At 46.0% G+C, this 72,089-nt stretch overlaps 1 pseudogene; it reads right to left on the reverse strand.

Annotated features, from left to right (window-relative positions):
* Window positions 1-24,925: 24,925 nt before the first annotated feature.
* Window positions 24,926-58,361, reverse strand: LOC139254366 (putative nuclease HARBI1; annotated as a pseudogene).
* Between the last annotated feature and the right edge of the window lie 13,728 nt (window positions 58,362-72,089).

Here is a 72,089-nt window from a genome sequence, read left to right on the forward strand (position 1 = left end):
CTGGCTATCACTTTCATCATTACGATGCCTGGGTGGGTTCTGTGGAGGTCACAGATGAAAGTGTCTCTGCCCTTCTTGGGGACCATGACCCGATTACCCCACAGAAGGCAGTCTGCCTGTATATATATTTCACCTTTGTGCCGCTGGTACGGCTTTATCTCTTCCTGCATTTCCGCTGGGACACTGGACCTGCTCCCGTGAAGCACACAATTTTTTACGAGGGACAGTGAGGGGTCCTAACTCGTCCAGGTTCTAATCTGTCGGGCTGTAACGGGTGATTGCTCACTCTCGAATGCTTCCATAACCATGACTAAATCTGCAGGCTGCGCCATTTCTACCCCGTGGTGGACAATGGCAGCCTGCTGAGAGCATCGGTACAGTTTTCTGTGCCTGGCCTATGGCGGATGGTGTAGTTGTATGCGGACAACGTGAGCACCCATCTCTAGATGTAGGCCGATGCATTAGTATTCATCCCCTTACTCTCAGAAAACAGGGATGTTAGTGGCTCATAGTCTGTTTCCAATTCACACTGTAGCCCAAACAGATATGGATGCATTTTCTTTACCACATCAACAGACACTAACGCTTTATTTCAATTATGCTGTAGGCTCTCTTAGCCATAGACAGACTTCTGGATGCATAAGCAACTGGTTGCAATTTTCCAGATTCATTAGCTTGTTGCAATACACACCCGATGCCGTGCGACGACGCATCTCATGCTGGTACCAAACGCTTACATGGATCATACAACACAAGCAATTTGTTTGAGCATAACAATTTTCTAGCTTCTACAAAGGCATTTTCTTGGCTTTTGCCCCATACCCCATTCGTCTCCTTTATGCAGTAAGGCGTGCAGTGGTTCTAACAGTGTGCTGAGACCTGGTAAGAAGTTACCAAAGTAGTTCAGGAGTCCTGGAAACGACTGCAGCTCCATCACGCTCTGTTGCCTCGGTGCGTTTTCGATTGCCTCCATCTTCGAATCGGTGGGCCTGATGCTGTCCGCCGCAATGCTTCTCCCCAGGGACTCCACTTCAGGCGCCAGGAAATCGCACTTTGAGCATTTCAACCTGAGTCCCACGTGGTTGAGTCGACTAAGAACCTCCTCCAGGTTCTGCAGATGCTTGACTGTGTCCTGACCTGTAACCAAGATATCGTCCTGGAAGACCATCATGCACGGGATCGACTTCAGTAAGCCTTCTATGTTTTTCTGGAATATCGCCATAGCTGATCAAATTCCAAACGGGCATCTGTTATAAATGAAGTGACCTTTATGCATGTTGATGCAGGTGAGGCCCTTCGTTGATTCCTCCAGCTCCTGCGTCATGTAGGCCGAGGTCAAGTCCAGCTTCGTGAATGTCTTTCCTGCCGCCAGCATAGCAAAAAGGCCGCCAGCCTTTGGTAGTGGGTATTGATCCTGTAGGGAGAAATGATTGATAGTACTTTGTAATCACCACAGATTCTGACGGTGCCATCTCCCTTAAGGACTGGAACAATTGGACTGGCCCACTTGTTGAATTCGATCGGCGAAATGATGCTCTCTCGTTGCAGCCGGAACAGTTCGATCTCTACCCTTTCTCTCATCATGTACGTTACTGCTCTCGCCTTGTGATGAATGGGTCACGCCCCGGAATTAGGTGGATCTGCACTTTTGCTCCTTGGAACTTCCCGATGCCTGGTTCGAACAGCGAGGGGGAGCTTGTTTAAGACCTGGGCACACGAAGTGTCGTCAGCGGACAAGAATGCTCAGACTTCGTCCCAGTTCCAGCGTATCTTTCCCAGCCAGCTCTTGCCGAGCAGCGTGGGACCATCGCCCGGTACCACCCAGAATGGTAGTGTTATGTATGGAGAAAGAGTCAGACTGAACACTGTGAGCTCAAACTGAAGTGTGACCTTAGTCTTTTATAGCAGGTCTCCAGAGTGCCTCTCCAACTTGTGAGACCTCCTTAAATATCTGTACTCCCAAGAGATTATGGGATCCCTTGGGACTCCAGGGGATGAGCCCTCTGGTGGCGGTTCAGAGTAAATACAAGTTTACATATATAACAGGTAGCTTGTACACCGCTCCATCATAGGAGACCTTTACAGTAGCACTGCCGATTACGGGAATCAGTTCTTTGTGTAACTTCTCAGTTTCTTGCGAATGGGATTCAATACTGGCCTTGAGGCCTTGCTGCACCACAATTTATCGAAAGTCTTTTTGCTCATAATGGACTGGCTCGTACCCGTGTCCATTTAATTCAACCTTCAGCATTATCGGGGGACACTTCGTGGTAAATGTGTGCACCCCATATACCTCTGCCTCATCGGTCTGAGGCTCTGGTTCATCGTGATCCACCGTGGATCTGTCCTCCTTTGCAACACGGTGGTTTGCAGGAATGAACAGGGTTTGCAGCTCGCCTGCACATACATTGGAGGTGTCCCATTTTTCCATAGCCCTTGCAAACGTACCCGTTGAAGCGGCATGAATAGAAACAATGATCATCTCTGCAGCACCAACAAGGTGTTAATGGCCTTGCATTCATCACCCTTGATGGTGCACTCTGAGTCATCTGCGGACATGCAGCTGCAGTTATGTGTGACCTGCCCTGTACGTTACGATTCTAAAACAATATCACTTTGTTCACAGTACTTGTAGCAGCAGTTGTGTGCTGAGAGATTTGCTTGGTATTGTCACTGGTGGCAATGAACTCCTGAGCTATTGCTATGGCCTTACTCAAGGTTTGGGTCTCCACAGTCAAAGTTTTGCAAAGTATCACTTCATGTCCAATGCCAAGTATGGAAAAGTCTCTTGAGCATGTGCTCCAAATGTCCTTCAAATTCCCAATGTCCTGCAAGGCGTCTTAGCTCGGCGACATAGCTCGCCATTTCCTGGCCTTCAGACCTTTTGTACGTGTAGAACCGATACCTCGCCATCAGAACGCTTTATTTCAGGTTCAGATGCTCCCGAACCAGTGTGCATAAATCATCGTATGATTTCTCAGTGGGTTTCGCTGGAGCCAGCAGATTTTTCATGAGGCCATATGTTGGTGCCCTGCAAACGGTATGAAGAATCGCCCTTCATATGGCAGTTCTCCTTCCAGCTCGTTGGCCACGAAGTATTGGTCGAGTCGCTCCACGAAGGTTTCCCAATCATCTCCCTCTATCTCATCTCAAAATTTCTCCAGGGTGCCCACTGTTCTATGCATCATTGGGTTCGTCATCTGTATCTCATCGCCAGTTGTTATGTATGAATAAAGAGTCTGACTCGATACTGTGAGCTCAAAGTAAAGTGTGACCTTAGTCTTTTATTGCGGGTCTCCAGAGTGCCTCTCCAGACTGTGAGGCCTCCTTAAGTACCTGTGCTCCCAAGGGATTGTGGGATCCCTTGGGACTCCAGGGATGAGCCCTCTTGTGGCTGTACAAGGTAAATACAAGTGTACATACATAACATCCGGTATCTACTTTTAAGGTGGGGGTTCCAGAGACATATCATGCCAAATGGACCCAGAGGCAGGGGGAGGGTCCATAGACATCACAACAGGAGGCCTTACCCTCCCAGGGTTTTCCAGGAGCAGTTCTCATACATTCATCTCTCAGAAGAGCAGTGCTTTAGAAGGCTATGCTTCAACGAGGAGGTGGTCACAGAACTGTGCATCTGCTTGATGACTGGGGGCGGTACTGTGAGGTGAGGACAGGCTGATGGAGGACCATTGTCTTACTGATGTTTAGCATAAGGCCCATGCTTTTGTACGCCTCAGTAAATACGTCGACTATGTCCTGGAGTTCAGCCTCCGTATGTGCGCAGACTGTAGCTCGACACATACTGTAGTGGTATTGGACCTGGCCTGGAGATGGCGATGGTTGAACAGGTTCCTATTGGTTCTGTAGTTTAGTTCTACTTCAGTGGGGAGCTTGTCGACTGTGAGGTGGAGCATGGCAGTGAGGAAGATTGAGAAGAGGGGTTGGGGTGATGACGTAGCCCTGCTTGACTCCAGTCAAGACGTGGATTGGGTCTGTGATGGATCCGTTGGTAGGGTTCACGGCCTGCATGTCGTCGTGGAGTAGGCAGAGGATGGCGACGAACTTTTGGGGGCATCCGAAACAGAGGAGGATGCTCCATAATGCCTCGCGGTTGACAGTGTCAAAGGCCTTTGTAAGGTCAAAGAAGACCATGTATAAAGGCTGGCGCTGTTCTCTGCATTTTTGCTGCAGCTGTCGTGCTGCAAAACTTATATCCGTTGTGCCCCGTAGGGGACGAAATCCGCACTGTGACTCCGGGAGGATCTCCTCGGCCATAGGGAGAAAACGGTTGAGGAGGACTCTAGCGACGATTTTCCCAGTAGCTGATATCAGGGAGATTCCTCTGTAATTGCCGCAGTCACGATCACTGCATCTCTGAGATCTCCCTCCAGATGAGAGAGATGAGGTCATATATTCGCACCAACAGTGCCTCTACACCATACTTCAGTGCCTCAGCAGGGATTCCATCCACTCCCGTAGCCTTGTTTTTAAGCTGTCTTTTGGCTTTTTCTACCTCGTGCAGTGTTGGGGTCTTACTGAGGTGGTGGCGGGTTGCATGCTGCGGGATGGAGTTGAGAACACTCGAGTCAAAGGCAGAGTCTCAATTGAGGAGATCTTCGAAGTGCACTTTCCAGTGGGCCTTGACTGCCTTGGTGTCCTTGATGAGTGTTTCCCCGTTCTTGGCCAGAAATGGGTTGGGGCCTTGGGTGTTTGGACCATAGGTGGCCTTGACTGCGATGAAGAATCCTCGCACATCATGGCTGTCGGCCAGCTGCTGTATCTCCTGTGCTTTCTCCATCCACCACCTGTTCTTTAGGTCCTGGGTTTTTTGTTGGCCCTCAGCCTTGAGCCGTCTGTAATGATGCTTTGTTGCTCCCGAGTTGGGTTGTTGTTTAAGGCCATGAAATGCCCTGCGCTTGCGAACTATTAGCTCTTCAATCTCCTGATCATTCTCATCAAACCAGTCCTGGTATTTCCTGGTTGAGTGACCGAGTGTCTCTTTGCAGGCATTGGTTATGGAGGCCTGCAGGGCAGACTGAGCGCTGTGGGCATTCTGTGTGTCGGGGTCATTAAAGCATGCCAGGTTAGCTGTGAGGCACTGGCTGTATAGGGCTCTCTTAGCTGGGTCCTTAAGTGCATGCATTTTTTTTGCATTGACTTTTTTGCGGCACTGCTTCTGCTGCCCCCTCCGCTTTGGGGCTATGTTGATTCCCCCCAGTCATCAAGATCCACGGCGCGGCCCTGGACAATGTGGACCACTTCCCTTATCTCGGGAGCCTCCTATCCACAAGAGCAGGCATTGATGACGAGATCCAATACCGCCAGTGCAGCCTTCAGCCGTCTGAGGAAAAGAGTGTTTGAAGACCAGGCCCTCAAAACTGCCACCAAGCTCATTGTCTACAGGGTTGTAGTAATACCCACCCTCCTGTATGGCTCAGAAACATGGACCATGTACAGTAGACACCTCAAGTCGCTGGAGAAATATCACCAACGATGTCTCCGGAAGTTAGCGTCCTCGACCAGGCCAACATCCCCAGCATTGAAGCACTGACTACACTTGATCAGCTCCGTTAGGCAGGCCACATAGTTCGCATGCCAGACATGAGACTCCCAAAGCAAGCGCTCTACTTGGAACTCCTTCACGGCAAACGAGCCAAAGGTGGGCAGCGGAAACGCTACAAGGACACTCTCAAAGCCTCTCTAATAAAGTGCAACATCCCCACTGACACCTGGGAGTCCTGACCAAAGACTGCCCTAAGTGGAGGAAGTGCATCTGGGAGGGCGCTGAGCATCTCGAGTCTCGTCGCTGAGAGCATGCAGAAATCAAGCGCAGACAGCGGAAAGAGCGTGCGGCAAACCAATCCCACCCACCTCTTCCCTCAATGACTATCTGTCCCACTTGTGACAGAGACTGTGGTTCTCGTATTGGACTGCACAGCCACCTAAGAACTCATGTTAAGAGTGGAAGCAAGTCTTCCTCGATTCCGAGGGACTGCCTATGATGATGATGATGCATCTGCTGCACCAAGACCTCGAGCCTCATATCAGGAGGACCACTTCGCTATCAGTGACAGTCAAGGTCACAGTGGCTCTCAATTTCTAAGCTGGCTGCTTCTTCCAGGCTACAGCAGGGAATATAGCAAACATTTCCCAGTTTGCAGTCCATTGCTGTAACCGAGATAATAACAGATGCTCTGCACAGCAGGAGAAGGGACTATCTCTCATGAAGCATGTCCAGGGAGAAGTAGCAGAAACTTGCAAGGATAGCGGGCTTCCCCATGGTTCAGGGCGCCATTGACTGCACCCATGTGCTATTTTGGGCACCTTATCACAATTCAGAGGTGTTCTGTAATCGCAAAGGCTACCACTCTCTGAGTGTTCAGCTGGTGTGCGACCACAGGCAGTTCATCCTCATCGTCAATGCCTGCTATACTGGCGTTTCCCACATTACAACAGTGACTACACTCCAAAAGTATTTCATTGGCTATAAAGCGATTTTAGACGTCTGGTGGTCATGAAAGGCACTATATAAATCCAAGGCTTTCTTCTTTCTTTCAGAACCCACGATTCATTGATCCTGTGACAGACCACTCTTCCAACCACCACATGGAACTCACGGATGGCTGCTCGGGGACAAGGATTATGTACTCGCCACCTGGTTGATGACACCCCTTTGCAACCCCAACATTCATGCTGAGCATGCATATAATGAGAGCCATGCTGCCATCAGGAACCTCATCGAACAGACTATCAGGGTCCTCAAGCAATGGCTCCGATGCCTTGACTGCTCTGGTGGAACCATGCAGTACTCCCCTGATCGAGTCTCCCTTTTCGTTGTTGTGTGCTGCATGCTGCACAACCTGGCCATTGAGAAGGCCCAGCCATTGCTACAAGAGAATGCAGGTCCACCTCAGGATGAGGACGAGGAGGAACAGCAGCAATGGAGGAGGGAGTGTACTGATGTTGCTTCTGCAAGGGCGGTGCCTCAGTGCCTCATTATGCAGCGTTTCCACTGAAGCACATATCACATGGCAATTGGGTTGCAACTACAAAGGGCTGTGTGCACAGCACAGACCCTATCACCCTGCACATGGCAAATGAAAAAAAGGACCAAATATGAACTTTAATATGATCCATTTATTACAACCCCCAACATCACCCATAATTACCCACAACCAACAACAATAACAGCAATGAATTTGTCCAAACAACCAGCATCAAGAACATTTTTACAAAGTAATTATCTGGCCATCTCAACAAAAGTGGGTAACTTCCCTTTTTTGCCATATTTCCTCCTTGGACCCTTTTCCCACCCTTCCCCCCCTCCCCTGCCTCCTCCTTAATGGGGCCCTAGTGTCTGCAGCAAGGCTGGTAGCAGGCTGCTGCCTCTGCGACACAGAAACTGCAGATGGCCTTGCAGGACGCCCTCGACCAGCTCTGGGCATGGAAGGCCCAGCTGCAGACTGCACCACCTTAGGATGGGCGGCAGCAGTCTTGGTTGGCTGGCGTGGAGACAGCGCCAAGTGCAATGGCAAAGTAGCAGTGGTGGGAGCCGGAATGCTGTCATTCTGAGAGAGGACAGCACCTTCCATTTCAACCGACACACTGCCACTCCCCCGGGGCAGTGCCTCAGCATCCGGAACAATCTGCTGGAGAATAGATTGCTGGCTTGCGGGGAACACAGAAACAATGGCAGCAGTCAGTGCTTATGTGGCATCAATCTGAGTCTGCATCAGAGCAGACTGAGATTGGATGCCACCAACCACTGACTCCATTACAGCAGGTATGAGACGTGAATTGGCAAGGATAGACTGGAAAATGATACTTAAACAGTTGATGGTGGATAGGCAATGGCAGACATTTAAAGATCACATGGATGAACTTCAACAATTGTACATCCCTGCCTGGCGTAAAAATATAACGGGGAAGGTGGCTCAACCGTGGCTAACAAGGGAAATTAGGGATAGTGTTAAATCCAAGGAAGAGGCATATAGATTGTTCAGAAAAAGCAGCATTTTCTATGTTTCTATGTTTCTATGTTTCTATGTTTCTAAACCTGAGGACTGGGAGAAATTTAGAATTCAGCAGAGGAGGACAAAGGGTTTAATTAGGAGGGGGAAAATAGAGGATGAGAGGAAGCTTACAGGGAACATAAAAACTGACTGCAAAAGCTTCTATAGATGTGTGAAGAGAAAAAGATTAGTGAAGACAAACGTAGGCCCCTTGCAGTCAGAATCAGGTGAATTTATAATGGGGAACAAAGAAATGGCAGACCAATTGAACAAATACTTTGGTTCTGTCTTCACGAAGGAAGACACAAATAACGTTCCGGAAATACTAGGGGACCAAGGGTCTAGTGAGACGAAGGAACTGAGGGAAATCCTTATTAGTCAGGAAATTGTGTTAGGGAAATTGATGGGATTGAAGGCCGATAAATCCCCAGGGCCTGATAGGCTGCATTCCAGAGTACTTAAGGAATTGGCCCTAGAAATAGTGGACGCATTGGTTATCATTTTCCAACCTTCTGGATCAGTTCCTATGGATTGGAGGGTAGTTAATGTAACCCCGCTCTTTAAAAAAGGAGGGAGAGAGAAAACAGGGAATTATAGACCGGTTAGCCTGACATCAGTAGTGGGGAAAATGTTGGAATCAATTATTAAAGACGTAATAGCAGCGCATTTGGAAAGCAGTGACAGGATTGGTCCAAGTCAGCATGGATTTATGAAAGGGAAATCATGCTTGACAAATCTTCTAGAATTTTTTGAAGATGAAACTAGTAGAGTGGACAAGGGAGAACCAGTGGATGTGGTGTATTTGGACTTTCAAAAGACCTTTGACAAGAGATTAGTGTGCAAAACTAAAGCATATGGTATTGGGGGTAATGTATTGACGTGGATAGAGAACTGGTTGGCAGACAGGAAGCAAAGAGTAGGAATAAATGGGTCCTTTTCAGAATGGCAGGCAGGGACTAGTGGGGTACTGCATGGTTCAGTGCTGGGACCCCAGCTATTTACAATATACATTAATGATTTGGATGAAGGAATTGAATGTAATATCTCCAAGTTTGCAGATGATACTAAGTTGGTTGGCAGTGTGAGCTGTGAGGTGGATGATAAGAGGCTGCAGGGTAACTTGGACAGGTTAGATGAGTAGGCAAATGCATGGCAGATGCAGTATAATGTAGATAAATGTGAGGTTATCCACTTTGGTGGCAAAAGCAGGGAGGCGGAATATTATCTGAATGGTGACAGATGAGGAAAAGGGGAGGTGCAACGAGACCTGGGTGTGATGGTACATCAGTCATTGAAAGTTGGCATGCAGGTACAGCAGCGGTGAAGAAGGCAAATGGCATGTTGGCCTTCATAGCGAGAGGATTTAAGTATAGGAGCAGGGAGCAGTTGTACAGGACCTTGGTGAGGCCACACTTTGAATATTGTGTACAGTTTTAGTCTCCTAATCTGAGGAAGGACAGTCTTGCTATTGAGGGAGTGCAGCGAAGGTTCACCAGACTGATTCCCGGGATGGCAGGACTGACATATGAAGAAAGACTGGATCGACTAAGCTTATATTCATTGGAATTTAGAAGAATGAGAGGGGATCTCATAGAAACATATAAAATTTTGACGGGATTGGACAGGTTAGATGCAGGAAGAATGTTCCCGATGTTGGGGAAGTCCAGAACCAGGGTCACAGTCTAAGGATAAGGGGTAAGCCATTGAGGACCAAGATGAGGAGAAACTTCTTCACTCAGAGAGTTGTGAACCTGTGGAATTCTCTACCACAGAAAGTTGTTGAGGCCAGTTCGTTAGATATATTCAAGAGGGAGTTAGATGTGGTCCTTGCGGCTAAAGGGATCAAGGGGTATGGAGGGAAAGCAGGAATGGGGTACTAAAGTTGCATGATCAACCATGATCATATTGAATGGTGGTGCAAGCTCGAAGGGCTGAATGGCCTACTCCTACACCTAGTTTCTATGTTTCTATGTAAGCTGTAGTGTGGCTTTGGCCTTTGCTGAAATTGCTGTTGCCACCTCACACATAACACGCAGCATGAGGTCCAGGTCCCCACCATCTCTTTACAAATCAACATCCTTTGGAAGCTGTCAAGGATAGGCTCAAAGGTGTGCTGGGAGACACGTGCGGACTCCTCCAAACTCCAAGGAAGTACGTCCATTTTCTCGTGCACCCTTGCCATAGCACCCATAAATTCGTTGTGCATGCCCGCTGACCATCTGTCCATAGCCTCCATGTCGAAGTTTTCATCTGAGTCCTGCTGAGCAGAACTCAGGTGCAAACTTGCCCTCCAGGGAGCAGGCCCTTGAGCTTCCCTTGCCCCGTGGCATTGCTGCATGCCACTTGGTCCTGGAGCATCTCCCTCATCAAAGCCCAGGAACATTGCCTCCTCCACCGATGTCATCTCCCCAGAGTCGGGGACAGCTTGCTGAGGTGACTGTGTCTGAGCTGGGGTCTCCTGTTCTTTGTCCTCATCTCCCTCGTCACTCTCACTAGGAGGCTGAGAGACAAGCTGCAACTAAGCTGGCTCATCATCTGAAACCATAAAGACAGAAGAGTGTGGTTCAATTCAGGGGAGGGGGCAGGAAGGGAGCAAGGAATGGAGACTCTAAACTTTAATGCAAAATTGGAACAGTTTATGGTTTGAGGGGGAAGTGGCATGAGGGAAGAGAGAGCGGTGAGGAACATACCAGTCCTGTCTCAATGGGGGTTGGCATGGCCACGTGCTGCAGCTTCTCCGACTTGTGGGCCAATGATCTCCTGGATTCTTTGTTCCAAGTCAGTGAGGGGCCTCAGGTCTGCTTCACTGCCTCCTGTCCTTTCTTGCTCACGTCTATTATGCTTGGCCTGCAATAGCAAAAAAAAGCCTTTCAGTGACTGTGCAGCTATGTGGTTGTCACATGTGTATACCTGAGTTGAATAGCTGTTAATGTATGCGTATTGAGATGTGGATGTGACATTTATTAGGTGGACACATTTTGTGTGTGAGTGCTGGGATGTGGCAGCTTCTAGACTATCTACAAATAATTATCTTGACATTGTGACATGCAGAGGTTGTGGAAGAATGTACTCACCCTGACCACCTGAGTGAGGTCATTGAACTGCTCGCGACATTGCTTCACTGTCCTGTCCACCACGCTCCTGGCAGACACATATTGCACTACCTGCCTCCATAGGTGCTTGTAGGCGGCTGGCATTGGCCTCCTGTCAGTCTCAGGAAACATGGAGGCCCGTCGACTCTCCACTGCCTCCACAAGAACCTGAAGAGTGTCGTCGCTAAAGCGCATGGTGCGCAGTCTTTGTCTCTGAGCAGCCATGTTGCTCCTTCAACACCAACAGCAGAGATGGAATGTTGAGTTTGAGGCTGTATGGCATCATCGCCCCTCCCCTTAAAGATCCAGTTGGAGCCAGCATGTCTGATGAGTCTGGACATGAGCACAACTGAAATTGATTAGCGCTAAGGGTAGTGCTGTGCTTGGCGATATTATCGCCCTGAGAAGTGTGCAGCGCTTGATTTAGTGCTGCTCTCCCCTCTTAAAGCCGTAAAAATCAATTTCGCGGTCGCTGCCGCTAATTATCACCCATCGCTAAAATTAGTGCCCAGGAGATGTTAATGCCACAAAATGGTTGATAATCAATTTTTCCCCCCTTGTGTTTTACATAGGATATATGATACAAACAGGCCATTTGGCCCAACCAGTCCATGCCGCCGTTTATGCTCCACTCGAGCCACCTCCAATCTTTCCTCATTTAACTCTGTCAGTATAAGGCTCTATTCCCTTATCCCTCACATCTTATTTAGCCTCCCCTTAAATGCATCTATACTATTCACTTCAACTGCTTCCTGTGGTAACGAGTTCCACATTCTCACCACTCTTTGCATAAAGAAGTTTCTTCTGAATTCCCTATTAGATTTCTTGGTGACTAACATATTGATTTCCTCTAGTTCTGGCTTCTAGTTATGCTCTTCCCTACAAGTGGAAACACTCTCTCTGTTTCTACTCTATCAAAACCTTTCATAATTTTAAAGACCTCTATTAGGTCATCTCTCAGACTTCTTTTTTCAAGAGAAAAATGACCCAGCTTGTTCATTCGTTCCTGATAGGTAGATCCTCACATTTCTGGTATCATCCTTGTAAATCTTCTCTGCACCCTCGCCAGTACCTCTATATCTATTTTATATAATGGTGACCAGAATTTTATGTCGTACTCCAAGTGTGGTCCAACCAAGTGTTCTGGGTTTATTACTTTGTCTACCGATCACACTATTTTTCGTCCCTTCTAAAATGTCGGCACAAGTTACTTTCATCAATATTTATACGTTACAGCCCATATAAAGAGTGCTTGCTGGCAGAAGTACAATATTGGTGGATTAAGCTCAATTAAAAAAATATGAACAACTTGCCAAGGGCTGCATTTTCGTTTTTTCCGTTTTCATGGTGAAAACAGAGGCAGGGCGGGAAGGTTACTGGCCGGGAAAAGTCTGCGCTCTGGGGAGAAATATTTGCCATCTGGGCCCTGGCAGCATGAAGGGAGGCATTGTACTACTTTTGCGGCGCAAAAATGGGAACCTCGCCAACTAAAGTGCGGGGCCGGGAGCGCTCCGAGAGAGGCCTCCGCCCCCCCAAAAAAAATCACAACAACATTCCCAAACATTGTCCACACCACCACAACACAAATTACAAAAAAAAATATAAAAGAATAAACATTCATACTTACCTTTTCTGCATTTTACCTATCTCACTGCTGCCGGCATGGCTGGACTGCTCTGGTTTAGCTGCCGATCATCATGAGGTGAGCTTCGGGGCATGCGGGTCGGGTTTGACTTGCACCGGTGTCCCAACGAGAGGCGTTGCACACCAGGCGCGGCTCCTCCCGGCGGTGTTGCTAAGCTCCGCCACAAAACCCGACCCGAAGCTCCCGATGGGGCGCAGGAGACTTCACTACCCCATTTCACACCGCTCCGGGGCGAAACCCGCAGCGCAAAGGTGCCGAAAATCCAGCTATATTTGTGTTGGATCTGAAGGAGGGGTAGGGTAGAAATCAGGGCCTTTGCAACTAGTTACACCAAGTGTTATGCATTGAGGTAACATTCATCTGAGAACTATTATTGATGATGTTTTTGTCACTTAAGGTGCAACCTTGTCATGCCTGAATCTAATTTTCTTAATAATAATTCCATTAATTAAAGTAGGTGGGTTGGGATTGCTAATTAAAATCATAATTAGAATAAATGAGCTTTGACCTCATCCAGAGTCTTGATCTAGTTATAGGTGAAGCACCATTTAATCTGCTCCTCATCAATATAAATCATTAAAAATAAATATTCAACAGAATATTCTTACATTATTTTGGCTTTGGTAGAGGTCATTGCAACTATATTAATACTGATGAATAAAGCAAGCAAATAATCTTTGGTTATCTATTTTTGTCTTACATTCAGTTTATTTTATAATCATAATCTGCGCAATGGCTTGGAACACATTAACAACTATATAATGGTAAGGATTTTTCATTTTCTCATTTTGGTGAGGGGTGGGGGAGAACAGGCAATGCAGTCATTGATGGCCAACAGTGAGTATAGTTTTTAGATTCTGTCCAAATTTTCTTCAGATTATGATCACACAGATGGTGATGCTAAAGATTAATGGATCTGGAAATGCCAGTAAAATAATGCATTCATTGGTATTGTAATGACCTTAGCTTTTCTATCATTGGAATACTTTCAACAAGCTCCAGCCTATTTATAGAATAAATTAATCTAGCTTGCATTTGTATTTATAGTTTTTTGGATACAATACGTTCAATAAATGGAATTTACATGTAATAAACTAAGGTCAAATTTAAATAAAATAATGGCCGTAATAATTTTTAATTTACTCTGAATTGAATGCAGTCTGGATTCTAGATATAGTTGAACAAACCATTGTTGTACTCAAGCCAAAGTGAGAGTTTAACTATGGCAACAAAAAAAGTCTTAAATTGCTCTGATTATAATTCATTACATCATTATTGACCAACCAGGAGTGTTTTAGTGAAGCAAAGCAACAATGTCAATGAATTGAAAAATGAATAGAACTTAAGTTATCATTATTAATAATGGCCCATAAGTTGCAGTCAGCGGCAAAGCGATGGCGATCGCTGCTGACCTCGAAGAAAGCTGCCCAAAGAGATTTTGTGATCTCTGTGTCGAGAATTTTAGCTTCCTCTACGTGTAATTGATTGTAGTGCTGTCAAAAGAGATTCCTAGCATAGTTCAGTAGTAATGTCATCAAGCTATTTAAGCAGCCAATCACATTGAAGAATTCTCACAGACAGCAAACGAGGAAATCAAACAGCACTGATTATCTGCACTTTTTAAAAAATGTTACAGAGAGTGAAATATGATTGGGACATACACATGGAGTTAAGGTAGAAGTTAAAATATCATGGACAAACTTAATTTAAAAAAAATCTCGTAATTTTTATCATAATGGAGAAATTTGACATTCCACAAATATAAAAATGAGGTTTTTAGGGCCAGAAATGCTGTTTAGCAGTCAATATGCTGTAGTCACACCTATTTCAAGAAGGCTTAATACTTAATGGGGTGTTTAACAGTGATATTAATGCGGAAAAGCTTATGTTTTTGTCAGTTCCACTGATTTCACTAATTGGGGAGTTCCATAGTGCAGCCTGTGTCGGAGCAATGAATGACTGACCGCAACTTCAGAATTTCCGCCTTTAGCTGCGCATGCGCTAGATCCTGAAGTTGCGGTCAGTTTCAGAGGGGCAATGACGGCAAACACTGACAGTTTGCCATCATTACCCACTGCAAAATCTGGGCCAATGAGTCACCCTCAGTTACAAAGGACAGAGTATGCTGTACCCAGGCAACCACTAATTTGCCTCAGTGGCACCACAATTTTATGAAAGGTGTGCATGGCAAGGACTGGTTTTCTTATCCAATTTTCTGGCCTTGCCGAGATAAGAACCATGGTGTTTAGTATGAAAATTCTGGAATAGTACAAGGACGGGTTTTGGGGCTTGGAACATTAGTTGGAGGTAATGCTTTCCATGTCTAAAATAGAGGACTGAAGGTTATTGTTGGTGATTAGTGGACAAACATTTAATATGCTGGTATGATAATTCTCTAATATCACCAGCATTAATTTCTACTAGTTCCTTGTCTTCCTTACATGCTGCAGAACAGCTCAGCTGAAATCTAGGGGTCCTATTTAACCTAATTGAGTCTCACGCACTTAGGACCAAACCAAGGATGTTTGGTATTTATTTAAACAGTATCAATCTCAGTAACAAAGAGCTCCCAAATCTTCTTCAATAGGAAACTCCCACAAAATAAAAAAATTGAAATGGGTGAAAAGGGGTAGATCCAAAGAGGTACATTTAATTTCTTTTTCCTGGTTGAAGTAAATTAATTCTGTATCAGAGATCAAACCCAACACTTTTTGAACTACCTGACTCAAGAGCATAAGAACAGTACTAGTAATGTTGGGGACAGCATCAAATAAGAAATTAGGGATGCATGCAATAAAGGTACAGCAGTTATCATGGGTGACTTTAATCTACATATTCATTGGGTGAACCAAACTGGTAGCAATGCGGTGGAGGAGGATTTCCTAGAGTGTATTAGAGATGGTTTTCCAGACCAATATGTCGAGGAACCAACTAGGGAGCTGGCCATCCTAGACTGGGTGATGTGTAATGAGAAAGGACTAATTAGCAATCTTGTTGTGCGAGGCCCCTTGGGGAAGAGTGACCATAACATGGTGGAATTCTTTATTAAGATGGAGAGTGACAAAGTTAATTCAGAAACTAGGGTCCTGAACTTAAGGAAAGGTATCTTCGATGGTTTGAGGCTTGAATTGGCTAGAATAGACTGGCAAAGGATACTTAAAGGAGTGACGGTGGATAGGCAATGGCAAACATTTAAAGATCACATGAATGAACTTCAGCAATTATACATCCCTATCTGGAGTAAAAATAAAACGGGGAAGGTGGCTCAACCGTGGCTAACAAGAGAAATTAAGAATAGTGTTAAATCCAAGGAAAAGGCATATAAATTGGCCAGAAAAAGCAACAAACCTGAGGACTGGGGGAAATTTAGAATTCAGCAGAGGAGCACAAAGGGTTTAATTAAGAGGGGGAAAATAGAGTATGAGAAGAAGCTTGCCGGGAACATAAAAACTGACTGTTAAAGATTCTATAGATATGTGAAGAGAAAAAGATTAGTGAAGACAAATGTAGGTCCCTTGCAGTCAGACTCAGGTGAATTTATAATGGGGAACAAAGAAATGACAGACCAATTGAACAAATACTTTGGTTCTGTCTTCACGAAGGAAGACACAAATAACCTTCTGGAAATATTAGGGGACCGAGTGTCTAGTGAGAAGGAGGAACTGAAGGATATCCTTATTAGGCGGGAAATTGTGTTAGGGAAATTGATGGGATTGAAGGCCGATAAATCCCCGGGGCCTGATAGTCTGCATCCCAGAGTATTAAGGAAGTGGCCCTAGAAATAGTGGATGCATTGGTGATCATTTTCCAACAGTCTATCGACTCTGGATAGTTCTTATGGACTGGAAGGTAGCTAATGTAACACCACTTTTTAAAAAGGGAGCGAGAGAGAAAGTGGGTAATTATAGACCGGTTAGCCTGACATCAGTAGTGGGGAAAATGTTGGAATCAATTATTAAGGATGAAATAGTAGCGTATTTGGAAAGCAGTGACAAGATCGGTCCAAGTCAGCATGGATTTATGAAGGGGAAATCATGCTTGACAAATGTTCTGGAATTTTTTGAGGATGTAACCAGTAGAATGGACAAGGGATTACCAGTGGATGTGGTATATTTGGACTTTCAAAAGGCTTTTGACAAGGTCCCACACAAGAGATTGGTGTGCAAAATCAAAGCACATGGTATTGGGGGTAATATACTGACGTGGATAGAGAACTGGTTGGCAGACAGGAAGCAGAGAGTCGGGATAAACAGGTCCTTTTCAGAATGGCAGGCAGTGACTAGTGGAGTGCCGCAGAGCTCGGTGCTGGGACCGCAGCTCTTTACAATACACATCAATGATTTAAATGAAGGAATTGAGTTTAATATCTCCAAGTTTGCAGATGACACTAAACTGGGTGGCGGTGTGAGCTGTGAGGGGGACGCTAGGAGGCTGCAGGGTGACTTGGACAGGTTAAGTGAGTGGGCAAATGCATGGCAGATGCAGTATAATGTGGATAAATATGAGGTTATCCACTTTGGGGGTAAAAATCGCAAAGACAGAATATTATCTGAATGGCGGCAGAGTAGGAAAAGGGGAGGTGCAATGAGACCTGGGTGTCATGGTTCATCAGTCATTGAAAGTTGGCATACAGGTACAGCCGGCTGTGAAGAAGGCAAATGGTACGTTGGCCTTCATTGCTAGGGGATTTGAGTATAGCAGCAGGGAGGTCTTATTACAGTTGTACAGGGCCTTGGTGAGGCCTCACCTGGAATATTATGTTCAGTATTGGTCTCCTAATCTGAGGAAGGACGTTCTTGCTATTGAGGGAGTGCAGCGAAGGTTCACCAGACTGATTCCTGGGATGGCAGGACCGACATATGAGGAGAGACTGGATCAACTGGGCCTTTATACATTGGAGTTTAGAAGGATGAGAGGGGACCTCATAGAAACATATAAAATTCTGACGTGATTGGACAGGTTAGATGCAGGAAGAATGTTCCCGATGTTCGGGAAGTCCAGAACCAGGGGTCACAGTCTAAGGATAAGGGATAGGCCATTTAGGACTGAGATGAGGAGAAACTTCTTCACTCAGAGAGTTGTTAACCTGTGGAATTCCCTGCCGCAGAGAGTTGTTGATGCCAGTTCATTGGATATATTCAAGAGGGGTTAGATATGGCCCTTACGGCTAAAGGGATTAAGGGATAGGGAGAGAAAGCAAGAAAGGGGCACTGAGGTTGAATGATCAGCCATGAACTCATTGAATGTGGTGCAGGCTCGAAGGGCCGAATGGCCTACTCCTGCACCTATTTCCTATATTTCTATGTTTCTAAACACACATGCTTCAACAGTGGTGTTGACTTTTTTGAAGTAAAGAGGAATTTAATACAAAAATCTGAAAAATCAAAGAAATTAAGAAAAGCAAAATCACAGAAAATAAAATAAGAAAGATAAAAGGGGAGAAATTTGGGATGTTTGCGATTCCCATTAGCACCCCCAAACGACTTTTTGCCCAGGCGCAGCGCTGCTTACGACTTCCGCGAAATTCTGCGGGAGTTTAGTGGTGGCGGTAACCGGTAACGCCCTGCTGTGTTGCGCCAGCGATGCCAACGTCATCGCCGTGCGCAGCAATCCGTTTTCGCCCCAGAGCAAAAATTCGGTCGTGCCCCCTGAAGCTGCACCTGTCAATGCCAGCGACAGCTTCAGGGGACATGTACCAGGCTATAGATCGCGCGCAGGGCGCAATTTAAAGGGGAGGTGGTGAGTTGAAAATAAACAAATTGGGCGACTTACTGCTGGATGCTGAATTGCAGGGTTTATGCCGCAATCTTCCAGCCTGGCACTCCGCTTGTGTGCTGGGCTGATGTCACGACACCCCGCTCCCCGGTGGTCTAGGTAGGTACCCGTTTCTCCCCGGTCGAGTCGGAAGGGGTGGGCCCTGTCTACGCGACATTGCTACGAGTTCCATCATGTAGCACTGTGCCCTGCACTGATTCCTTCCGCTCTGCTTGCGCCCCACAGAGAAAATTGTGCTCCACTTGCTCTCGGGGGCGGTAACCCGAATTTAGGTCGCAGGGCAGGACTTCCGCGGCTGGTGCCGGTTATCCCGCCTCATGACTGTTACCATCCTCAAACAGGATGCTACGCAATTTCCCCCGCTTACTATGTAAAGAGAAGTTTCTTTGAGAATGTTTCAATATATCCAAAGCATTGTTGATAGGAAAAAGTATTCAAAAATCTTTTTATCTCGGATGGACATTTCATCCCAGACGACTTTTAAGGATGATAACTCCAGAGGGATGATTGTAAAAATAATGGCAAATTTAAATTTGAGAGACTTACGGAGGGATCAGAACCCCATAAAAAGGGAATTCTCCAGAAGAGGTTGGGTGGATGATGTTTTAAAACAGAGCTGAATAGATTTAATGTTAATACGGGAAGGGTTAAATTCTGCGTTGATGGAGATTTATTAAAAATAATATTTTTTAGTGACTGCTCGGCTTGGTTCTCAGAATTAGGAACAACAGAATTAAGATCGGTCCAGGTGTGTATTTTAAACAATCAATACCTGAAAGAAATTGCTTACAAAGAAGTGATTTTAAATGTAATAAAGAATGCTCGGAAGGATACTTTGTTCTTGAAAGAAAGAAAAGTTTGGTGGGACAATTTGAAATATGAGGTAAAAGTTTTTTCGATACTTTATGAGAAAGAGCGAGCAGAAGCTAACCGGCATTGAGAAGAGAACAGAAATAGAAGATTTATGGAGAACTGTAAAGCAGTTGATGGAGGGGAGAAAGGAGCAGAGACTAAGTGGGTGGTTTTAAAGGAAGAGTAGGCCAATACTAAATGTTTACATGGGTCATAATGTACCAGCAGCTTGTCAGAGCAAAGCAGATTAGTGGCTTTCTCAAAATTTCTGTCTTGAGACGCACCTCACACCCAGTTGTCGCCTTTTTTTTGCAGCATGTGAAATGGTTCTAATAAGGTGCTCAATTTAGACAGGAAGTTACCGAAGTAGTTGAATAGACCCAGAAACGAACGCAGCTCTGTCACATTCTGCAGCTTGGGTGCATTCTTGATGGCCTTGGTTTTCGCGTCCGTGGGCCTGATGCCGTCAGCAGCAATTTTCCTCTCCAGGAATTCGACCTCTGGTGCCATGAAGACACACTTCGAGCATTTCAGTCTGAGTCCCTCTTTGTCCAGATGATGTAGAACCTCTTCCAGGTTGTTCAGATGTTCCTTGGAGTCACGACCTGTGATCATGATGTCATCTTGGAACACGACGGTTCTGGGAACGGACTTCAGTAGACATGCGATATTCCTCTGAAATATGGCTGCATCTGAGCAAATTCCAAAAGGACACTTGTGATAAATAAACAGCCCTTTATGCATGTTAATGCATGCAAGTCTCTTCGATGTCTTGACCAGCTCCTGTATCATGTAAGCCGACGTCAAGTCCAGTTTGGTGAACGACTTCCCCCCGGCTAGCCTTGCCGACAAGTCATCAGCCTTCGGTAATGGTACTGATCCTGTTTCGAAACCCTGTTGATCGTAGCCTTGTAGTTTCCACAGATTCTGACTGTGCCATCACTTTTCAGCACAGGAACAATGGGGCTGGCCCATTCATTAAATTCAACAGGTGATATGATCCCTTCACGCTGGAGTCTGTCCAGTTCGATTTCGACCTTCTCCATCATATACAGAACTTTATGGTGGATGGGTCTTGCATCCGAGTCCACGTGGATCGACAGCTTGGCTCCCGTGAAGTTGCTGATGCCTGGTTTGAACAGCGAGGGGAACTTGCTCAGTACTTGGGCACATGTATCCTTCTCCGACAACAATGCCTTGATGTCATTCCAATCGCATCTGATTTTTTCAAGCCAGTTCCTGCCAAACAGCGTTGGGCCATTGCCTGGGACAATCCAAAGCGGTAACTCGTGAACCGCACCATCATACGACACTTTAATTGTGGCACTGCCAATCACTGTTGTGCGTTCTTTGGTGTACGTGCGCAACTTGGCATTGATTGTCTCAGCCTCGGCCTCACAGTCTTAGTATCCCACAGCTTGTTGAATGCCCTCTAGCTCATTATCAAATTGACTCGCCCCCATGTCCAGTTCCATCGATAAAGCATCCCATTAAATTTCATGTTGATCATTATCGGTTTGCTCTCAGTTAAGAACAAGTACAGTCCATACACTTCCTCCTCTGGAGTCTTGGATTGCATATCCCGATCCGCGCTAGCCTGACCTTCATCCTCCAGGTGGTGTGTCGCAGCACGCTTGCTCATCTGCGGACACTTGCGCTGGAGATGCCCCACTATCAGACAGCCTTTGCAACTATATTGCTTAAATCGGCACTGCTGGTGCCGGTGATTTCCGCCACAACGCCAACATGGAGAAATTGGATGCATTCCCGCTGGCGGACTTTGGGCAGCCACAGGTTTCGCGTATGCAGTCGGGTAGGCCCTGCCATGTGCTGCTCTGCCGAACGCCGAATCAATCATATTTACAGTACTTGCCAAGTTTCGATTTTTCACTGATAACTGCTTCAATCCATTGTCATGCATGACTGAGCGACCGTGATGGCCCTGTTCATGTCCAACGTCTTCACCGCCAGTAGTTTACGCAGGATCACCTCGTGGTTGATGCCGATTACAAAGAAGTCCCGCAGCATGTCTACCAACACAGCCCCGAACTTACACGGTCCCGCTAGACATCTCAGGTTGGCAATGAATTCCGCCGCATTCTGGCCCTCTGAGCGAACATGCGTGTAAAATCTGTATCTCGAGATGATGGTGCCTTCATCTGGCTTAAGGTGGTCCTGTACCAGTGTACACAATTCTTCATACATCTTCTCTGTTGGACTCACAGACAGGAATAGATTCTTTATCAGACCATATATTTTTGGACTGCAAACCATGAGGAACACCGCCCGGCGCCGATCTGCATCGCTGACCTCCTCCATTTCGTTGGCCAAGAAAAACTGACTCAAACGGCTCACAAAGTCTGCCCAATCTTCTCCTTCCATGAATCGTTCCAACAATCCAATTGTGCTCATTTTTTCTTGCAAAGGTTCTTGTTGCCTCGTCGCCAAATGTTGTGTAAGCAATAACTTTTAGACTGAGTGCTAGTTAACTCCAAGAGGTATGACCTTGGCTCTGCTTTATTAAGGTCCAAAGTGACATATACAAAATGGCTGGCCTTTTATGCTTGGGCTGCACACACGTGCGTGCAGCCCAATGGTCTCCAACTAGTGGCTAGTGATCCGAAAAGTACATACATGACAGAGGCGGCTAGTAGCTTTTATCAAGAGTTCTATACAAAAGAAGACATTTCCAAATTGGTGATGGAGAAGGTTAATGCTTTTATTGAAGAGGGTTTAAAGGAAGATGAGGGAAGCACGTGTGACAAAGAAGTAAGATTAGTGGAAATAAAAGTAGCAATAAGTGGAACGGGGAGGGGGGAAGCTATGTGCAGTATTTTATAAAGAATCTTTAGAGATTTGTCGGTTGAAATTGCCCTTTTTTATAGCCCCATTAGTGCCTCCAGGGGGCGCTTATGGGGCACAACAAGGTTATCGCCCAGGGGAAGGGGTCGATAGCACCTCCGGGGAAATTGCTCTGGAGGTTTTTGGGGGGTGGGGGGGGGGGGGTGCTTGTGCCATTAGCGCCGCACCCTGCAATTTGCCATGCGTGCAGACCCCTTTGCACCCTGTGGGGAAAATTGCCCCATGGGCGGCGAGGATGGCTTCAGCCGATGTCACCTCCAGCTTCAGCGGACATCCGCCGCCAAGGCGCCTCTTAAAGGGGGAGGCCATTTGTGCCATGGGCCACCATATTTTTCTGTCAGCCGACTTTTCACTTGGCCCGGCAATGGCAGTCCTCGCTCTCGACTGAGCCAGCATCCTGCAGCCCGCCACTCCGTTATGTGTGCCGGGCTGTTGGCTCGGTTGAAGGCGTCCCTGGTGGCCCAGTGGTTGCTGCCAAAGGGATTGCAGAGCAAGCAGCAGCCCTCCCCTTTAATTGAAGTTCTGCCACATCAGCGCTACATCGAGCATCCACATAGCACCGACATTGCCGGCGGGGCGCTGGGCTCAGCAGCATGCTACCTTCCCGGGAGCTCCGCCTCCATTGAGGGGCAGAAGGGATGAATTCCACGCCGGGTCGAAACTTCCGGGCCGCGCAATAAATGTCCCGGCCCCGGAAGGTTACTGCCTCCAAACTGTGCACAGGTAATTTTGCCCTCTTTAAGTTCATTGCTCTTAGAGGTTTTTAATGAATTTAAAATTGAGGGAAGCCTAGCCCCATTTATGAGAGGTATCATAAGCTTAGCTTATAAAAATAAAGGAGGTAGTAGGGTCCTGAAGAATTAGAGGACAATAACATTATTAAATGTGGATTATAAGATCTTGATGAGGGTTATGGCAAATCATATGAAGGAGGTGATCCCGCAGATAGTTTCGCCCTCTCAGCTCTATGCAGTCGTAGGCCGGGACATCGTGGTCTCAATCCGAGATGTGATAGAGCTCATGGAAGAGAGTGGGAGGAAGGCTTATATGCTAAAGATAGATGAAGAGAAAGCCTTTGATAGTATCTCTCATGAGATTTTATTGATGATTTTGGAAGCATTTGGTTTCGGGAAAAATTTCATTGTGTGGATAAGGTTTTTTATTTAAACATCTTTAGCTGTGTTAAATGTGGGTTTTTTTCTGATACAGAGGTCAGTCAGACAAGGTTAACCCTGCCCCATTGTTGTACACATTGATAGCAGAACCATTAGGTTACATGATGCAAAAGGAACAAGGCGTGGTCGGGATTGCGGATCTCAGTTCTGAGCGGGTGTCAGTAATATATCAATATGCAGATGACACAACATCAACGTTAAGAGATTGGGAGTGAGTGAGGAAAGCAATGGGAGTAGTGGAAGAGTAAGGTAGAGCTTCAGGAGCCAGAGTGATTTGTAGTAAGTCCCAATGCCTTGTTGTGGGAAGGGGTAGGAGGGAATCATTCGAGGAAAGCCCTTTTAAGATAGTGGAGGTTTTGGAAGTTCTGGGGGTACATATGGGGTGTAAGAAGGATAGGGATGAAGTGGATAAATTACATTGGGAACCAAAGATTATGAAAATTAAAAAGCTTTTGGGATGATGGGAAAGAAGCTGGTTGAAAGTGCAAGGAAGTGCATCAGTAGTGTCCGCTCTCCTGCTATCTAAACTATGGCACTTATTGATGGTGGAGGATATTCCTGTTGGGCCGGAAAAGTCCATCCAAGAGGCTTGTGTGAGGTTTTTATGGGAAGGTTGCTTACAATACCATAATTGGATGGAGAAATCAGGGAGGACTCAATTTCCCAGATATTGGGCCTGAAATTCCGGTCGGAGGATTCCTTCGGACAAACACTTCCGACCCGAGAATTTTTAACGAATTTGCCTGGTGGTCCCAGAGGCGCCTGCGATTCCAGTGGGGCGGCCTTCTCTTTCCGCGCTTCAGAGTGTGCTCCCGTCCTCAAGGTTCGGACGCAGAATGTGCAGTCAACCAATCAGGTACAATATTCTCATTAATAGCAATGAGAACTCCGTATCTACGAGTTCTTATAGTTATTAATGAGGAAAAAAAACAAACACACTAAACACAACATAAAAAACACGCCTCACATATTTAACATTAATTGAAATTAAAGTTCATTAAATGTTTTAGAAAAAAAAATTTTTTTTTTTAAGTGTTTTAATTAGGTTTTAAAATAAACTTACCTTAGTGCTCAGGGTTTTTAAACATAATTTCACTTTTATTTAATATTTATAGCCTGTAGTCACTTGAAATTTTGATTTAACTTTTTTATTAACAACCAACCAAACGTTACAACTGTTTGAAAAGTAGCAAATAAGTTTACATCTTATTGTTGAGTCTTTAGTACAGTAAGAAACCAAAGAAATCACTTTAAACTGTTTACATGTTTTATCAAAGACTTTTGAAAATGTTTGTAAAGTAGCAAAATGTTATCTAACAAAGGTGAAAAACTTTGATGCGATAAAGTTTTAATTTTTCACTTTAAATTCTGTTTGATCTTTTCTACGCCTTGCTGGGTTGGGGCAGGGGGAGGGAGGAGGCGACAGCATCATTACCTCGTATACGTGTTGGTGACTAACTGTTCCCTGACAGCTCTGCTTTCGGCACCAGCTTGCTCCCCTTCACACCTCCCCACAGGGACATTTTCAAGATCTTCGATTTCAGCAGGGAGTTCATCTAAAGGGTTAAGAGTTCGTCCTTATTTCAGGGCAAAGTTGTGCAAAGCGCAACAGGCCACCACAAACCTTGTGACTTTTGCAGGACTGTACTGCAATGTCCCCTCTGATCTGTCCAGGCACCGGAAGCGTGATTTTAAAATCCAGATTGTCCTCTCGACAACTTGACGTGTCCTCGTGTGTGCTTGGTTGTATCTCTCCTGTGCCTCATTATTAGTCCTGCGGAATGGTGTCATCAACAACATTTTTAGTGGGTAGCCTTTGTCGCCCAATATCCATGTGGATCCTGGAGGCAACTCTTTGAGACAGTCATATAAGTTGGAGTGTTGGACGACAAAGGAGTCATGATTACTTCCACAGTGACCGACATTCACGCTTAGGATTCTGAGTTGCGCATCACAGGCGATCATTACATTAAATGAATGATACCCCTTCCTGTTGATGAATCACACAGCACTACCAATCGGTGCCTTTAATGCAACGTGGGTTCCATTAATGGCCGCAATCACTTTTGGGAAGCCAGCAATTCTATAAAAAGCAAGGGTACTCTCCCTTTACTGCGGAGTAGACAATTCAAAGTGTATGAACTTATCACCCCTACGTAATATGGCATCCGTTACCTGAGGACCTCACAGCAAACTGGCTTATGTTTGAAATGTCACCGGTGCCTATCTGAAATGACCCTGATGCAAAGAAGTTCAATGTGGTGGTTACCTTCATGGACACAAACAAAACAGTGTGGGTCATGGAGCGTGTTTGAAGGTCGTCCCTCAACATGTCACACAGTCATCCGATTGCCTCTTTGCTGAAGCACAGCCTCCTCACACATGACTCCTCCGACATCATTTCAAAAGATAGCCTCTCCCTGTACACTCTTTCTGGTGGATAGTTATTCCTTCTGATGAGGCGGCGTTCATAGTTCACCAATCTTCTTTGTTGTTCCCTGTGACGTATGTTTCTCCGCTCCAGAATGTCACAGATATGTATGATAAACAGACATTTTTTCCCTCACAGATAGATGCTGTAAACATAGGAGGAAAGAAGGATATACTTGTAGAACTCATTTTTAAAGTCGGTAGGTACAAATTCACATTGGGCTATAATGAAACCTGCTTGAAATTATTGCAGTTACTGTTCTTATTAAAAAGCCTTTACTTTTAACAGAGAACTTTCTCATGTTAGCTCATCACTGTCAAACAAATAATCCTTCCAATAAATTTCCATTTCCATTTCCAGGCTGGGACAAAGTTTTAACCCATATATAACCCATATTTTACTTAACTGAGTTACCAAGAGCTATGTTATCCGCCATGTACCTGGTCTGTGGCAGATAACATAGTCATAGGTGAACAATGTTAGTGCCCATCTTTGGATGTGGAACGAAGCATTGGTGTTTATACCTTTACTCACTGAAAACTGCGAAATGAGCGGTTTGTGGTTGGTTTCAAGCTCAAACCGAAGTCCAAATAATTATTGGTGCATTTTCTTAATCCCATATACACATGCTAATGCCTCTTTCTGACCATACTGTAGGCTCTTTCAGCCTTAGACAGACTTCTAGACACGGATGCAACTGGTTGAAGTTTACCCGATACATTGGTTTGCTGTGACACACAGCCGACCTCGTACGAAGATGCATCACAAGCTAGCACTAATCGTTTACACGGGTCATACAGTACAAGTAACTTATTAGAACAAAGTAGGTTTCTGGCCTTCTCAAAGGCTGTCACTTGAGGTTTACCCCAAACCCAGTCGTCACCCTTACGTAGCAGCATATGGAACGGTTCCAGCAAAGTGCTTAACCCGGTTAGAAAGTTGCCAATATAGTTGAGGAGTCCCAGGAACGAACGCAGTTCTGTCACATTCTGTGGACTAGGTGCATTCTTGATAGCCTCTGTCTTTGAGTCTGAGGGTCTGATGCCGTCTGCCGCAATCTTTCTCCCCAAAAATTCAACCTCTGGTTCGAGGAAAACACACTTGGAGCATTTCAGCCTGAGTCCCACTCTGTCTAGTCGACTTAGAACCTCTTCCAGATTGTGCAGGTGTTCGGTGGTGTCACGACCGGTGATCAGGATGTCGTCTTGAAACACAACGGTGCGCAAAACCGATTTCAGTAAACTCTCCATGTTCCTCTCGACGATGGCAGCAGCCGAGTGAATCCCAAAAGGGCACCTGTGGTATATAAACAGTCCTTTGTGTGTGTTGATGCACGTCAATCTTTTCGAAGATTCAGCCAGCTCCTGTGTCATGCAGGCGGAAGTTAGTTCCAACTTTGTGAATGACTTCCCCCTGCTAACGTTGCAAACATGTCATCCGCCCTTGGGTAGCGGGTACTGGTCTTGTAACGAGACTCGGTTAATCGTTACCTTGTAGTCTCCTCAGATTCTGACCGTGCCATCGCTTTTCAACACCGGAAGAATCGGACTGGCCCACTCCTTGAACTCGACTGGCAATATGATTCCCTCTTGTTGAAGTCTGTCCAGTTCGATCTCGACTTTCTCCATCATCATATATGGAACTGCTCGAGCCTTGTGATGAACGGGCCTTGCATCGAGGACTAGATGGATCTGCACCTTGGCGCCTGTGAAGTTGCCGATGCCTGGTTCAAATAGCGATGTAAACTTGCTCAGCATTTGGGAGCATGAGACATCATCCATTGAAGATAGTGCTTTGATGTCATCCCAGTTCCAATGAATCTTTCCCAGCCAGCATCTGCCGAATAGCGTTGGGCCATTGCCTGGTACAATCCACAGTGATAAATCATGCACAGCTCCATCGTACGATACCTTAACTGCTGCACTGCCAATGACTGGTATGAGCTCTTTGGTGCAGGTGCGCAGCTTTGTCTGAATCGGGCTCAGTTTGGGGCTTTGTGCCTTGCTGCCCCACAGTTTCTCAAAAGCCTGCTGGCTCATAATTGACTGACTCGCCCCCATGTCCAACTCTATTGGCACTGGAATTGTCATGTATGTAATGTCTATGTAACACCACTGCAATACTGTATATACTTAAGCAATGCACACCTTGACCACAGGGGGTGAACTTGTGGGAGACACTCCTTACCTGGTCATCCAAGTATATAAAGGGCGATCCCACGCAGGGTCATCACTTCTTGGTCCTGTGAATAAAGATTCAGGTCATAGAGTGACCTTGTCCATAGAATGTGCCTCGTGTGGGTTTTGTGCCATTGAGACTAAGGACTTTACATTGGCGACGAGAAACGGAAATCAATGACACACGAGAATGGCCACGGGTAGCACAGTGGAACGTTACTGTGCTGGTGAGGACTGGGACGATTTCATTAAGAGGCTCCAGCAGAGCTTTGTCATGAAAGAATGGCTGGGAGATGCAGCGGCCGACAAGCGAAGGGCACATCTGCTGACCAGCTGCGGACCTAAGACTTACACGCTCATGAAAGACCTACTAGCACCCAAAAAGCCGTTGGACAAAACCTTTGAAGAGCTCAGCAAACTAATCGGTGAGCACCTCAAACCGGCGAGCAGCATACACATGGCCCGACACAGATTCTGTACCCACCGACGTCGTGAAGGACAGAGCATACCGGACTTCATTGCGGACCTCCGACGTTTGGCCAGCCTCTGTAAGTTCACAGACGCCTGCAGGGGGGAGATGTTAAGGGATTTCTTTATTGAGGGCATTGGTCATGCAGGGATTTTCTGAAAGTTAATTGAGACCAAGGACTTGACTTTGGAAGCAGCGGCGTTGATGGCTCAGACTTTCATGGTGGGGGAGGAAGAAGCCAAAATAATATACGCGCGCAATTCTGCCTCCAACGCGGCGGGGGATCAGGGAGTCAATATCATAAACGTGACTCAGAGCCCCGCAGGCAGGCAAGGGCAGTTCGACACACCCCAGGCAGCAATAGACCCCAGAGTAGGTTTTCAACAGAGACAATGGCAGGCTGAACGAACATTTACACCATCACAGTGGACATTGCGAACCGGGATGGGTCCATTGACACCCATTAACAGGGTACTCAAGCGCAGCCAAAAGGCCAACAGCAAGGAATGCCGGGTCATAGCTCCTTTGTTCACAACAATGGGAATCTCAGCTCATGTTGGAGGTGTGGGGGAAAACACTCTGCCAGGGCCTACAGGTTTCAACAATTAGTCTGCAGAAATTGCAACCTCAGTGGCCATTTAGCTCGAATGTGCAGGAAGCCTGTAACCAGGCTAATTTACGAGGCGGATGGACCAGAAGAGGGGTCTGTGATGCAGGATGACTCTTGGGGCAAATCAATGGATGCTGAAGTTCAGCGGGTTCATGTGGCAAACATTCACAGCTCATATACCAAAATGCCACCAATGATGATGAAGGTTTTATTAAATGGCATCCCTGTACTCATGGAGCTGGACACGGGGGCCAGCCAGTCACTCATGAGCGTTCAATAATTCGAAAAGCTATGGCCACACAAAGCCAGTAGACCCAAACTAGAATGCATTGAGACACAGCTACGGATGTATACCAAAGAAGTCATTCCAGTAATAGGCAGTGCAATGTTGGCGGTCACACACAATGGATCAGTGAACCGACTGCTGCTCTGGATTGTCCCGGGCAATGGTTCCGCACTGTTGGGAAGGAGCTGGTTAGCTGAGATGAACTGGAAATGGGGGGGGGATGTGCACGCAATGTCATCTGTGGGGCGAAGTTCGTGCTCACAAGTCCTACAACAATTTGAGTCACTATTCCAAACTGGCGTCGGGACATTCAAAGGTACCAAAGTAGTGATACGCATCACCCCGGATGCCAGACCAGTGCACCACAAAGCCAGAATGGTGCTGTATGTGATGTCGGGAGAAAATTGAGTGAATTGGACCCTTTGCTGAGAGAGGGCATCATCTCGCCCATTGAATTCAGCGACTGGGCGAGTCCCATCGTTCCCATCCTAAAAGCGAATGGTTCTATCAGGATCTGTGGTGTCTACAAGGCCAATATCAATCAGGTCTCCCTACAAGACCAATACCCGCTCCCGAGAGCGGAGGATCTTTACGCCACGCTGGCAGGTGGCAAGCTGTTTACCAAGTTGGACCTCACTTCAGCCTACATGACCCAAGAACTGGCTGACGAATCTAAACTACTGACCACCATCACTACGCACAAGGGACTGTTAGTTTACAACAGGTGCCCATTTGGCATTCGATCAGCGGCCGCGATTTTTCAAAGAAACGTGGAAAGCCTGCTCAAATCCATTCCTGGAACAATCGTATTTCAGGACGACATCCCTATCACGGGTCGCGACACCGAGGAACATCTCCACAGCCTGGAGGAGGTGCTACGCTGACTGGACCGGGTAGACCTGCGACTCAAGAAGTTTAAATGTGTGTTTTTGGTCCCTGAGGTTGAGTTCCTGGGCAGGATGGTTGCTGCAGATGGGATTCGACCCACCGACTCCAAAACAGAGGCGATTAGACGAGCGCCCAGGCCCGGCAACACATCGGAGTTGCGTTCATTTCTGGGACTCTTGAACTATTTCGGGAACTTTCTGCCGAACTTAAGCACGTTGTTGGAGCTGTTTCACGTGCTCCTGCGTAAGAGTTGTGATTGGTTTTGGGGGGACTGTCAAGAACGGGCTTTCAATCGGGCGCGGAACCTACTTTGTTCAAATAAGTTATTGACCCTGTACGACCCCTGTAAGAAATTGGTTCTGACATGTGATGCATCGTCCTATAGAGTCTGGTGCGTGTTGCAGCAGAGTAATGCTGAGGGGGCCAACTACAACCTGTGGCTTATGCTTCCAGGTCACTCTCTCAAGCAGAACGGGGATATGGGATGGTTGAGAAGGAGGCACTCGCATGTGTCTATGGTGTAAAAAAAATGCATCAGTACCTTTTTAGCAGGAGGTGCGAATTAGGAATGGACCACAAGCCAGTAACATCCCTGTTGTCAGATAGCAAGGCTGTCAATGCCAACGCGTCAGCCCACATACAGCAATGGGCTCTCACACTGGCTGCTTATGACTACTCCATCCGGCACCGGCCGGGCACCGAAAATTAACACGCTCAGCAGGCTCCCACTAGCCACCACCGAGGGGGCAGAGGAACAAAGCGCTGAGATGGTCATGGCCGTTGATGCCTTTGACAGTGCAGGCTCCCCCATCACAGACTGCCAGATCAAAATCTGGACAAACAGAGATCCCCTCCTGTCTCTGATTAAGAAATGTGTCCTGACTGGAGATTGGGCGCCCGCACACAGAGCATGCCCTGAGGAGGTCAGACCGTTCCACAGACGGATGGATGAGCTCTCCATCCAAGCTGACTGCCTACTATGGGGCAGCAGAGTAGTCATGCCCCAGAGGGGTAGGGAGGCATTCATCAGGGAACTCCACAATGAGCATCCTGGCATCATTCTGATGAAGGCCATTACCCGGTCACATGTTTGGTGGCCGGGAATTGATTCAGTTCTGGAACACTGTGTTCGCAGGTGCACGACGTGTGCCCAGCTGGGCAATGCCCTCAGGGAGGCCCCACTCAGCCCGTGGCCCTGGCCCACCAGACCATGGTCACGTATTCATGTAGACTACGCGGGCCCGTTCATGGGAAAAAAAATTTTCATTGTGGTAGATGCGTACTCGAAATGGATTGAGTGCATCATTTTGAATTCATGCACAACATCCACCACTGTGGAGAGTCTACGTGTGGTCTTTGCAACCCACGGCTTGCCAGACATCCTTGTTAGCGATAATGACCCATGTTTCACGTGCTTAGAATTCCGGGAGTTCATGTCGGACAATGGCATCAAACATGTCAGGACAGCACCGTTCAAGCCGGCCTCCAATGGCCAGGCGGAATGTGAGGTCCAAATCATTAAACAAGGCATGCTGAGGATTCAAGGACCCTCCCTTCAATGCCGCCTATCGCGCCTCCTGCTGGCCTATAGGTCCCGACCGCTCTCGCTCACGGTGGTCCCGCCCGCTGAGCTACTTATGAAACGAACACTCAAAACTCGGTTGTCCCTCATTCACCCAGTCCTGACCGACATAGTTGAGGGCAAGCGCCAGTCCCAAAACGAATACCATGATCGAAAAACTCAAGGGGGAGATGTATAGAAATAAATGACCCCGTATTTGTCCTCAATCACGCCGTGGGGCCCAAATGGCTTGAGGGTACTGTAATAGACAAAGAGGGGAACAGGGTCATCGTGGTTAACCTTAACAAAGGGAGATATGCCCTCAGCATCTGGACCAAGTAAAAAAGAAAAGTTCAGCATGGACACTGAGAAACCCGAGGAAGATCATGAGATGGTATTCACACCACCGCCAGTGAACAAGCAACAAGAACATTCAACAGCATGCACAATCCCGGCGGTCAGCCCGGACAGGCCGGAATCACCACAGGTGACAGACACTCACGCCAAGGCTCAACAACCAGAGCCCCAACTGCGGCGCTCCACGAGGGAGCGTAGACCACCTGAAAGACTTAACATATGATCCCAATAAGACTTTGGGGCGGGGGGAGGTGATGTCATGTATGTAACCTCAACCTCTATGTAACACCACTGCAATACTGTATATACTTAAGCAATGCATACCTTGACCACAGGGGTGAACTTGTAGGAGACACTCCTTACCTGGTCATCCAGGTATATAAAGGGAGGTCCCATGCAGGGTCATCACTTCTTGGTCCTGTGAATAAAGGTTCATGTCATAGAGTGACCTTGTCCATAGAATGTGCCTCATGTGGGTTTTGTGCCATCGAGACTAAGGACTTTACAGGAATACCGTTCAATTTGAATTTCGGCATAATAGGAGGGCTCTTGGTGGCGAAGGTGTGTACCCCATACTTCTTCCTCAGGTTGAGTTGCCTCTCTTGTTTGTTCTGCGTGATCTGCGCCGGATCGATCATTCTCTGCCGACTCTGCCACGTGGTGATTCTCAGCACTCTTGCTCATTCGCTGGAGGTGCCCCATTGTTTCGCAGCCTTTGCACACGTAGTGCTTGAATCGACAGTGATGGGCTCGATGATTATCCCCGCAGCGCCAACAAGGTGCTAATGGATTTGCATTCACGCCCGATGGCGGACTCTGAGTCATCCTAGATCTTGCAGCTACAGACGTGTAGGCCCTGCCATATGCAGTTCTGTCTGCTAGCGATGTTATTTTATGCACAAGTACTTGCCAGTGAGCTTCGATGCTGGGAAGATATCCGTCTGGTATTATCACTCGTGGATACGAATGCCTGGGCTATCGTGTTAACCTTGCTCAGGTCTAGGGATTCACCGGACAGCAGCTTGCGAAGAATGACCTCGTGGCCGATGCCAAGCACAAAAAAGTCCCGCAGCATTTCCCCCAAAAATCCAGCAAATTCGCAAGTTCCCGCAAGGCGTCTCAGGTCAGCAATAGAACTCGCCACATCCTGGCCCTCGGAGCGGTGGTGCATGTAGAAGCGATACCTGGCCATTAAGCTCTCCTTCAGCTTGAGGTGGTTCCGAACCAGCGTACACAATTCTGTACATGTCTGCTCCGCTGGTTTCTCTGGTGCTAGCAGATTCTTGATGAGGCTGTATATTGTGAACCCACACACGGTGAGGAGAATCGTCCTGCGCTTGATCGCTTTATCGTCCCCATCCAGCTCGTTAGCCACGAAGTACTGGTCGAGATGCTCAATAAAGGCTTCCCAATCATCACCCTCTACAAATCTCTCTAAAATACCAATGGCAGCCATGACCACATGAAAGTTGGTAATCTGTTACTCGTCGCCAATTGTTAAGTATGGAAGAATTCCACAAGACTGAGTACTGTGAGCTAAAACTGACGTGACCTTAGTCTCTTTAATACAACACCAGAATGCCTAAGCAGCATGGCAGACAACCTTTTATACTCCCTTGCACGAGGTGTATAGGTGACCCTTGGGCCTCCAACAGTTGTGTCCTGTGGTGGCAATCTTATACAGTTACAATGTTTACATATATAACACAGCGCATGCACATTGTGCGCTGAAAATCGGCTTTTCCGATGCCTTCCTGGGTCCGTAGAAACTCTGTACAGACCCAGGAACCCGGAATTTCCCCCCCACTATGTTTTTAAAATCGATTAAACCTCTCCCATGGTTTTATAAGATGAGCCGAAATGGCCTCCTTCCGTGCAGTAAGTGTCTATGATTCCATGTAGAGACTTGGGCCCAATTTTTAAAACATGTGCAGTTTATGCCCAAAGGTGCTGAGGAATTTTTAGAACAGCCCTTATTTTTGAACAGATGGACAACATTGAAGGAGAGGCAATTTAATCAAGCTTTTATAAAAGTTGGTATAGTGGGCTCAATTTTCCCCAAAGATTTTTTTTGGAGTACTTGAAGAGTTACGCCCGTTTTTTGGGGGCTTAAGTACGCCAAAATAAAAGTTCTAAGTTTCCCCATTGGATTTCTTCATTTTGGCGTGGCCTAGCCTGTACTTTAACATAGAAACATAGAAACATAGAAAATAGGTGCAGGAGCAGGCCATTCAGCCCTTCTAGCCTGCACCGCCATTCAATGAGTTCATGGCTGAACATGAAACTTCAGTACCCCCTTCCTGCTTTCTCGCCATAACCCTTGATCCCCCGAGTAGTAAGGACTTCATCTAACTCCCTTTTGAATATATTTAGTGAATTGGCCTCAACTACTTTCTGTGGTAGAGAATTCCACAGGTTCACCACTCTCTGGGTGAAGAAGTTTCTCCTCATCTCGGTCCTAAATGGCTTACCCCTTATCCTCAGACTGTGACCCCTGGTTCTGGACTTCCCCAACATTGGGAACATTCTTTCTGCATCTAACCTGTCTAAACCCGTCAGAATTTTAAACGTTTCTATGAGGTCCCCTCTCATTCTTCTGAACTCCAGTGAATACAAGCCCAATTGATCCAATCTTTCTTGATAGGTCAGTCCCGCCATCCCGGGAATCAGTCTGGTGAACCTTCGCTGCACTCCCTCAATAGCAAGAATGTCCTTCCTCAAGTTAGGAGACCAAAACTGTACACAATACTCCAGGTGTGGCCTCACCAAGGCCCTGTACAACTGTAGCAACACCTCCCTGCCCCTGTATTCAAATCCCCTCGCTATGAAGGCCAACATGCCATTTGCTTTCTTAACCGCCTGCTGTACCTGCATGCCAACCTTCAATGACTGATGTACCATGACACCCAGGTCTCGTTGCACCTTCCCTTTTCCTAATCTGTCACCATTCAGATAATAGTCTGTCTCTCTGTTTTTACCACCAAAGTGGATAACCTCACATTTATCCACATTATACTTCATCTGCCATGCATTTGCCCACTCACCTAACCTATCCAAGTCACTCTGCAGCCTAATAGCATCCTCCTCGCAGCTCACACTGCCACCCAACTTAGTATCATCCGCAAATTTGGAGATACTGCATTTAATCCCCTCGTCTAAATCATTAATGTACAATGTAAACAGCTGGGGCCCCAGCACAGAACCTTGCGGCACTCCACTAGTCACTGCCTGCCATTCTGAAAAGTACCCGTTTACTCCTACTCTTTGCTTCCTGTCTGACAACCAGTTCTCAATCCACGTCAGCACACTACCCCCAATCCCATGTGCTTTAACTTTGCACATTAATCTCTTGTGTGGGACCTTGTCGAAAGCCTTCTGAAAGTCCAAATATACCACATCAACTGGTTCTCCTTTGTCCACTTTACTGGAAACATCCTCAAAAAATTCCAGAAGATTTGTCAAGCATGATTTCCCTTTCACAAATCCATGCTGACTTGGACCTATCATGTCACCATTTTCCAGATGCACTGCTATGACATCCTTAATAATTGATTCCATCATTTTACCCACTACTGAGGTCAGGCTGACCGGTCTATAATTCCCTGTTTTCTCTCTCCCTCCTTTTTTAAAAAGTGGGGTTACATTGGCTACCCTCCACTCCATAGGAACTGATCCAGAGTCAATGGAATGTTGGAAAATGACTGTCAATGCATCCGCTATTTCCAAGGCCACCTCCTTAAGTACTCTAGGATGCAGGCCATCAGGCCCTGGGGATTTATCTGCCTTCAATCCCATCAATTTCCCCAACACAATTTCCCGACTAATAAAGATTTCCCTCAGTTCCTCTTCCTTACTAGACCCTCTGACCCCTTTTATATCCGGAAGGTTGTTTGTATCCTCCTTAGTGAATACCGAACCAAAGTACTTGTTCAATTGATCCGCCATTTCTTTGTTCCCCGTTATGACTTCCCCTGATTCTGACTGCAGGGGACCTATGTTTGTCTTCACCAACCTTTTTCTCTTTACATACCTATAGAAACTTTTGCAATCCGCCTTAATGTTCCCTGCAAGCTTCTTCTCGTACTCCATTTTCCCTGTCCTAATCAAACCCTTTGTCCTCCTCTGCTGAGTTCTAAATTTCTCCCAGTCCCCAGGTTCGCTGCTATTTCTGGCCAATTTGTATGCCACTTCCTTGGCTTTAATACTATCCCTGATTTCCCTAGATAGCCACGGTTGAGCCACCTTCCCCTTTTTATTTTTACGCCAGACAGGAATGTACAATTGTTGTACTTCATCCATGCGGTCTCTAAATGTCTGCCATTGCCCATCCACAGTCAACCCCCTAAGTATCATTCGCCAATCTATCCTAGCCAATTCTCGCCTCATACCTTCAAAGTTACCCTTCTTTAAGTTCTGGACCATGGTCTCTGAATTTACTGTTTCATTCTCCATCCTAATGCAGAATTCCACCATATTATGGTCACTCTTCCCCAAGGGGCCTCGCACAATGAGATTGCTAATTAATCCTCTCTCATTACACAACACCCAGTCTAAGATGGCCTCCCCCCTAGTTGGTTCCTCAACATATTGGTCTAGAAAACCATCCCTTATGCACTCCAGGAAATCCTCCTCCACCGTATTGCTTCCAGTTTGGCTAGCCCAATCTATGTGCATATTAAAGTCACCCATTATAACTGCTACACCTTTATTGCATGCACCCCTAATTTCCTGTTTGATGCCCTCCCCAACATCCCTATTACTGTTTGGAGGTCTGTACACAACTCCTACTAACGTTTTTTGCCCTTTGGTGTTCTGCAGCTCTACCCATATAGATTCCACATCATCCAAGCTAATGTCTTTCCTAACTATTGCATTAATCTCCTCTTTAACCAGCAATGCTACCCCACCTCCTTTTCCTTTTATTCTATCCTTCCTGAATGTTGAATACCCCTGAATGTTGAGTTCCCAGCCCTGATCATCCTGGAGCCACGTCTCCGTAATCCCAATCACATCATATTTGTTAACATCTATTTGCACAATTAATTCATCCACCTTATTGCGGATACTCCTTGCATTAAGGCACAAAGCCTTCAGGCTTGTTTTATTAACACCCTTTGTCCTTTTAGAATTTTGCTGTACAGTGGCCCTTTTTGTTCTTTGCCTTGGGTTTCTCTGCCCTACACTTTTCCTCATCTCCTTTCTGTCTTTTGCTTTTGGCTCCTTTTTGTTTCCCTCTGTCTCCCTGCATTGGTTCCCATCCCCCTGCCATATTAGTTTAAATCCTCCCCAACAGCACTAGCAAACACTCCCCCTAGGACATTGGTTCCGGTCCTGCCCAGGTGCAGACCGTCCGGTTTGTACTGGTCCCACCTCCCCCAGAACCGGTTCCAATGCCCCAGGAATTTGAATCCCTCCCTGCTGCACCACTGCTCAAGCCACGTATTCATCTGCGCTATCCTGCGATTCCTACTCTGACTATCACTTGGCACTGGTAGCAATCCCGAGATTACTACTTTTGAGGTCCTACTTTTTAATTTAGCTCCTAGCTCCTTAAATTCGTTTCGTAGGACCTCATCCCTTTTTTTGCCTATGTCGTTGGTACCAATGTGCACCACGACAACTGGCTGTTCTCCCTCCCATTTCAGAATGTCCTGCACCCGCTCCGAGACATCCTTGACCCTTGCACCAGGGAGGCAACATACCATCCTGGAGTCTCGGTTGCGGCCGCAGAAACGCCTATCTATTCCCCTCACAATTGAATCCCCTATCACTATCGCTCTCCCACTCTTTTTCTTGCCCTCCTGTGCAGCAGAGCCAGCCACGGTGCCATGAACTTGGCTGCTGCTGCCCTCCCCTGATGAGTCATTCCCCTCAACAGTACCCAAAGCGGTGTATCTGTTTTGCAGGGGGATGACCGCAGGGGACCCCTGCACTACCTTCCTTGCTCTACTCTTCCTGCTGGTCTTGGGGTTTTGGGGCCTTGATTTGCGCCACAAAGATTGGGCTGCCATGGTAACTGGGGACACAATGCGAGCTAAGACTGCAAAGTGAAAATATAGTCAGCTCACAAAACATTAAAGCACATTGCATCCATTTAAAAACACATTAAAATATATTGCAGCGACTTACCTGTCAGTCCACTCCCCCGCCCGACATCCCAAAAAATGCCGGTCCCGGTCTCTCTCCTCTCTCTCCTCGCTCTCCTCTCTCTCCTCTCTCTCTGTCCGGGCATCTGCTGCACCCCTGCGCCAATTTCTTTAACTCTCCAGAAGGTTTTTCTGCAGCGGCCACATACGATGGCCTCAGCAGAACTGGAGTAACTCTCAACTGGCCAAACCTGCCTAAATGGGCAGAATTGGCGCGGGTGCCAGGTTATGCTCTCTTTGGCTGAAAAAAACTAATCTAAAAGAATTGTAACTAACTGAGTTACACTGGTGCAAATTGATTGGGGAAACTATGTTTTTTTAAACTTAGGCCAAAAAAAGCAGTCTGCTCAAAAAAAATGGCGCAAATCACTAGGGAAAATTGAGCCCTATATACGTGAAAGATATATTATATGACGTCATTCTAGGTTGGTTACTGGAAGCATTCGTAAGGTACATGGTTTGGGAGGAGGATCAAGAGGTAGAGGAAAAGGCAATAATGATCATGTATGAGAAGATTGTGAGGAAATTCCACAGGATTGGATGGAATGAAATAAATGCCCAAATCACCAAAGGATGTAAAATGTGTCCCGCTTTTCCAAGCTTTCTGCTGGAGAAAAGGGAAGACTTGATCCAATTTGACAATTGTAATACTCAAGATTTCTATGGGATATTTAGAAAATAGAGGTTCAACACACCTGCTGGTCAGGAGTTTTGGCGATGTTATGTATGTTAACTGGTTTTACCTGCCAACGGAGGGCGCGACTGTCGGAGTCCTAATGCTCACTGGCAGACACGTGCAAGCTGTGCATATAATGTTGGCAGGCATGTTGAATTCTCACTTTGAGAATAAATAAACTGGAGTAAGGTCATGCCTGAACTAGCTCACCGCACTTAGCCTCGTGGAGTTATTCGATACTTAACAACTGGCGACGAGTTAAAAATACGAACTTTCACGCATGTCTGTTGGAATTTTGGAGAGATTCATGGAAGGGGAAGACTGGGAGGATTTCACTGATCGCCTTGACCAGTACTTCGTAGTCAATGGATTGGAAGGAACCAATAATGCAATTAAGCGCAGGGCGGTTTTCCTCACTGTTTGTGGGTCAAAAATTTATGGCCTTATCAAGAATCTATCAACAGATAAGACTTACGATGAATTGTGTACGCTGGTTTGGAACCACTTTAAACCGAAGGAAAGCATCATCATGGCGAGGTATCATTTCTATACGCACAATCGCTCCGAGGGTGAGGACGTGGTGGAATTTGTTGCCGACCTGAGACGTCTCGCTGGGCCGTGCAACTTCGAAGCTGCGTTGGAGCAAATGCTGCGGGACTTTATCGTGCTTGGCATTGGTCACGAGGTCATCCTTCGAAAGCTGCTGGCTGCTGAATCTCGAGACCTGAGCAGGGCCATCACGATCGCCCAGGCATGCATGTCCACGGACGAAAACTCAAAACCATTATCTTCCCAGCATCGAAACTCACTGGCAAGTACTGTGCAAAAAATTATATCATCGGCAGGCAGAACAGCACATGGCACACATCCACGTTCGTATGACCTGTAACTGCTCAAAGTCCGCCATCGGGGGTGAATTAAATCTCACCTTGTTGGTGTTGCGGGGGCTATCATCGGGCCCATCAATGCCGATTCAAGCAATACGTGTGCAAAGGCTAAGCAACAATGGGGCACCTTCAGCGAATGTGTCCGCAACCGAGCAAGCGTGCTGCGACACACCACGTGGCTGAGGATGATCGATCCAGCGTGGATCAAGCGGCATGGGCAACTCAACCCGAGGTACAGGACGAAGAAGTGTATGGGGTACATTCTTTTACCAAACTTCATCCGATAATGTTGGAAGTTAAATTAAATGGGGTTCCAGTATCCATGGAATTGGACACGGGTGCGAGTAATGAGCCAGAGGACTTTTGAAAAGCTGTGGGACACTGAGTCAAACTGAGCCCAATCAATGCGAAGCTGCATACCTACACCAAAGAGCTCAAACCAGTCATTGGCAGCGCAGCAGTAAAGTTATCGTACGATCTGTGCATGATTTATCGTTGTGGATCGTTCCAGGCAACGGCCCAACGCTGTTCGACAGGAGTTGGCTTGAGAAAATTAAATGGAACTGGAATGATATTAAAGCCTTATCATCAGTGGATGATGCTTCATGTGCTCAAGTGCTGAGCAAGTTTCCCTCGTTGTTCGAACCAGGCATCGGCAACTTCATGGGAGCCAAGGTGCAAATCCACCTAGGCCCGGATGCAAGACCTGTCCATCACAAGGCTCAGACGGTTTCGTACATGATGAAGTAGAAGGTCGAGATTGAGCTGGACGGTCTTCAATGGGAAAGAATCATATCACCAGTCGAGTTCAGCGAATGGGCCAGTCCAATTGTCCCGGTGTTGAAAAGTGATGGCATGGTCAGGATCTGCGGCGACTACAAAGTAACGATCAACTGAGTCTCGATACAGGATCAGTACCCATTACCCAAGGCTGATGACCTGTTTGCAATGCTAGCAGGGGTGAAGTCGTTCACCAAATTGCACCTGACCTCTGCTTACATGATACAGGAGTTGGTCGAATAGTCGAAAAAACTGGCGTGCATTAACACGCACAAAGGACTGTTTATATACCACAGATGCCCTTTCGGAATTCGCTCAGCAGCAGCCATATTTCAGAGAAACATGGAGAGTTTACTGAAGTCTGTCCGAGAACCGTCATGTTCCAAGATGATATCCTGATCACCGGTCGCGATACCACCGAACACCTGCACAACCTGGAAGAGATTCTACCTCATCTGGACAGAGTGGGACTCAGGCTAAAATGCACCAAGTGTGTTTTCATGGCACCAGAAGTTGAATTCCTGGGGAGAAAGATTGCAGCAGATGGCATCAGGCCTATGGACTTGAAGACAGAGGCTTTCAAGAATGCACCCAGACCCCAGATTGTGACGGAGCTGCGTTCGTTCCTGGGTCTTCTCAACTATTCAATAACGTTCTACCTAGTTTGAGCACATTGCTACAGTCCTTGCACATGTTGCTGAGAAAGGGTAATGACTAGGTTTGGGGCAAATCTCAAGACAGAGCCTTTGAGAAGGTCAGGAACCTGCTATGTTACAATAAATTACTGGTACACTATGACCCATGTAAGCGGTTAGTGCTGGCCTGCGACGCCTCATCATATGGGGTCGGTTGTGTGCTCCAGCAAGCCAATATATCAGGCAAACTCCAACCAGTTGCATACGCGTCCAGAAGTCTGTCTAAGGCTGAAAGAGCCTATAGTATGGTAGAGAAAGAGGCTTTAGCATGTGTATATGGGGTTAGGAAAATGCACCAATACCTGTTTGGGCTTCGGTTTGAGCTTGAAACAGACCACAAGCCGCTCATTTCATTGTCTTCTGACAGCAAAGGTATAAACACCAATGCCTCGTCCCGCATTCAAAGATGGGCACAGACATTATCCGCTTATGATCATGTCATCCGCCATAGACCAGCCACTGAAAACTGTGCTGATGTGCTTAGCTGCCACAATTGCCCACAATGCTGCAGCCCGCAGACTTGCTGCTGCTCATGGATGCCTTCGAGAGCAAGGGGTCACCTGTCACGGTTCGCCAAATTAGGACCTGGACGAGCCAGGATCCTGTACTGTCAAGCATAAAAAGGTGTGTCCTAAATGGAAATTGGTCTGCCATTCCCAGGGAAATGCAGGATGAAATTAAGCCTTATAGCCACTGCAAAGCTGAATTGTCTATTCAGTCTGATTGTCTGTTATGGGGTAATCATGTTGTTATGCCAAAAAATAGCAGGGAAACTTTTGTGTGAGATTTACACAGTACCCACCCAGGCATTGTCATGAAGAAGGCCATTGCCAGGTCTCACGTTTGGTGGCCCGGCATTGACTCGGACTTGGAGTCATGCATGCATCAGTGCAACACTTGCATGCAACTGAGTAATGCACCTATGGAGGCTCTGCTGAGTCTGTGGTCATGGCCATCCAAACCGTGGTCAAGGATCCACATAGATTTTGCCGGCCCCTTTAGCGGCAAAATATTTTTAGTGATAGTGGATGCTTACTCCAAATGGATTGAATGCGTAATTATGTCATCCAGCACTTCCATAGCCACTATTGAAAGCCTCCGGGTCATGTTCGCCATTCATGGCCTGCCCGACGTCCTTGTCAGCAACAACGGACCGTGTTTCATCAGTTCGGAGTTCCATGAGTTTATGACCCGTAATGGCATCAAGCATGTCAGTCTGCCCCTTTCAAACCCGCGTCTAACGGTCAAGCGAAGCAGGCTGTCCAAAACTTTGAGCAGAGCCGAAAACGCGTGACTCACAGCTCCCTGCAGACCCGTTTGTCCCGCATTCGGCTCAGTTACCGGACGAGACCCTATTCGCTCACCGGGGTCCTTCCTGCCAATCTGTTAATGAAGAAAGGCCTCAAGAACCAGGCTCTCCCTTGTTCACCCAGATCTCAATGATCACGTCGAAACCAGAAGGCACCAGCAGCAATGGTACCACAATCACGCGGTCGTATCACGTGACATTGCTGTTCATGACCCTGTGTTTGTCCTGAATTATGATCATTGTCCAAAGTGGGTTGGTGGCACGGTTTTGGCCAAGGAGGGGAACAGGGTGTTTGTAGTCAAACTGCTAAATGACCAAACGTGCAAGAGGCACATCGACCAAACCAAACTGCGATTCACAGACAACCCAGAACAAATTGAAGATGACATCATCATCGACCAACCAACACACATCCAACCATCAGTTGACCATTGTGTCATTCACGAAGACGAACCTACATCCCCGACAGTCCTGTCAGACCGACTGCTCCGCAATGCAGCAATGGTCCGACTAACTCATCCAAGCTTGGGTTCAAACTGAGGCAATCAACCAGGGAGCAGAAGGCCCCGGAGCGTCACAACTTGTAAAGACAACCTGCACCAAGAGCTTTGGGGGGAATGATGTTATGTATGTTAACTGGGCTTTACCTGCCACCGGAGGGCGTGACTGTCAGAGTCCTAATGCTCACTGGCAGACACATGCAAGCCGTGTATATAATGTTGGCAGCCATGTTGAATCCTCATTTTGAGAATAAATAAACTGGAGTAAGGTCATACCTGAACTAGCTCACCGTACTTAGCCTCGTGGAGTTATTCGATACTTAACAGGTAGAGTATATCCCCACAGCTTTTGGAAGGGAGTGTGGGCGAATTTTAATGTCCAGAGTGGATTGAACTAGATTTCAAATTGGCTCATAACTGGATTTTTACCATGATGGTCTTATATAAGGGGATGGAGTATAAAAGCAGGGAAGTCTTACTACAGCTATACAAGGTATTGGTGAGGCCACACCTGGAATACTGCGTGCAGTTTTGGCTTCCATATTTACGAAAGGATATACTTGCTTTGAAGGTTCACTAGGTTGATTCCGGAGATGAGGGGGTTGACTTATGAGGAAAGGTTGAGTAGGTTGGGCCTCTACTCATTGGAATTCAGAAGAATGAGAGGTGATCTTATTGAAAGTTATAAGATTATGAGGGGGCTTGACAACGTGGATGCAGAGAGGATGTTTCCACTGATGGGGGAGACTAGAACTAGAGAGCATGATCTTAGAATAAGGGGCCGCCCATTTAAAACAGAGATAAGGAGAAATTTCTCCTCTCAGAGGGTTATAAATCTGTGGAATTCACTGCCTCAGAGAGCTGTGGAAGCTGGGACATTGAATAAATTTAAGACAGAAATAGACAGTTTCTTAAACGATAAGGGGATAAGGGGTTATGGGGAGCGGGTGGGGAAGTGGAACTGAGTCGATGATCATAGAAACATAGAAACATAGAAAATAGGTGCAGGAGTAGGCCAGTCGGTCCTTCGAGCCTGCACCACCATTCAATAAGATCATGGCAGATCATCCATCTCAGTACCCCTTTCCTGCTTTCTCTCCATAACCCTTGATCCCTTTAGCCGTAAGGGCCATATCTAACTCCCTCTTGAATATATCCAATGAACTGGCATGAACAATTCTCTGCAGTAGGGAATTCCACAGGTTAACAACTCTCTGAGTGAAGAAGTTTCTCCTCATCTCAATCCTAAATGGCCTACCCCTTATCCTAAGACTGTGACCCCTGGTCTTGGACTTCCCCAACATCGGGAACATTCTACCCGCATTCAACCTGTCCCGTCCCGTCAGAATCTCATATGTTTCTATGAGATACCCTCTCATCCTTATAAACTCCAGTGAATAAAGGCCCAGTTGATCCAGTCTCTCCTCATATGTCGGTCCTCCATCCCGGGAATCAATCTGGTGAACCTTTGCTGCACTCCCTCAATAGCAAGAACATCCTTCCTCAGATTAGGAGACCAAACTGAACACAATATTCCAGGTGAGGCCTCACCAAGGCCTTGTACAATTGCAGTAAGACCTCCCTGCTCCTATACTCAAATTCTCTAGCTATGAAGGCCAACATACCATTTGCCTTCTTCACCGCCTACTGTACCTGCATGCCAACTTTCAATGACTGATGTACCATGACACCCAGATCTCGTTGCCTCTCCCCTTTTCTTAATCTGCCACCATTCAGATAATATTCTGCCTTCGTCTTTTTGCCCCCAAAGTGGATAAACTCACATTTATCTACATTATACTGCATCTGCCATGCATTTGCCCATTCACCTAACCTGTCCAAGTCACTCTGCTGCCTCTTAGCGTCCTCCTCACAGCTCACACTGCCACCCAGTTTAGTGTCATCTGCAAACTTGGACATATTACACTCAATTCCTTCATCCAAATCATGAATGTATATTGTAAATAGCTGGGGTCCCAGCACTGAGCCCTTTATCCCGACTCTCTGCTTCCTGTCTGCCAACCAGTTCTCTATCTACGTCAGTGCATTACCCCCAATACCATGTGCTTTAATTTTGCACACCAATCTCTTGTGTGGAACCTTGTCAAAAGCCTTTTGAAAGTCCAAATACACCACATCCACTGGTTCTCCCTTGTCCACTCGACTAGGTACATCCTCAAAAATTCCAGAAGATTTGTCAAGCATGATTTCCCCTTCATAAATCCATGCTGACTTGGACTGATCCTGTCACTGCTTTCCAAATATGCTACTATTTCATCCTTAATAATTGATTCCAATATTTTCCCCACTACTGATGTCAGGCTAACCAGTCTATAATTACCCATTTTCTCTCTCCCTCCCTTTTTAAAAAGTGGTGTTACATTAGCTACCCTCCAGAGTCGATAGACTGTTGGAAAATGATCAGCAATGCATCCACTATTTCTAGGTCCACTTCCTTAAGTACTCTGGGATGCAGACTTATCAGGCCCCAGGGATTTATCGGCCTTCAATCCCATCAATTTCCCTAAAACAATTTCCCGCCTAATAAGGATATCCTTCAGTTCCTCCTTCGCACGAGACCCTCGGTCCCCTAATATTTCCAGAGGTTATTTGTGTCTTCCTTCGTGAAGACAGAACCAAAGTATTTGTTCAATTGGTCTGCCATTTCTTTGTTCCCCATTATAAATTCACCTGAATCTGATTGCAAGGGACCTATGTTTGTCTTCACTAATCTTTTTCACTTCACATATGTATGGAAGCTTTTGCAATCAGTTTTTATGTTCCTGGCAAGCTTCCTCTGACACTCTATTTTCCCCCTCCTAGTTAAACCCTTTGTCCTCCTCTGCCAAATTCAGCCATGATGTTATTGAATGGCGGAGCAGGCTCGAGGGGCCATTTGGCCTACTCCTCTTCCTATTTCTTATGTTCTTATAAGATTGGACGAATAGAGGTGGCAATTTGCCCAATGTGTGGGACACGGGATGAGACTCTGTCCCATTTATTGGTGTTATGTCTGCAGTTAAAGGATTTTACGTACTATGTTCGACAGTTGTGTGAGATTTTCTTGCTGGACGGGGACCAAAGTTCAAGAATGGGAATCCTGTAGGATTCAATTTTGAGATCAGGATTGCATGAGAGTCTGCTCGAGTCTAGCTGAGCGGCAATTAATTTAATGTTCAGTGTTGCTAGATTTGCAAAGAAGGCATGCTCTGTTTTTTAAGGGGGGGAGAATAAACCTGAGCATTTTAAATATAAGCCAAAAGATCATTCTAAGGCTCTGCGGATGCTGTATTCAGAAAGGAATTTGAAAGATAGTATGTTATGATTAGTTTTTAAATACAATAGATTAATATATGTTACGCAAGACAAATTAAACTTCAGGTTTTGATGTTAATACGTGTTAGAAGACTGGCTGTGCAGATTGGTGGAATGGACTTGTATGATCCAATGGAATGATCACGATGTTGTAACTGTGGTGTCCCTGCACCTTGCTACTGAATCACACGAGGCATGTACTGCAGACACAGTCACTGTGTGACCTTTCTTTATTCCCAGGACCAAGAAGTGATGACCCTGCGTGGGACCTCCCTTTAAATACCTGAGTGCCCAGGTGAGGAGTGTCTCCCACAAGTTCACCCCCTGTGGTCAAGGTGTGCATATCCAGGACATATATACAGTGTGGTTGCATGAAGGTTACAGTTACATGAAGGTTACAGTTGTGTGAAAGTTGCATACATGACAGTAACTATTTTTAATGTTCAATAAATATTGAAAGAAAAGTGGGTAGTGCACTCGCCTCTGAATCAGAAGGTTGTGGGTTCAAGTCCCACTCCAGAAACTTGAGCACATAAATCTAGGCCGACATTCCAGTGCAGTACTGAGGGAGTGCCGCACTGTCGGAGGTGCCGTCTTTCGGATGAGACTTTAAACCGAGGCCCTATCTGCTCCCCCATGTGAACGTAAAAGATCCCATGGTACTATTTCGAAGAAGAGCAGGAGAGTTATCCCCAGTGACCTGGCCAATATTTATCCCTCAATCAACATAACAAAAACAGATTATCACACTGCTATTTGTGGGAACTTGCTGTGTGCAAATTGGCTGCTGCATTTCCATAGTGCAACAGTGATTACACTCCAAAAGTGCTTAATTGGCTGTAAAATGCTTTGAGACAGCTGGTGGTTGGGAAAGGTGCTATATACATGCAAGTCTTTCTTTTTATTTCTTTCTTTCTGGAGATTGCTGAACAACCTTCTCCCAAATCTCTCTTTGTGCAGATTGGTAGATTCAATGCATTACCAAAAATGGATATTCTCCTAATCATTGCCTTCTCTACCATAAGCTTAATCTCTGCTTTCATGACTCTGTGATTCCAAGTTTGTTCTCACAATTTTCTTCTCTTTATTGCTCTTTTCTCGAGAAAGTGCTGATTTACCCTCAGATATGGTCGCAAAGGTATCAGCATCAATCGTGGTCCATGTGAAACAATTCATTTTCATATGTGAGCCTGGAGAGTGAGGCCGGGATTTTGCTCACCTTGTTGGGTCTGGGTCGGGTGACATTGGTCCTAACCCTGCTGCTGGCTCCGGCCCGCTCTGGAAAATGAATTTCCCCTGATGGGGCTTGTTAAACCCGCCTAACACATTTCCTGGCCAATTAGAGGAAGCAGGTCTGGTGACGTCATTTGATGACATGCCATCAGCCGGTTTCCTTAAAGGGATCATGTCCAAATGTATTTTGTCATTTTTGCTGTCAGTGTTCTACAGCATTGAAGTTCTGCAAACACTGCAATGACTGCACAAAGGCACAGGGCTGCACCCAGGCTTTCCCATGACTTACAGCATGCAGGGAGGTCCTCTTCCCTTCCCATGAGTGGAAGAGACCACCCTTGATCAACAGAGCCTGGTTGCACATTGCAGAGGAGGGCACAAGTAACAATTTGGTCAGGAGAATCTGGGTGCAGTGCCGCAAATGTTTCAATGATCTCAGTAGATCACAAAATGTTAGTACAAAGCCACACTCAACCTCATCCTGCTGTGCCTCTCATCACATCCCCATCACTCTGCCTTCCCTGCCCTACTCCTGCACAACCTTGCTCATGCCAACATACCTTACATCTGCACTCTGTCTACATTATCACATCCCCATCTCATTAGCCACCCGTCACACTCACCCTGATCCTAGTGCAATTATAACAACTAACAACACAAGGGTAGGCCCTTGGGTATTTTATCCAATGTTCATGTAAAGTTTCTGTTCATGTGCTGTCAAACAATGAAACCTTTATTTTCAATTATTTGTATGATCCTTTGGAAGTGAGCTTGGCTTAGTGAGTTGCAGTGAATGGTGAGACATAACAGTACACCCCACTATGGTTGAGTTTGAAAGGAATGGCTTGGGTATTGTTGGGATGCTTTATGGTGTTGGTGTAGCGTGGTGCCAACCTGGTGCATCATGTGGCAGCCAGGGTATACATCATCAAGTGAAGTAAATCTGGCCATGGTGAGGCCATCCCTGGCCCCCTGGGCAGCAATGTGCTCAGGTGCTGATGTCCTGTGTTCTGTGCAGCATCAGTTGATCGGAGAAGGTTGGTGTTGTTGGTGATGCTACTGGTGTGCCTGGTGCTGCTGTTGTTGTGGATGATTGTGGCGGGATTCTGAGGACCAAGGTGAGAGAGTATAATGGGTGATGGAATAGATGGCAGGTGTAGTTGAGATGATAGAAGCATTCTGTCAATGGTGAGAGGTTGTTCCAATGACGTGACACTGGATAGAAAGTTTGCTCCAAACACTTGCAACCTGCATAAAGCTCAATCTGTATTCCAAATGGAGTAAGCAACAGCGTCTGAGCTTGGAAAGTGAACAATTGTGAGGTGGGAGCATTTATAGCACATTTCAAGCGGTCAAGTAATCAGCTGATTCAATTGCCATTCATCTCCCGCCTCAACTTAACGTGATGCTCGAGCAGCAAGGACCCCATGGGCGAGCACATAAAGTCAAAAGGTGAGCTAAATTGTATTCTTAATTACGTCTAAACAAAGTCATAATGAACTTAAATTGGTGCCCCCACCGCTGCCTGTCTCAGCGCTGATGGACCTGATATTGGGAAAGGTGCCTGGCGGCGGGTTCACAACGGTGTCCCGACCCGCTGTAAATAAAAAACACTTTCCCACCCGACCCACCATCAATCGCACCCGCTGAGACCCTGCAAAATTCCGGACTAAATGTTGGGAGCTCATTTGATGATGAAAGGCATCATAGTCAAGCTCAATCCTACACATTCATAGCTCCAGTAAGGCTATTACAAGTATTATGACACTGAGTTTACTTTGAATAGTTAAAATGTACAGGCAAAAAAAATGGTTCTGCACCTCACTGTAATAGCACCACAGTGTAATATCTCCAAGTTTGCAGATGACACTAAACTGGGTGGCAGTGTGAGCTGTGAGGAGGACGCTAAGAGGCTGCAGGGTGACTTGGACAGGTTAGGTGAGTGGGCAAATGCATGGCAGATGCAGTATAATGAGGATAAATGTGACGCTATCCACTTTGAGGACAAGAACACAAAGGCAGAATATTATCTGAATGGTGGCAGATTAGGAAAAGGGGAGGTGCAACGAGACCTGGGTGTCATGGTACATCAGTCATTGAAAGTTGGCATGCAGGTACAGCAGGCGGAGAAGAAAGCAAATGGTATGTTGGCCTTCATAGCTAGGGGTTTTGAGTATAGGAGCAGGGAGATCTTACTGCAGTTGTACAGGGCCTTGGTGAGGCCTCACCTGGAATATTGTGTTCAGTTTTGGTCTCCTAATCTGAGGAAGGACGTTGTTGCTATTGAGGGAGTGCTGCGAAGGTTCACCAGACTGATTCCCGGGATGGCAGGACTGACATATGAGGAGAGACTGGATCGACTGAGCCTGTATTCATTGGAGATTAGAAGGATGAGAGGGGATCTCATAGAAACATATAAAATTCTGATGGGATGGGACAGGTTGGATGCAGGAAGAATGTTCCCGATGTTGGGGAAGTGCAGAACCAGGGGACACAGTCTAAGGATAAGGGGTAGACCATTTAGGACTGAGATTAGGAGAAACTTCTTCATTCAGAGAGTTGTTAACCTGTGGCATTACCTACCGCAGAGAGTTGTTGGTGCCAGTTCATTGGATATATTCAAGAGGGAGTTAGATATGGCCCTTACGGCTAAAGGGATCAAGGGGTATGGAGAGAAAGCTGGAAAGGGGTACTGAGATGAATGATCAGCCATGATCTTATTGAATGGTGGTGCAAGCTTGAAGAGCCGAATGGACTACTCCTGCACCTATTTTCTATGTTTCTATGTTTCACTGGTTCCTTGAATTGCAACTGAAAATGCTAAAATGAAATTTGCATACTCGTATTAATGATTTTTAACCAGCTGCACAGTTTCTAGTAATTTAAGTGTCTTTTAGTAAGAGTTACTGGATAACAGTAAGGAGCAGGAAATTAGATTGTTTTTTTCCCCTCCCTAAGTCCAGGGTGCTGAGACCAATTGTAGAGCGCAAGCTGGGCATTAGTTGAGAACAGCTACCTCTATTTTCTACTGCCACAGATTAAAATATTTAGTTTACTGATTACTAATGTTCTAGCATTCATTAGCTGAGAGAGTGGAAATTGGATCTAAGTGCTTCCTATTTGTATAATTTAGTGCATATACCAAACAGTGTCATTACCCAATAAGCCATCAGGGCAACATTCCAAGTTTTTAACTGTCACTTACCATTTGCCAATCAGCTCTGAAAAGTAAATTTCAACATTAATGCCTCAAAAAGACCTTAGAGATTACCTAGTATTCAAATGAAATTTTAATTGTTTGTTAATTAGCTAAGTATAGAGAACAGATTCAACTACTTCTTTCAAAAATCTGTGAGAGCTGTAGAATGACATGTCAACAGAATTAGTTTCCAGTGCCATCAGCTATTTTGCTCAGTTGGTAGTGTTGCACTACTGCTTCCTCTGGGCTAAAGTATGTGGGTTCACTGTTAACTGGAGTACAAGGGATTCATATCATAGTTATTCTCTTGGAAATGTTTGGAGATCTTGTGTGTTGGAAAAAAAAGATGTCCCTAGATTAATGTAGAGCAGTGTTCTATCACATTTGCCAACATCTGTTTGGAAAATGTTTAAACCATCAGCAGGAATGACTCCAAGGAGGGGAAATTTGGTCGCGCCTCATTTGTGGTGGTAACCCAGGCAGAGCGGTAATTTTGCATCCTCCAGCCAGAAATTTGTCAGAATCGGGCACGGAGCTGACAGGGGAGCTAAATCAGCTGTTGCACACTAGAGCTGGGAGTGGGGGTGGGGGATGTTAACAAATGTTTGGTGGATAAATTTGGCGGCCCCATTGTGCACGCGTGGAACTCCGAATCAGACATCCGAGTCTTAAAGGCAGAGTAATGCATACATTAAAGTTTTCAAAATCACTTGTTTTCAACCTGTACTGTTATGTCTGCCTGCCGCTACAAACTCGGAGGCTCATGCACCATGCTCTGTATAAACTTTGCACTGACTGTGACCTCCGAGGGAAGTGTGCAAGCCTGTACCGACAGTTATTCCAGATGTTTTACTTGGTGGCCACTAATTTTACGACCAGGGCGCAAACATGGGCATTGCACCAGGAATATCGGAATGATCCTCATGATCGGAGTGATCATCAGCAGCCAGGCGCTACTGGTTTGCATCCCCGGTGAGCCTCGAATGAATTTTCGGTAGGGACGCTAAACACTGTGCTCCCAGTCGGTAACCACTTACCCCTCCATTGCCGTCCCCTCTGGCTGCTAACTGAAGCATTAGACAACCGAAAATCTAGCCCCAAGTATTTTATATACAAAATTAATAGACAATTTACAGAAAGTGAAGGGAAAAATTAGTGTTCAAATCATGGGTGATTTAGAATTTCTCAGTGAGCTTGAAATTTTCAATATTGAAATGTGGTCTGTGCTTATTTCAGCCAGCTGTCACAGCCATCTAAATAAAGGCCCGACCAATTTCGAACTGGCCCAAACTCATGTGCAGATTAGGGCAGGCCTCTGTGCTGATAAATTAGTTATTGTTGTGCCCATTTAAGGCTGTTCAAATCATTTGTCATGTACTGATGCACAGGATTGGCTATGGGTTGGTCATATGTCTGTCATTCCTTCAAACTTATAACATCTCAAAAATATTTCTCTGTTTTTATAAAAAAATTACATCTAATATGAAGGAACAGATCTGAACTACAGAAGGGTTTAGAAATAATACACCCATAACTTCCTTGGAGGAGGCCACCATGAACATTCTTGCATATTCAAACATGGAGGTAAGGTGAGTGTCACCCTACTCTTATATCTTTTTCAGCTACATTTTTGCAGTTTCACAGATATTCACACAACCACACAAACATTGCATACAGTACATTGCAAGGTAATCTCTAATTGAAGGTATTTCCTGGAGCTGGCATTCTAATAGTTAGGTCCTTTTGTATCATTGTAGGCCTGGAAGAGCAGCCTGTCAGCACTGACAGTAGCCTGGAAAAACACAGCAACACTTGGCACCCTGTCTCCCTCTCATTAACAGTTGCAAATATCACCACAGTCACATATCTTCCAGAGGATGAAATAGTGAGCAAGAGGAGGTCACACTGCACTCGTCAGAAAGAGCAAGTTCTGATGGCAAAGGAGGAGCAGGAACCTGCTGACTGAATGGCTACATGGATGTTATCAATGACCCCCTGTGCTTTCTCAAATACAACACTTAGGTGAAATTTGGCAATCATGTCAGGCACCTGTTACTCTACAGGGGAAGGGAAATGAAAGTGTGAGCCATGTTATCAGTCCCCTGCTTAATACATATATTTGCTGATAGAGAAGTGTTTGTGGAATGAGCCAAAGGCAGAAAAGTTGAGAGCAGTGGTAACCTTGTCTGCCATTGACAGGTGGGCTGCAGGTGTCCTTGCAGCAGATGGCAAGGTCTGCTCCCCTTTAAAAAAAGAAAGACTTGCATTTATATAGCACCTTTCACAAACACCGGATGTCCCAAAGCGCGTTTTACAGTCAATAAAGTACTTTTTGAAGGCTGTAGTGTCGGAAACGCGGCAGCCAATTTGCGCACAGCAAGTTCCCACAGACAGCAATGTGATAATGACCAGATAATCTGTTTATGTTATGTTGATTTAAGGGATAAATATTGGCCAGGACAATATTTAGAGTGTCAGCTATGGCTCAGTGGGTAGCACCCTCACCTCTAAGAAAGAAAGTTGTGAGTTCACGTCCCACTCCAGAAACTTGAGCACAATAATCTGACACTGCAGTGCAGTGCTGAGGGAGTTGGAGGTGCTGTCTTTCAGATGAGACATTAAACCGAGGCCCTGCCTCTTTCTCAGTGGATGTAAAAGATCTCATGGCACTATTTTGCTCCTCTTTAAGTTCTTAAACATACATTGTATATCCTCCCTTGCACCTGTCCAAATGGGCTCTGTAGGGGAAAAATGCAACCCTGGTGCAGAAGCTAAGAAATTGCATCAAGCATTCATTCAAATATTTCTGCATTCTGGGGCCTTACTGGGGCTAAGACATGAAATATGTGCAAGCACTCTAACACCAAAAATGGACAAGCATTCGCAGAAGTAACGAGGAGCAAACCGTAAGTGTGGCTTGCTCCCCCAGTTTTCTGATCCCCAGACCTTTCTGCACCTGTGCAACTGGCATAGATGATCAGAAAACCTACCTTATAATCTTGTACTTATGGCTATATCAAAGCTGCATTTAAATAAAAATACGTGCTTACCAAAACTTGTTTTGATGCATAAAAATCATTTAATGAAATTAGATCATAATGCCTTGGCTGGAAGAAAGGTTTAAATTGCCAGATTGGAAATAGTAAATAATTAAAACAGTTGGTCAATCTTGATGGTTTTTGTACTTATGGAATTCATTATTATACGCATTAAAGACTAAAGTACTTTCCTGAGCAATCTGCTTTACAGTGGAGACAGCTTGCAAGTTTATTTGAAATTGAAATAGGTGGCGAACTTAGCATTAGTAGATAAACTGGAGAAATGGAAATGTTCTTGATGATTGTTTCTTCAAAGGTATCATTGAAAATTTTACTGTTCAACACTTTGAATGTTGCCATTGCCTTAAACATATCCAAAATCGTTGGTATACCTCACACCATGCACTTCTTGGTAGAAGGGCTCCTGCTAAAACCATGTTCAGCTCATTCTCTATCCTTTTTTCTATTAACACACAGATTTCCTGACACTGTGTTCTCTCTCCTGCTCTGTTCCCACTTCCTATCTGCAACCTCCCCCACTCATTATCCAATCCAATACACACTTTTGCTGATGTTTATACAGTACATTCATCTATGTCCTCCAATTCATACTCCCCTCAGTGCTCATGACCTCCAGTGAAAGAGATCAAATTGGGTTTTCTGTTGAACAATCGCTAATACAGTTTTCTGCAAAAGCACTACTTTTAAGTTTGAGTCAGAACATTTCTAAAGGGATGGTCTTCTAATTGAAAAACCAGAAAGCTTGTAATTCTTCTCTGATTCAAGCGTTCTTTTAAAAATTAAACCTATATATACATTTTAAAATGAAAGTTGTCATTTTCAGGAAATGCACATTAGGGTCGAGTAAGGATTAAAAATATTTGGTTTGCTTAATGATGATTTCATAAATAATATTGACATAGATAATTAATGGGATAATAGAGAAAGTCTAATTACATTTTGTTTGAGGGAATGATTTCACAACTCAACAAAGTTATGAATAATCTACATAGGGGACCCTCATCACTAAAATAAATTAAATGTGACATACTAATTGTGCCATGTGGATTTTACACCGCAGGTGAGCTAGACCAGATAACTAATGAATGGATTTCCTGTTTTGCACTCATGCTGGTACATTAAATTACCAACAGGAGGAATTACACCCTGAAGCAATCCTTTCAAATTCAGTTCCAGTGGGAGCCCCATACTTTCAATGAGTTTGGTATGCACTGCATGGTGAAGCAGAAAGTTAAGTCAGTCACATTTGCAATTGGGAGTAATTGAAATGACAGGAGAATTCTTGCAGGATTTATTTTAAATCTGTATGCTCCAAAGTAGTATTTGCAGGTAAAGGGCATAGTTTCCTATTAAAATAGGCAGTCATCATCATAGGCGGTCCCTTGAACGAGGATGACTTGCTTCCACGATTTCACAGGTGTTTCACTGAAGGACCCGATGTTCCAGTCCTGAACTCCAATTGAGGGTGTGGAAGATGCCTGTGCGTAAATTTTTTTAACGTGTGGTGACCGTTGCATACCAGCCACCACACGGGCTTAACAGAGCTAGGTCTTGGTCCAGTGGCAAGGATTAACCAAGACGACTGGAGACCTGCTCTGTTGCACGGACCTAGCGTGCACACATATCGCAGTGTGGGCTGGCCTGCGCTGCCCCTGGGCCCTCGGCTCTTCTGGGCCCTGTACCCTCATCTGTCGCACCTCCGCCATGATCTCTCACCACTCCTCCACCATAAACATTCACCGCATCTTGCCCCAACCTTCCCACTCCTCTGTACCTGGGTCTTGCCGATGTTCCTACCCACACTCCAAAACGGCGACCAGGGTTTTGATGACATCACCCAGTCGCCCATCTCAAAATCGTTGCACACTTGAAGCAGCTCGCGCTGGAGGTTGAAGTGGTATGCCTCTCCAGCTCTTTTATAGCCCGACCTGCGGAGCTGTTCTCTCGCAGGCCGGGGGGCTAGTATAGGCAGTATAGTACTGATGTGTGCATTACACTTCAGTTTCTTTTGAATTTGGTTTCCTTTGGATATATATATATTGCTTGAGTCTGTTTGTTGGGAGTTGTTAATGACTGAGGCACAATTTCCAGCTGATGTGGTACTATCACTGAGCTTGACGAAAATGGGATAGCAGCTCCCTAGGGAGCTCTCCCCGAATAAAACTTCCTCTGACCATCTGCTGCCATCTTCCACTTCTCCCTCCCTCAAATCTCCCCCCCCATCACTGTCCAAGCCCCCCTTGGCCCTAACCCTGACCCTCAAAACACTTTACCTACCCCTTAAACCATGCTACAAGGGCCCACTGCCCATCCCCCAACCCCCAACTGCAGCCTACTTTCCAGGCCGACCTCCTCGCTGCCAAGTCCCTCCAGCTGGACCCTCACTTCTCGCTCCCCACAGATGACTCAGCTGCTCCAAGCGACCCCCGGTGAACCTTTGACCGGCTACAAAAATAGGTTTGGGCCTATCTGACGCATGAACCTTCCCTCTGAGCCTCCACCCATCGGCAGACGCACCAACATTAGCATCCTCGATCAGGCCAACATCCCCAGCATCGAAGCACTGACCACACTCGACCAGCTCCGCTGGGCAGGCCACATTGTCCACATGCCTGACACAAGACTCCCAAAGCAAGCACTCTACTCGGAACTCCTACATGACAAGCAAGCCCAAGGTGGGCAGAGGAAATGTTTTAAGGACACCCTCAAAGCCTCCTTGATAAAATGCAACATCCCCACTGACATCTGGCCAAAGATGGTCCTAAGTGGAGGAAGTTTATCTGGGAGGGCGCTGAGCACCTCGAGTCTCGTCGCCGAGAGCATGCAGAAAACAAGCGCAGACAGCGGAAAGAGCGTGCGGCAAACCTGTCCCACCCACCCCTTCCCTCAACAACTGTCTGTCCCACCTGTGACAGAGACTGTAATTCCCGTATTGGACTATTCAGTCACCTAAGAACTCACTTTTAGAGTGGAAGCAAGTCTTCCTCGATTTCGAGGGACTGCCTATGATGATGATGTAAACATAATGCAAAATACATTGTTATTGTGTTGGGTGGGGGAGATTCTCAGCTTTAGGGTGGAGTTCTGGTGTGGATTCCGCCATCAAGGTGGAGCCACTAATGCAAGCGAGGAAACTCTGGTGGTGCTGCAGCAGGAACACTTCAGTAACAACAGAAGAGGAGGCGAGGGACCTTAAAAGGATAGAATCCCAGAAGATTGGAAAGCTCCCACTGAGGGCCTTGAATGAGACCCAGGCCTTCGGTTTCAGGCTACTCGAAGGAGAGGAAACCAGTACAAGGCACTCCCCTCCACGGGGGCATCTTTTACCATTGCTTCCTGGAGGCTATTGCAACTTCTTACATGACCGCCCCAGGAAGCAGAGGTCGCTAGGGAGGAAAGGAGGGATCACATACATTTGAAAGTAGCGGGTGAGGAAGGAATGGTCAGCAGCAATTTTGGGGTGTGGGTGTATAGAAATTGCAGTCAGTGACATAAGATGTGGTAGGTCTCCCCACCTTTATTTTCCGATTTTGGACGGGTTCATGGAGGAGAATTCCCTTCATGGTATTTGAATCAGTGGTTGGCAGTAACAAAAATAAAACAATTTGATAAAGAAGTAAAGACTCCGGAAAACTCTCATATCTGTGTTTAGCTCTTTAAATTTCCCCTTTCCCCTAGTGCCGAGCAATCTTGAGCATCCGTTTAATACAGGCACAATTATTATTCTGTGCAAATGAGGGAGAAATAATCGAAAAGGTTACAGATGATGCCACTACACCGTGATGTATTATCACATGGTTTGGTATGAGCATACTCAATTCACTCTGGCCTAATAAAGCAAACACATGGACTAGCAACTCGTCGTGTCTCGGTCCTTCATTCGTTCTACCCAAGTATATTACACTTTGCCGATGAGGATGAGATCCCAAAGCCATTTTAAGGCATCATGGAAGGACACAGTGTTCAACCTTCAAGTGGACACGTTTAAGGTGAATTTGTGACACTTACAGTTGTTGCTTGTGCAGAATCGGTACACAGTTAGCGTTCTGAGCCATTGTTTGACGGTATTGGGGCAATCATGGCTGAATCTAAGGGACTCATCAGAAACCTCGGCATGTATGACTGAGCTCGCGAACCATTCAGTTCTTACATGGAGTGCATAGAGATATTTTTAGGGCCAATAACATTATTGAGACCGAAGGCGCATATGAGAATGTTCAAGCTCAAAATAAATTCATTCGTGAATGGAAGAAAGCAATTTTTCTAATGGAGGTCGGGCCAGATGTCAACGGAACCTTGACAAACCTACTCGCGCCAGGGAAAGCGAAGGATGCTTCGTCGAAGGCATTGTCGAGAAACTCAAAGACCATTTCGACCCAAAGCCTTTAGAAATAGCAGAGAGCTATAAGTTTGGTACCAGAATCCAAGAACAAAGTGAAACCATCAGTGAATACATTGTAGCTCTTATGAACCTGTCCTTGCAGTGTAACTTTGGCACATTTTTGGATAGTGAGTTGTGAGATAAGTTTGTGTGTGGACTGGTGGATGAGTGCACACAGCCCAAGTGGCTCGGAACACTCTGAGCCTAAAATTTGACATAGTATGTAAAATTGCCCTACCTCTGGAGATGGCATTTAAGAATGCTAGTGAGCTCTATCCAACTCAAGTGACGAGTGCAGCTAAGGTCTACAGTCACAAAGCCACTGCCAAACCTAAAGCTGTGAGACTGAGTCAATAGCATGGTGGTGAGAGCAGTTCAGTGAATTGTTATCACTGCAATGGAAATCAATCACCACCAATACAGAAATGCAAAGTGTTTTCACTACTAGAAGCAAAGCTGTATTCCAATATTTTGCAGAGCTAGAGCAGGAAATAAGAACCATTCTAGTGGCAATGCAAAGCAGCGACAACAAAAGGGAGGAATTTACAATATTGAAGTGAATACACCTGATTTTGAAGAACTGGGCATCTACAGTATCTATGCCACTAGCAGCGACACGAGCAGTTGTGAGAAAGACTTCCATACAAATTTTTCATCAACGAGCAATATATTGATGTGTGTATCGACACAGCGGCGGACTACTCTATCATGAGTAAGGACACATATGAGAGTAAGTTTAATCAAATGCCACTTACAAAGAGTACCATAGAGTTAAAAACTTACTCCGGAGAAATTCTAGAAATGTGTGGACAAATGTATTATACAGTTCAACAAAATGGCCAATAAATAAAACTGCCTATTATCGCAGCTGTCATGTATGTACATGCTGTTTGTAGCCACCAGATGGTGTCATTGTTGGAGGCCACTGAGCAGCATGCATAGGGTGCTGCTCTGGTATAAAAGGCCAGCCATTTTGTGAGTCAGGCACTTTGGGCCGTAATAAAGCAGAAACAAGGTTGTACCTTGTTCAGTTAAACAGTACACAGTTTGTACCTTTATTGCATACGTAACATTTGGCGACGAGAATATAAGAGCCTTTGTTTGCAAAATGAGCAGATTGGATTTTTAGAGCGATTCGTGGAGGGAGAAGATTGGGCAGACTTTGTGAGCTGTTTGAACAAGTACTTCGTGGCCAAAGAAATGAAGGATGTCAACGATGCAGATCGGCGCTGGGCCGTGTTCCTCACTGTGTGCAGTTCAAAGATCTATGGTCTGATAAAGAATCTACTCATGCCTAGTGATCCAACAGAGAAAACGTACGTGAGTTGTGTACATTGGTACGGGAGCACCTCAATCCAGATGACGGAATCATCATCTCGAGATACAGGTTTTATACACACGTTCGATTAGAGCGCTACAGCGCGGCGGAATTCGTTGCCGACCTGAGACGTCTAGCGGGACCGTGCAAGTTCGGGACAGTGTTGGCAGACATGCTGCAGGACTTCTTTGTTATCGGTATCAACCACGAGGTGATCCTGCATAGATTTCTGACGGTGAAGGAGTTGGATTTAAAAAGAGCCATCCAGATCGCTCAATCATGTATGACGATGGACAGGAGTTTAAAGCAAATATCGGTGAAGAACCGAACCACGGCAAGTACTGTAAATGCGATTGATTCGGCGTTCGGCAGAGTTGCACATGGCAGGGCCTATCTGGCTGCGTTCACGAATGATTCGGCATTCGGCAGAGCGGCACATGCCAGGGCCTATCCGGCTGCATTCACGAAACTTGTGGCTGCCCAAAGCCCACCAGCGGGAATGTATCCGACTTCTCCATGTTGGCGTTGTGGGGGAAATCATCGACACCAGCATTGCCGATTTAAGCAATATAGTTGCAAAGGCTGTCTGAGTGGGGCATCTCCAGTGTAAGTGTCCACAGATGAGCAAGCGTGCTGTGACACACTACATGGAGGATGAGAGTCAGATTAGTGCGGATCTGGATACGCAATCCGAAATGCCAGAGGAGGAAGTGTATGGACTGTACTCTTTCATAACCAAGAGTAAACCAATTTTGATTAATGTGAAGTTTAACGGGATACCGGTATCGATGGAACTGGACACAGGGGCGAGTCAATCGATCATGAACGAGAGGGCATTTAATAAGCTGTGGGATACTAAGACTGTGAGGCCCAGGCTGAGCCTGTTAATGCCAAGCTGCGCACGTACACCAAAGAACTGATAAAGGTGATTGGCAGTGCACAAATTAACGTGTCGTATAATGGTGTGGTTTACGAGTTACCGCTGTGGATTGTTCCAGGCAATGGTCCAATGCTGCTCGGCAGGAGCTGGTTGGAGAAAATCAGATGCGACTGGAATGACATAAAGGCATTGTCGTCGGAGGAAGATACATGTGCTCAAGTATTGAGCAAGTTCCCCTTGCTGTCCGAACTGGGTATCGGCAGCTTCACAGGAGCCAAGGTGCAGATCCATGTGGACTCAGATTCAAGACCCGTCCATAATAAAGCTTGGCCAGTGCTGTATATGATGAGGGAGAAAGTCGAAATTGAATTGGACAGACTCCAGCGTGAAGGGATCATATCATTGGTCGAATTTAATGAATGGGCCAGCCCCATTGTTCCTGTGCTGAAAAGTGATGGCACAGTTAGAATCTGTGGAGACTCCAAGGCTACGATCAACAGGGTTTTGAAACAAGATCAGTACCCGTTACCAAAGGCTGATGACTGGTTTGTGACGGTAGCCGGAGGGAAGTCATTCACCAAACTGGACTTGACGTCGGCCTAAATGACACAGGAGTTGGTCGAGACGTTGAAGAGACTTAGGTGCATTAACACGCACAAAGGACTGTTTACTTACCACAGGTACCCGTTTAGAATTCGCTCGGCTGCAGCAATATTCCAGAGGAATATCGCATGTCTACTGAAATCCGTTCCCAGAACCGTCGTGTTCCAAGATGACATCCTGATCACCAGTCGTGACTCCAAGGAACATCTGAACAATCTGGAAGAGGTTCCACTGTATTTGGACAGAGTGGGACTCAGACTTAAATGCTCAAAGTGCATCTTCATGACACCGGAGGTTGAATTCCTTGGGAGGAAAATCGCGCTGATGGCATCAGATCTACTGACGTGAAAACCAAAGCCATCAAGAATGCACCCAAGCTGCAGAACATGAGAGAGCTGCGTTCGTTCCTGGGTCTACTCAACTACTTTGGTAACTTCCTACCTAAATTGAGCACCTGACTTGAACCACTGCACATGCTATTGAGAAAAGGCAACAACTGGGTGTGGGGCGCATTGCAAAACAGAGCTTTGCTCGAACAAGCTGCTGGTACATTATGTAAACGTTTAGTTTTGGCCTATGAAGCATCGAAATATGGAATTGGTTGTGTGTTACAACAAGCCAATCAGTTGGGGAAACTTCAACCTGTCGCTTATGCATCCAAAAGTTTTCCTAAAGCCGAAAGAGCCTACAGTATGATAGAAAAAGAAGCTTTAGCGTGTACTGTGTTAATATGATGCATCAATACCTGTTTGGTCTGAGGTTTGAATTAGAGACCGATAACAAGCCGCTCATTTTGTTGTTTTCCGAGAGCAAAGGTATCAATGCCAACACTTCATCTCGCATCCAAAGGTGGACGCTGACATTATCTGCCTATGATTATGTCATTCGCCACAGACCTGGCACAGAGAATTGTGCCGATGCTTTGAGCCGGTTGTTGTTGCCCACACCGGAGGTGGAAATACTACAACCGGCAGATTTAATGTTAATCATGAATACTTTTGAGAGTTAAGACCTGGACCAGCCAGTGTTATATCGCTTGGATAAAGAGTCGGACTAGATACTGCAAGCTCAAAGTAAGTGTGACCGTAGCCCTTTATTACAGATCTCAGAGTGCCTCTCCAGTCTCCTTATATACAGGTGCTCCCAAGGGATTGTGGGATTCCTTGGGACTCCAGGGGATAAGCCCTCTGGTGGTTAGACATGGTAATTACAGGTTTACATATATAAGTCTTGTAAGTCCTGCCCTGTACATTTCAATTTGAAAGCAATGTTACCTTGTTCACAGTACTTGCAGCAGCACTAGTGTGCTGGGAAATTTGTTTGGTATTGTCACTGGTGGAGATAAACGCCTGGGCTATCGCTATGACTTTACTCAAGGTTGGGGTCTCTACAGTCAAAAGTTTGCAAAGTATTTCTTCATGGCCAATGCCAAGTACAAAGAAGTCCCTGAGCATATGTTCCAAATGTCCTTCAAATTCGCAATGTCCTGCAAAGTGCCTTAGCTCGGCGATGCAGCTCGCCACTTCCTGGCCTTCTGACCTCTTGTACATGTAGAACTGATACCTCGCCATCAGAAGGCTTTCCTTCGGGTTTAGATCCTCCCTGACCAGTGTGCACAGCTCATCGTACAACTTGTTTGTTGGAGCGAGTAGATTTTTCTTGAGGCCATACGTTGGTGCCCCGCAAACAGTGAGGAGGATCGCCCTTCGTTTGGCATCATTTCCTTCTCCTTCCAACTCATTGGCCACGAAGTATTAGTCAAGTCGCTCCACGAAGGTTTCCCAATCATCTCCCTTCAAAAATTTCTCCATGATGTCCACAGTTCTCTGCATTGTTGTGTTGGGGTTTGTCATCTGTATCTCGTTGCCAGTTGTTATGTCTTGGATAAAGAGTCGGACTAGATACTGCAAGCTCAAAGTAAGTGTGACCGTAGTTCTTTATTACAGATCTCAGAGTGCCTCTCCAGCCTGTGAGGCCTCCTTATATACAGGTGCTCCCAAGAGATTGTGAGATCCCTTGGGATTCTAGGGGATTAGCCCTCTGGTGGTTAGACATGGTAATTACAGGTTTACATACATAACAGCCAGGACCCGATATTATCGGTGGTAAAGGGTTGCATCCTCAAAGAGGATTGGTCTGCCATACCTAAGTAAATGTGCGAGGGGGCCAAACCATACATTTGTCGCAATGACGAACTGTCTATTCAAGCAGGTTGCATACTGTGGAACAATCGAGTTGTAATGCTTAAGAAAGGGAGAGAAAAGTTTGTGCATGAGTTACACAGCACACATCCTCGTATAATGATGATGAAGGCCATTGCCAGGTCTCGCGTATGGTGGCCAGGAATTTATTCTGAGCTGGAAGCATGCATCAAGGCAACACCTGCATGCAGCTCAGCAAAGCACCAGCGGAATCACCGCTGAGTCTGTGGTCATGACCATCCAAACCTGGGTCCAGGATCCATGTAGATTTTGTAGGTCCCTTCCCGGGCAAGATGTTTTTAGTGGAGGTGGATGCTTATTTGAAGTGGATAGAATGCATAATCATGTCATCCAGTACGTCGCCGACAACCATAGAGAATCTCAATGTCATGTTTGTGACACATGATCTGCCTGGCATAGTGGTGAGCGACAATAGGTCGTGCTTCACCAGTCAGGAGTTTCAGGAATTTGTAAAACATGTAAGGTCAGCATCGTTCAAGCCTGTATCCAATGGGCATGCAGTACAAATTATCAAGCAAAGCATGAGGAGAGTAACCTAAGTGTCACTGCAGACCCGCTTGTTTTGCATTCTGCTGAGTTACAGGACAAGACCCCACACACTCACAGGGTCTCACCTGTGGAACTCATGATGAAAAGACGTCTTAAGACCAAGTTATCTCTTGTATACCCAGATTTAAGTAATAATGTTGAATACAGTAGATAGAGTCAATAAGAGTACAACGACCGCGCAACTGTGTCATGCGATATTTCTGTTAATGATCCTGCATTTGTGTTGAATTATGGTCAGGGTCCCAAATGGATCACTGGTACGGTCATGGCCAAGGAGGGCTTAAGTTTACTTGTTATTAAGCTCAAGAATGGGCAAACTTGCAGGAAACACATGGATCAAACAAAGCTGAGGCACACAGACAAGCCAGAGCATTCGGACGACCAACCAACCTACCAGCAGTCTTCAGTGGACTCAAGGGTCATCAGTGAACCCAGAATTTCCATTACGGACTTGTTCAATAAAAATGGACTTGCAATTCCTGACATGGCCACTGCCACCCCCAACAAGTCAGCCATCCAGCCACCAGCCACAACAGACTCCGTACATTCATCCAAGGCCAGAATCGAACTGAGACGGTCAACCCGGGAGCGTAAAGCACCGGACCATCTCAACCTGTGAAAGATTGTGATAAGATCTCAGAGGAGGGTATGTACATGCTGTTTGTAGCCACCAGATGATGTCATTGTTGGAGGCTACTGAGCAGCAGGCACATGGTGATGTTCTGGTATAAAAGGCCAGCCATTTTGTGAGACAGGCACTTTGGGCCATAATAAAGCAGGAACAAGGTTGTATCTTGTTCAGTTAAACAGTAGTCAGTTTGTACCTTTATTGCATATGTAACAGTAGTGAGCTACAACAACAGGCCAACCCTCATGGGTAAATATTGGTTGAGAAAGTTAAAACTAGACTGGAGAGTAGATGCTTCAAAGAAGTGACTTGACACAATGCTGAACAAGTATGAAAGCCTGTTCACAGACAGTTATGAGGGCATCACTGAGGATGATGCGCATATCTGCATCAAGTCCAACATGAAGCCTGTCTATTGTAAGGCAAAGCCGGTCCCCTATGTATTGAAAGATCAGATAGAGGAAGAGCTAGTGAAGCTCACAGAGAACGGAGTGCTAGTAAAAACTGACAAAAGTGAATGGGCTACCCTGATTGTGGTAGTGCCCAAAGCAGACAAAACTGTATGCTTGTGCGGTGACTACAAAGTTACTATCAACCAAGCAGTTGACGTTGAGCAGTACCCATTACCTACATCGCAAGATTTATATGCAGCACTCTCTGGGTCAACAGTTTTTTCCAAGCTTCACCTGTCGCATGCTTACGCTCAACTGAATGTTGACAAAGGGATTCAACAGTATCTCACAAGGGACTGTATTCGTACACCAAGCTGCCACATGGTGCAAAGTCCTCTCCCAAAATCTTCCTGGCTATGGTGGATAAGATTTTGCAAGGAGTTCCAAATTGCTTATGCAATCAAGATGATGTGCTGATCGCAATAAGCAGCGAGGAAGAAAATCTAGAAATGTTAGCTATAGTGCGTCAAAGGTTGAATGCCCACAATGACAAATTGAAAAGGAGCAAATGTGCTTTTGTGCAACCCGAGGTTGTGTACCTTGGTCTGAAAGTTGCAAGCAGCTTGCAACCAGTGAAGGAAAAGGTTGATGCTGTCATTAATGCTCCAAATCCACAGAGCGTGTCTGAGTTAAGATCTTTCCTTGGAATGGTCCAGTATTATGCATGTTTCTTACCTGAGTTAGCAACAATGTTGGCTCCATTGCATGAGTTCCTCAAGAAGGAGGTCCAGTGGAAGTGGACAAAAGCACAACAGGAAGCTTACGACGCTTGTAAGAGATGTCTCTCTAGTGATGCTCTATTGTGCACTATGACACAGAGTGTGAGTTTAAGTTAGCATGCAATGCTTCCAGCTAGGGTGTGGGAGCTGTCATAAGCCATGGAATGGATGACAGCCAAGAAAAAACAATCATAAACACTCACAAAGAGCGAAAGAAATTACATGCAGATTGAAAAGGAAGCTCTGGCCATAGTGTTTGGAATCAAGAAATTCTACCAGTTCCTGATCACTCCCAGCAATATTGGGGCCCAAAGCTGCTATCCCTGCAATGGCCGCATCAAGAATGCAACGTTGGCAGTGTTGTTGTCACAGTATGAACTATATGATTGAATATCGCACTTCAACGCAAAACAAAATCGTAGATGCCTTGTCCAGGTTGCCACATGAGGACTCGTGTGTTGGGAGTGAAGGTACGATTTTTACACGGTGCAGTTGACAAAGACTTTCTGGTGAATGTAACGGAGACTCAGAACTTAAAAGAGTGTATGAAAACATCTTGAATGGATGGACTGATCAGTGTATGGACACAGAATTGAAACCATTCCATAACTGTCGTACTGAATTATCTTGTGTGCAAGATTGTATTAAGTTTGGAAACAGAGTGGTGGTACTTTGAAAGAGAGAATTCTGGCCGAACTACATACTAAACATCCAGGAATTGTCCGTATAAAATCAATTGAAAGAAGCTTTGTTTACTGGCCTGGATTGGACATTGATCTTGAATTACTTGTCGGCAAATGCAGCATTATCCAAAACTGCAGAAACAAACCACCCAAAACTCCACGACAACCCTGGTGATGGCCAAGTAGACCTTTTCATAAAGTAAGTGTAGACTTCTGTGAGAAAGCAAATCATTATTTCCTGGTATTTGTAGATAGTCACTCAAAGTAGATTGAAGTGAAAAATAGAGGTTCAAACAAGTCTGAAATAGAAACAGGATCATCTTTGAGTTTGGAACCAAAACAAAACAGCCTGAAAATTGGCACAACAACAAAATCTTCTGTAAGGAGATCAGGAAGGTTGTGTAAACCTGTTACTAATCTGGATTTGAAATTCATTTAACAGAAAAAAAAGCTAGGAGTTTTTGTTATGTGGTACATGTAATGCTGGGAAAGGCGGGACCATAGTTTTGTTTCACTTGAGAGGGGAATACATACAATTTTGAAAAGGGGTATAGCAGTGTAATGTATTGTCACATGGTTTGGTATGAGCATGCTCAGTTCGCTCTGGCCTAATAAAGCAAGCACATGGGTTAGCAACTCATCGTGTCTCTATCCTTCATTTGTCCTACCCAAGTATATTACATACACCATTACCACCTCATTTGTATGGGTGGGGGCTTCTGCTGCCCACCAGAAGTGATGGCAGAAAGTTGGACGGGTGCTAAATCTCCTTCTACCTCCCATCTGAGTGAATACAACCTGTAAGTCGGGCAGTAAATTGAGGAAAATCCAAGCTCAAATGTCCTAACATGAGAGATAATGGAAATTGCTTGGCTTAATTATTTGTTATGTGATCGCTTTGATTGATTTTTAGCACTCCTTGTGCAAGGCAGGGTCTTTTCATTTACCATAATCGTTTTATCATTTTTCTTCTGTCATTATATGTTTCCTAAGCCATAAAATAATATATATGTGGATTAACAAGAATGCTTTTATATCTTTTTCACATCTGTTTTGAGAGATGTATCCTGGAAATGCTGATCTTGCTTTTGCTATTCTGCAATCCAATTTTTGTAAACGTTCCATCATCTGATATTATGGAACCTACAGCAGGTAAGTGATCCCCTATTTCTAACTGATTAGTATTATCCAGTCAGCATGTTCCAATCAATACACTGTCCAAATTGCATTACTTTTGTCTACAGTGCATTTATTGTAAGATCACTGAAGCATTAAGGTCTACCATTCTGTTAATGGATTTGATCAGTGATGGTCCTGAACCTTTAACTGTGCAATATCACCAATAAAATTCAAACCTAGTGATTTCTGCTCTGACCTTCTATCTCCTCTATATTAGAATGAGAATATTGCATGGATTTCCCATGTGTTTGTAAAGGACCTTCTTGCTGATATCAAAGGGACAATTTAATGAAAAAGTATTTGCCAATCTGTTTTTTTAAGTTTAAAAAACACAATGAGATCAATAATGTGGAATAAAAACAAAAAAATGCTGGAAATACTCAGCAGATCAGGAAGCATCTGTGGAGAGAGAAACAGCTAACGTCGACAAAGGATCATCGTCCTGAAATGTTGGCGGAGATATTTACAGGTGGTGGGGATTGAGTGCGGATTTCCTTCTGGTCCTGCCGGATTTGATTACAATTTTTACGAACTGTTTCTCAGCCGCAGGCAGCCAGATCGAGAGGCTGTCTGGCTGTCGGGCGGGTAAGCCTGGGCATCAGATCGCAGTCGGCGAGGAGAAACCGGGGGCAGTGCGGAGAGTTTATGGGTTGAGGGGAACTTCGATGGGGGGAACCAGAGAAATCGTGGACAATGGGACATCGATGTGAGGGGCCCCAAGAGTTTGGGGAGGAGGGGGGAAGATCATGGGGCGGGGTGTGTGTCCATGGAGAAGATCGCAGGCCGGGGAGGACATGGGGATTGGGAAGGTGGGGGTGGTAGGGCTGGTGTGGCGGAAGGAGAGCGCAGCCTGGGGAGAGCATTGGGAGGGCATTGGATCGTGGGGAGGGGTTAACAAGGTAGATTGATTGGCCGGGGGTTGCTCCTCCTGGCCCACTAGTAGTGCTGGAAAGCCACTTACCTGTTCCATTCAGCAGTCCTCACCTGCCTTCAGCTGCCGAGTTTCCCGAAAGCTTGCACAGAGATAAAGGCTGAGATTTTGCTCAGCTTGGCGGGTCTGGTGCAGCCGGTGTCGGTGGCGGGTCGTGGGCCCACTGCTGGCTCCAGCCCGCTGCCTAAAATGAACTGATCTAATGGGGCTTGTTAAGCCCGCCTAGCGCATTTCCTGGCCCAATTCATTAGAGTAAGTCTGGTGATGTCATTTATGACACGTTTTGAGACGGTTTCCTTAAAGGGATCATTGTCACCTTAGTTTTGACTTTTGTGCTGTCTGTTCTACAGCATTGAGGTGTTGCAAACACTGACAATGACTGCACAGAGGTACAGGGCTGCACCCAGGTTCCCCCATGACTCTCTCCAAATGCTTACGGAGGGAGTCACAGCACGCAGGGAGGACCTTCTCCCTTCCAATGGACTGAAGAGACCTCCCCAGGGGACCAACACAGCCTGGTTGCACATTGAACAGGAGGGTACAAACAGGATGTCAGCAGGAGGCTCTGGGTGCAGTGGCGCAAACGTTTCAATGATCTCAGTAGATTAGGAAATGTTAGTACAAAGCCACAATCACCTCCATCCTGCTGTGTCTCTCATCACATCCCTACCACTCTGCCTTCCCTGTGCTACTCCTTCACATCCTTACTCACACCAACAAATCTTGCATCTCCACCCATCCCTCTCTCTCTATTTACATTATCACATCCCCATCTCACTAACCACCCCTCATACTCACCCGCATCCTTCTGCAATCATACCAACTAACAACGAGCCACTTGGATGTTTTATCCGATGTCCATGTAAGGTTTCTGTTAATGTGCTGTCAAACTTTGAAACCTTTATTTTCAACACTGTGTTCTTGGACAGATTTGTGTGCACCTTTGGAAATGACTTAGTGAGTTGCAGTGAATGGTGAGACAAAACGGCACTCCCCGCACTGGTGATGAGTGTGAAAGGAATGGCTTGGACATTGTAGGGATGATTTATGGTGCTGCCAACCTGGCGCATAATTTAGCAGTCAGGGTGTCTAGCATCAAATGAAATAAATAAGGTGTGGCCATCCCTGGCCTCCCAGGCAGCAATGTGCTCAGGTGCTGATGCCCTCTGTGCAGCAACAGTTGATTGCGGAGAAGATTGGTGTTGTTGCTGCTGATGATGTGCCTGGTGCTGCTGGTGTTGGGGCTGATCGTGGTGGGATTCTGAGGATCAAGGTGAAACAGTATAAATTGATGGAATAGATGGCAGGTGAAGTTGAGATGACAGAAGCGATCTGTCAATGGTGAGAGAGGTTGTTCCAATGAGGTTAAGAACATAAGAACATAAGAAAGAGGAACAGGAGTAGGCCATTTGGCCCTTCGAACCTGCTCCGCCATTCAATAACATCATGGCTGATTTGATCATGGACTCAGCTCCACCTCCCTACCCGCTCCCCATAACCCTTTACTCACTTATCGCTCAAAAATCTGGCTATCTCCGCCTTAAATATATTCAATGATCCAGCCTCCACAGTTCTCTGGGGCAGAGAATTCCACAGATTTACAACCCTCTGAGAGAAGAAATTCCTCCTCATTTCAGTTTTAAATGGGCAGCCCCTTATTCTAAAACTATGCCCCCTAGATCTAGATTCCCCCACGAGTGGAAACATCCTCGCTGCAATGACCTTGTCAAGCCCCTTCATTATCTTATGGGCCCAAACTTGATGGCCTTACCGCCCACTGCCGCCAGCTGCCGCTGAGTTTTTTAGGCAGTCTACCCTTTATGGAGGTCTCCCATCGGCGGGAGGGGAGTACCGCTGGGAACCACCCGCTGACAGCCGCTGGCGCGCAAGACGTGTAAGTGTCCTCTCGCCCGCCGAGCTGCCAGATTGGTGCGGGCGGGAGTTGACGGCAGCAGGGGGAAGCACTGCTGCGTGAAGGCAGTTCTAATTCCTACGGTAAGGAAGAAGACCTGCAAAAAAAGGTTAGTGAACAACTTTTATTCATTTTGTTTTCAGCGATTTATGTGTAGGGGGTCCCCTGAAAGTCTTCCTGTATCTTATTTGGGTGAAAATTTTTAATGCTATGTGCTCCTCCCTCCCTGGGCCCAACTCAATCCTCGGCGGCACTTGGGCGAGGATCGTATTTGTCGCCGGGATTGGGAGCTCCCGCCTACTGCCACCCAGATTGACGGCGTAAATTGTTTTTTGCTGCTGGATGGTCTTTCAAGGACTTTTTCACGAAACTCCCACCCAAAGTACTGTCAGCTATCTCGGCGGTCCTTTAGGCAGCATTTGGGCGGAACTTGGCTTCTACCAATTTCAGGCCCTAAATGTCTCAATAAGATCACCTCTCAATCTTCTGAACTCCAATGAGTATAGGCCCAACCTGCTCAACCTTTCTTCATAAGTCAACTCCTTCATCTCAGGAATCAACCGAAGTAACTTTTTTCTGAACTGTGCGCAGTACTCTAGGTGTGGCCTCACCAATACCCTTACAGTTGTAGCAGGACTTCCCTGCTTTTATACTCTATCCCCCTTGCAATAAAGGCCAACATTCCATTTGCCTTCCTGATTACTTGCTGTACCGGCATACTAACTTTTTGTGTTTCATGCACAAAGACACCCCTGGTCCCTCTGTACTGCAGCATTTTGTAATTTTTCTCCATTTAAATAATAATTTGCTTTTTTATTTTTTCTGCCAAAGTGGATAACCTCACATTTACCCACATATACTCCATCAGCCAAAGTTTTGCCCACTCACTTAGCCTGTCTGTATCGCTTTGTAGATTTTTTGTTACACTGAATGAACAATTTGCTCCAAACACTCACCGCCAACATAAAGTTCAATCTATGTTCCAAATGGAGTTAACAACAGCATCTGCACTTGGAAAATAAGCAGCTTCGAGTTGGGAGCGTTTATATCACACTTCAAGCTGTCAAGTGATCAGCTGATTTAATGGCCATTCAACTCCCACGTGAGATGAGCAGATGTGGTCCCTGAGCAGTGTGGACTCGGCTGCCGAGTCGTTACAGTTAAAAGGAAAGGCTAAAATCATTATTACGGGTCTGTCAACAAGTCAATAATTGCTTTAATTGGGTCGCCCGCCTTTGCGGGTCAGGTCCAATCCGAGATCACAGACGTGCCATTGGGAAAGGCACGTTGCAGTGGGATGACAAAAAAAAATCAAAGTTCCTACCCGACCCGCCAGAAATCCCGCCTGCTGACCCCCGGAAAATTCCGGCCACCATCTTAGGCACATAGCCTCATTAAAATAATTAAATGAGCGACCCACCTCCTGAGAGCTGATTGCTTGCCCACCCCCATCTTGTCTCCATTAAAACCGTATGTCAGCGGGTTCACTGTGGGTTGTGTGGTGTATGTAGCACTCAAATCACTGACTCCACACGGTCTGGTGTTGATATAACTGCTGTGACCTTAGTCCTTTATTGTGTAATTCCAGAGTGCCTCTCAGGTGTGGTGGGTAGCCTTTTATACTCTGTCTTGCAGGTACTT

This window comes from Pristiophorus japonicus, chromosome 3 (genome assembly GCF_044704955.1).
Source record: "Pristiophorus japonicus isolate sPriJap1 chromosome 3, sPriJap1.hap1, whole genome shotgun sequence".
In the NCBI taxonomy this organism is placed as follows: domain Eukaryota; kingdom Metazoa; phylum Chordata; class Chondrichthyes; family Pristiophoridae; genus Pristiophorus; species Pristiophorus japonicus.